General features: G+C 38.1%; 3 protein-coding genes across 4 annotated transcripts in view; 1 reads left to right on the top strand and 2 right to left on the bottom strand.

Annotated features, from left to right (window-relative positions):
* Positions 1 to 131, top strand: part of LOC104602305 (vesicle-associated protein 1-3-like) — a 23,592-nt gene extending 23,461 nt beyond the window's left edge. For both annotated transcript variants that reach the window (XM_010265931.3, XM_088895770.1), the window contains one exon: positions 1 to 131. This exon is cut by the window's left edge and continues 222 nt beyond it. The gene's annotated coding sequence lies outside the window, so the exon portion shown is untranslated.
* Positions 132 to 16,738: 16,607 nt separating this feature from the next.
* On the bottom strand, positions 16,739 to 21,168 carry LOC104602306 (protein NRT1/ PTR FAMILY 6.3-like). Its single transcript, XM_010265932.3, has 5 exons — positions 20,944 to 21,168; positions 20,591 to 20,768; positions 20,399 to 20,438; positions 19,605 to 20,170; positions 16,739 to 17,848 (listed from the first exon to the last, which is right to left on the bottom strand). The coding sequence occupies exons 1-5, from the start codon at positions 21,053 to 21,055 to the stop codon at positions 16,963 to 16,965; spliced, it is 1,782 nt and encodes a 593-aa protein (XP_010264234.1). The 5' UTR covers positions 21,056 to 21,168; the 3' UTR covers positions 16,739 to 16,962.
* Positions 21,169 to 40,000: 18,832 nt separating this feature from the next.
* Positions 40,001 to 44,750, bottom strand: LOC104602414 (flavin-containing monooxygenase FMO GS-OX5-like). The gene is made up of 7 exons (XM_010266098.2): positions 44,041 to 44,750; positions 43,308 to 43,315; positions 42,976 to 43,125; positions 42,622 to 42,736; positions 42,401 to 42,513; positions 41,547 to 41,720; positions 40,001 to 40,352 (listed from the first exon to the last, which is right to left on the bottom strand). The coding sequence occupies exons 1-7, from the start codon at positions 44,579 to 44,581 to the stop codon at positions 40,182 to 40,184; spliced, it is 1,272 nt and encodes a 423-aa protein (XP_010264400.2). The 5' UTR covers positions 44,582 to 44,750; the 3' UTR covers positions 40,001 to 40,181.
* Between the last annotated feature and the right edge of the window lie 27,339 nt (positions 44,751 to 72,089).

Here is a 72,089-nt window from a genome sequence, read left to right on the forward strand (position 1 = left end):
TGTAAAGTGATTGGTTTTCCTTAATTGTGTATTATTGCCTTGCTGGGTTGTAATTCATTACTTGCGGTTTCAGAAAAAAAGGTAAGGTTTTTTCAATAAGTTAAAAAAAAAAACTTATTTTGCTTTAAGAATGTGTGCATGTATGTGATTTTGCTCAATCGGCAGTTTTTGAATTTAACACCAATTTAATAAATATTGGCCCGGACTGTTCATTATTGGAATTACCATCGTCTGTGAAACACTCAACTTCTTACACTTTTGACATCCCTCCTCACTATACTCCCCTTCATTGACAGGAATAGGCAATGGGATTTCTTGAGCAAAAACACCCTGCTTATCACTCTCCCCCGGGGTGAAGTCCTAGAGTAATAAGGGACATCTTCTAAGAATGTAACATCCATAGACGCAAATCTGATGAAACTTTAGCAGTAAAATAAATGAAAATAACAAAAGAAGAAAGAAGGAAAAGAGAAGAGAAGAAGAAAAGACTCTGGATCTCTTGTCCACAAGAACTCTGCCCACGTCTACTCACAACACACTAACCCCCCGTGAATTGGGAACATTTCCCTTATGTGGGTAGACGTGGGCAGGAGATCCGGACTCAAGAAAAAAGGGCATATCTTTAACGCATCATAGATATGATTATATTTCTATTACTAATAAGAAACACGATATTCTTTTTTTTTTTTTGAGAATCTATCTTCTAATCAACTTATCTATTTTTTGTGAAAAAAAATCTCTTTGAAATTTGAATAATTCAAAATCTAATATGAAAACGATAGTGGTAATATAAAACCTGAAAATTGTCGAAAAAGTTTCTAGCATTAAAAGAATTAAAAACTTAACTAAGAACCACGTAAACAATGATGAAAATCATGAAATTTCCATGTCCAAAATCTCACTGTCGCCGTCATCATTGAGACATGACTCGGTGCAAGAACAAGAGGAAGCATTGCCAAGATAGTTGATGCCGCTTGACGTCCTGAAGTTGTCCCAGTCCTGGAAGGCTGCCTCAAGCTGAGTCAGCCTCTGATCTATGTAGTGCAGGTGATGTGGCTTTTGGGGCTGGGATTTAATCTCTACTGCGAGGAGACTTCTGAGGAATCCAAATCTTCCCTTGAATCCTTCAGAGAGGAGTTGATGACAGGAAGTCTCAGCCGAAAGCGCGATCACATCATTGAGTTCCAATTCAAGTTCATCGAGTTTTCTCTTCAGGAGTGCGTATCCCTTCGGCGCCATTCTACTCTCCACTAACCGCCACTCTGGGTTTCAAAATTATAAGATGGTGGTGGTTCCATGATTCGATCGAAGAGGTTTTTGGAAGTTCGCGTTGAATCATGAATGGTGCTGTGGTTATGGGGAGAGGCAACGGTTGTTTTTTTTTTTTTTTTTTCTTTTATTATCTCTCCTCTTCTGTCAAATGCATGTCATCCCAACAATTTCCAGTGTAGGAATCTACTACCAACAAAACGCTTCCAACGCTGTCCTAACAGTCACTGCAGCCTCACATTGGGAACATCTCCCTTGTCAGATGTTCCCAATGTACGGCTGCAATGGCCGGTTGGGACGTTGTTAGCTGATCCAAATGCCAATTTCCATTCTTTCTGGTCATGTTTCCAAAATTACCCCTCCCAACTTTGTCTCTTTTGTAGCCTTGTAAGGCATAAATCTCAAATACGAACCCAAAATGATCCATTTTTTCTAAGGGATTTTGACTATGATGACTTGAATTTTGCAGAAAAGTCATTTTGGATCTTAAAGAATTAAAAGGGTTATTTTTGCCCTCAAATTATGATGGAAAGATCATTTTAAGGCAAAAAGAAATGATGTTAGAGATGTCCATGATCGATCCGTTAGACAAAATAAAATAATAAAAACATACTTCTTAAGCGGCATCACTCAAGTTTGCGAAGGCCACTTTATACCATAAATTTTGAAAACACCAATTTACATGTCAAAAAAATCAATTTTATTAACCTTGAAATAAATTAATTCAAGGATTTTATTAGGAGCGGTTTAATCAATAATAATTAATTAACAACAATTAAGAGTAAATTATTACTTAAGCACTTAATTAGCTTAACTAATAGTAAATTAACAATCACTAATAACTTAGTAACTTAATTAGCTTAATTAACTTAGTAACTCAATTTGCTTAATTAAAATTAATTTCTTTAGTTGTTTATCTTAATTTACTTGATTATTAGTAACCTAATTTAGTTATTTACCTTAATTAGCTTTGATTGTTTAACTTATCTATTTGCTTAGCTTAATTTACTTAATTGACTTAATCAATTAGTTAACTTAATTTACTTATATAGTTTAATTATCTTAATTTTTAATTGCTCTATTTACTTAACTTAATTTACTTAATCAATTAGTTAATTCACTTAATTGGCTTAATTTACTTATTTTGATCGATTAGCTTTGTTTATTTAATTTAGTTTTCTTAATTAATTTAATTTACTTTTTTTGGAAAAAGGTAACATAATATTTATTGAATCAAAAGTAGCACATACAAGTTGAGATTAGTCCCAAAAAGGCAGACTGATCAACACAACAATTACATACTCCACCAAGAACTAGAACAAAAAACAATAGACAAATTACAATTTCTAAACTCCTCAGAAGCTGACACCCAAGAGATTAACTTGCCCATAGCTTTTTGGATTAAATCTTCTGGACTTAAGGCCTTATTACAAAAAAGCCTACTATTCCTCTCGGACCAGATGGACCATAAGACAGCACTAGGAATAGTCTTCCACACTATTTCCTTTTCTTGTTAAGACCTTTGATGTTCCAGCAACACAAAATCTCTTTTACCGATCATGGCATAGTCCATCTTAAATTCATGGAGTTGAAAAGTGATTCCTCAATTGAGAAAAGAACGGGCAGTGAACGCACAGATGGTCAGTAGATTCAGAATTGTTCCCACATAGACTGCACGAAAGGTCCAAAAGTTGAATGCCCCTTCTCACAAGATTAGCTCTAGATAGACATTTATTTAGCACCATAGTCCAGACCAGGAAGTTGGATTTAGACGGGCTAATAGGATTCCACACCTGAGAACATGACAAATCAGTGGCACCCTTTCTACAAAGTTTGGAAGCCAAAGAATTGACAGAAAAAACACCATCTGGATTCCACTTCCTATACCACTTATCTTCTAAGCAAAAATCAACCTTTTGAGTCTAAAGAATAGTCAACATGTTCATTATCTCTTACAGCTCCCAGTCGAAAAGATTCCTTCTAAAGGTAGAGGACTAGATAACTGAATCTCTAGACAAGCCGCAACACTTAGCAATAGAAGCCTCTTGGTTAGATGCATACTGAAAAAGGAGAGGAAAAGATTCAATAAGAGAACCATCCAAGCACTAGAGATCCTTCCAAAACTTTGTTCTACTACCATTGCCGACCTTAATTGAGATCCCATCAGCAAGAGCAGAGAAGTTCTTCATTATCCCTTTTCACCGAGAGTTTCCCCAAGTGGGAGGAGGGTCCCTAGTTCTCCAATTGCCCCACTCCACCCCATACTTACCAACAATGAGAGATCTCCACCAAGCATCATTTTCAGCCGCAAATCTCCAAATCCACTTACAAAGAATGTCAGAATTAAAAGTTTTCAACTTATGCCTAAACCACCTTCATCCTTGGGGAGACAGACTTGATCCCAACTAACAAGATGAAATTTTTTCTCTTCCCAACCCCTCTAGAGAAAATTCCTTTGATGTTTTTCAAGCCTTCTTGCAACTTTATTTGGGATAGGGAAAAGGGAGAGGAAATAGGTAGGTAAATTAGATAATGTGCTTTAATCAAAGTCACCCTACCCCCAAAAGAAAGATATTTTTCCTTTAAAGATGCTGATTTTCTCTCCATTCTTTCAATAACTAAGTCCCAAATTGAAGACAACTCACAATTCGCCCACAGAGGAAGACCCAAATATTTAACAATATTTAACTGGAAGGGAATCAATCTGACAAGCCAAAATCTTCGCACAATCAACTAAGTTGGAAACTTGACCAACTGGAATGATTTTACTTTTGCTCCAATTGACTTTAAGACCAGAGACCACCCTAAACTATGTTAAGACCCCAAAAACTAAGTCCACCTGAGAGGGAGAAGCATTCACAAAACATAGTGTATCATTTGCAAATTGGAGAATGTTAACCTTCTCCCCCTCCAGAGCAATTGCAAAACCTTCTCAGGAGAATGTTAACCTTCTCCCCCTCTAGAGCAATTGCAAAACCTTCTCACTCACCAGATTCACTAGCCTTTTTTACAAAAAAAGAGTGAGGATCTCCATTACACATATAAAGAGTAATGGAGACAGGGGATCACCCTATCTAAGACCCTTGGAACTATCAAAGAAGCCTGTAGATTGCCCATTAATCAAAACGGAAAATTTTGGAGAGGTGAACATATTTTAGTATAGTTCCTTCATTTCTACCCAAAATTCATGTGTTGCAACACAAGATCAACACATCGCCAGTTGACATGATCACGGGCCTTTTCAATATCAAGTTTACAAATCAACCCTAGGTAACCCTCTCTTCTTCTTGAATGAATCAACTCATTAGCAATAATAACTGAATCAAGTATCTGCCTACCCGAAACAAAAGGCACTTTGATTGTTTAAGATAACACTACCTAAAGCCCCTTTCATTCTCTCGGCAAGGACTTTGGCTAAGATTTTATAGAAGCAATGCAAAAGACTAATCGGCTTGAAATCTTTAATGTTCATTGCACCTTCAATCTTTGGAATAAGGGTAATAAAAGTAGTGTTTAAACTCCTTTGCAATGAATCTCTTTCATAAAAGCCCTGGAAGACATTTAAAATATCTTGTTTCACAAAGTCCCAGCATTTAATGTAGAAAAGATTGGTAAGACCATTTGGCCCCGGGGATTTATCATCAGCCAACATCTTAATTGTTGCTTTTATTTCCTCTTCCGTAAAGGGTCTTTCAATGAAGGTGGACTTAACTTCACTCAGCTGTTTGAAGGGAAGGCACCTAGGAAATGGTCTGAAGATCCAAGATTCTTTATAAAGCTTTTTATAAAAACTGGTTGCCATTGTCTTCATTTCTTCCTCAGAATCTGGTTGCCATTGTCTTCATTTCTTCCTCAGAATCCCCCACCTTACCTTCCCCTTCCAACCTAATAATTGCAAAAGCTATGGCTCTTGCATTTTCCATTTTATGGAAGAATGTGTGTTTTTGTCCCCCTCTTTTAGCCAAACCACTTTAACTCTTTGTCTCCATTTGATTTCATCAGTCATGACCAATTTATCATACTTCAACTTCACTTGAGATCTTTTCAATCTACACTCCTCTGATAAAGGACCCAATTCTTCTATTGAATCAATCTCCTTTATGGTACTCAAAAGAGCTTTCTTTTCCGTTTCTAAATTGATGTTTTTCTCCAATTTCCACATTTTTAATCTCACTTTAATGGCACCTAGCGTTTTTGCAAGAATGAAAGAGTTGGTTCCCATTACCTATAGATCTTCCCATACTGTCTTCAACAAAGGGATAAGGTTAGCATCTTCAAACCAGGCATTCTCAAATTTAAATGGGACTTTGACTCTATCTCTGGCACCACAGACTAATTGAATTGGAATTTGATATGAAACTGGCCTAGGAAGGGCAATCTGCTTGAAGTCAGAGAAGAGCTCTTCCCAATTAGAGGTAACCAAAAACCTATCTAGTCTCACAAGAGTAGGGATATCTTGGTTATTGTTCCAAGTAAACCGACTACCATGGAGAGGTAAATCAATCAATTCAAACCTGTTGATGAAATTAGCAAACTGAGCCATTTCCCTAGATCTTCTCCCTTTGGAATTTTTCTCTTCAACACACAAAGTGACATTAAAATCACCACCAATAACCCAAGGATAAGACAGATTTCCCCTCACCTTAGCTTGTTCCTCCCAGAAATCCTCCCGTAGATTTCGATTAGTAAGGCCATATACATTTGTGACTTAACAAATATTTTCATCTGCAAATTTAAGAACTAGGGAAACCGAAAAGTTTCCAATGCGATAGGAGATCAAGCTACAAGTAGAAGGATTCCACATACTCAATAGCCCCCCTGCACTCCCTACTGTCAATTTAGTTTTCCATCTGACCTCTCCCTCCTCCTAGATGCTTCTAACAACTGCAGCCTCCACACTGTCCAGTTTGGTTTCTTGCAACAGAAGGATCTTCAACCTCGACTTCTTCAGGGACTCACACATTACAAGTCTTCTACTTCCTGAACCCAAACCCCTTACATTCCAAGATAAAAATTTTACCTCCATTACAAATCACAAACACAAAATACAAATTAACTTCTTAAACTTTTCTCCCCCCTTACTACTGCTTGCCTTGGAATTATTGCCCCCTTTCTTTGCTACTACCTTACCTTTCTCTGGGAGAATTCTTCGTTCAACTCCCTCTAGAAATTTGATTGTCTCCTCGTCCATCCCCTCTATTGAAATCCCCAAATATTTACCTAAACCCAAAAGTTTTGACGATACCTAAGAAGAAGCACTAGAAGTAACTGGTTTCTTGCCTCTCTGAAGTGACTGATTCATCACCTTTACACCGTTCATATTCAACCACTCTAATAGTCCAACACCCTCAGTGAGTTCAGTGCCTCTTCTTGCTTCCTTCTGAGCACTATGATGGCCTTGATCCTCTCCCTGTCTTCGGACTGTAAACCTGAATCCACCACCCCAATCGAATTAGCCTCTACCAGGGAATCTTCCACTCTTGACAAGGCTAGGTGATGAATTTCTTCCCTAAGAGAAGTAGCTGACGGAGACAAAGGATTTGGAGAAAGAGGTTGGAAAGCTAGAACTCCCTCGCAACCCTTGGATTCCACCCATAGAGGAAACATGCGCTAATTTTGTATTCCCCGGCTGACCCCTGAACTCTTTGGAGGTTGGCTGGACCACTCAAGGTCCTTATATCTCGGGCTACTGGGCTTCCTTCGACTAAGTGGACGCCTGGGCTCACTGTTTGCTTTGGGCCCAGGCCTACAACCCGAAAAATGGGGTGGGGCACTTGACTGGGCTGGAAGTGGTGGAATTGGCCCATTAACTTCTAATAAATTCTCCTATGCCAAGCACTTCTCGAGAATAGGAGTATGTTGGTCTACCCTTTGGCTTTTTGGCGAAGAAACCTCCATGGGTGCCACGTGCATCTCAACAAGGCATTGTTTAATTAAATTTTTTATTTCTTCAACTCCCAACATCTACCCACTTGCCCCAAATTTTGAATTTTGAAACCCACCCACTCCAAATTCTTCAGTCAACTCATCTAGACCCTCCACGCCATTCAAGATCGGACGACTCGGGTTAGAGCTGAGACTGTCACCATCTTCTTTTCCAACGTCCACCGGAGAACTCGACAGAGCACGGAACTCTTGATGCAACTCCCCAGCGGAGGTCCGGGGTTGGACACTTTCACCAATATCTTCTAGGATCAATGTTTTAGAATAGCCCGGGACTACTTTCCCCTCTTTCTGGAAACTCCCAATCCCCCCCCCATCTCCCACTCTCCATCTACATACTGTCGGCAGTATTTCCGACCAGATTCTATGCACCTTAATTCTAACCCACTCATAGGTAGCAACCTTTGGAGGCGAATCATTCGTCTCAATGAATCCCCCACAAACATCTCCGATGGCTTTTATCACACTTGGACACCAAAGAAGAAGGGGAAGACCAAACGCCCTGATCTAGATCGACTCCATACCCTCACCTTCGGAGAAATGATCTGGGTAGAAGCATCCCACACTTGCACCCCACCAGTCTGGCAAGAGCGAATTCCTTCCCATATGCCAAGGCCCATTACGTAAAACCCACTCCACTTCAGCTCTCGAAGGGCAGATGAACAAGAAAAGGTCATCTACCATTTTCTTTACTCTAATTCCCCCACCTCTCTCCACAGTCTACTCACCCATGTTTCCACTTCACTAATCCCCACCCCCACCGAAATCTTCCAACCAAGCAGTTCCGCAAAATCTCTCTTCTTGCTTCCACCGCCTATGACTCTGTGACAACAACCCATTTATCATCATACTTTTTAACCTCCGTCAACCTAAAACCAGGCCAAGCTCTTGCCGCCGCCGCTTTACTATAGGAAAAATTGGCCCTTGTCCTTGCATCTTTCTCCTCTCTTTGATACCAGTTACTTGCTTCCCACCTCCTCTTCTCACTAGCAGATTTCCTAGGAGGAAAATAACAAAACATTTGGACCAGCAAAACATAAAAAACCGACTGAGAACAATCACCAATAACCAAAAAAACGGTCGTCGGAGTTAACAAACCCCATCGCCATAGTTAACAACATATCACCTGATTCTCTAATATTTTTTTAAATCAAGTTGTCATTTCATTAGTTAAGACAAAATTCCACAATATTAATTATTACTTAATTATCTTAATTAGTGTATATTTAATTTAATTACTCTATCCACATAAATTAATTAACTTAATCACATAGTTAATTCATTTAGTTGACTTAGGTGGCGTTTGGTAACATGTTCATCTTGTGGATGGACCAATTCGGTCCACGCCACGGGATGAACTCCTTGTTCGGTTTGTGGTGGATGGGACCAGTCCACACTATGTTGTGGACTGTCCTTGCCCATAGCCCAAAACCTCAACCACACTTATATCTCATAGATGTGGCCAGTCTGTAGCATTTTCACACTCTATTTTGATACAATACATCTCTTCTACATACTTTTCTTTCTTTTTAGTTTTTATATTTTAAAATAATGATTTTTAAATTTTAAATTTTTAATATTTTATCAATAAAATAATGTTTTTTAATTTTAATTCTAGCACAAGCCCAATAGTGTTCCTTATCCACTCTTTTTTATTTATTTAAATATTAAAAATTTTTAATGTTTTTGTCAAAAATAATATTTTTTTAATATTTAAAATAATTTTTATTTTTAATTATTTAGTACCATTTTTTATTGAAATTAATATTAATTTATCGATGCCTTTTTTCAATATATTTATCATATAAAATGTAAAAATTAGACATTTATGATCAATTGTGTAGATCATTCATAAAATGTATATAAGATTCATTAAGTCAAAAAGTGTGGTGTGGACTAGTCCACACCACGCCTAAAGAAACGACATTGTGGGTGTGGGTTGGTCTACACCATGCCTAAAGAAATGACACTGTGGGTGTGGACTGGTCTAATCCAGATAGTCTGTCCATAATTCAGAACAACTATGGATTGGTCTTTGCCATAGGGTGTGGTGTGGACCAATCCACACCCACCAATTTCTCATCCACACTACAAAATACCCCCTTAATTTACTTATCTAGTTTATTTTTTTAATTGCTCTATTTACTTAATTTACTTAATCAATTAATTAATTCACTTAATTTTGTGGTTTTAAAATTGTTGTTAACCCAGACAATCAAACCGTTCAACTGTTTGATTCCATTTTATACTTGGCTTGGAACTTTTCAAAAAAAAAAAAAAAGCATTAACTTGGTAAGTAAACCACTAACTTGGACGACTGAATTGCTAAAAACGGTTTGGCTTGGTGAATGGTTTTTTAGTCATTTTTTATTTTAATTGTTATTTTTTAATTTTTCAAAATGTGATGGACTGATCCATTTGGGGTTGGACAATCTAACAACTGACCTAGAAACCATTGGCCATAGTGGTTCCATTTTCAGGTCGGTTTTTAAAACCTTGTTGAATTGGGTTATTTAAATGATTAGCTTTATTTATTTAATTTACTTAACTTAGTTTCTTTAATTAATTAATTAATTAATTATTTACTTATTCAATTGCTTAATTTACATATCTGGATTAATTACTTAAATATTTTAATTAGTGTAATTTATTTAATTTAGTTTATTAAAGTGGCCTTTTTAGACTTTAAGGTCTAAAATGGTCTTTTCAAACTTCAGCAATGCTACATAAACATACTTTTATTATTTTATTCATTGTTCAATGGATTAATTGTTCAATGGATTAATTGATGGCATCTCTAACTTCAGCCTTTCTATCATAGTTTAGAGCATGGTTTTCAAAACCGACCTGGTGACCGAACCAGTTAGGGGTCCGGTTATCGGGTCAAACGGTCCGGCCGTTTAAGTCGAATGCTTGGCCTGTTCTGACAGAAAAATAAAAAAAAATCAAAAAATAAAAAATAGTCAAAACCGTTCGAATGGTTAACTACCTAGTTTAGCAGTTCGCTGACCAAAATCAACAGTTTTGGGAGGAAATCCGGTTTTTGGGGAAAACAGAACTGGTTAAGTGACCGGTTCCCAGTTTTTACAGTTCGATTGTCCGGTCTGGTCAGGTTTTGAAAACCATGGTTTAGAGGCAAAATTGACCCTTTTAAGCGTCTAAAGTGTTTGTTTATTTATTTATTTATTGCAAAATTCAAGGGTTATCAGAGCCAACTTCCCATTTATTAAGTTATTGGCAAGCTCGACTCCAACAACGATGATTCATCCATTGGTGTAAATAGGCTTCATCAATTGGACAAAGTGGCTTTGGAGAAAAATGTTCACAAATGTTATTGATCAAATATAGTAAGCGCATTTACTGAACACTTAATAAATATTTTAACAATTGTCAAAAGTGATTTTTAATTTTTTAAAAGTATGTTGGAGGTATTTTAAGAGACAGGTGTGAAAAAATTTTTATAAGTGCTTATTGAGAGTGCTTCTACCTGATCCGGTTCCTACATAGCTGGGTAGTCCATTCCAGGTGCAGGTGGGATTCGATCCCAATTCTCAGCTTGCAATAGTTCACATGTGTTGTCTGAGACTGGCCTGTCATTCCTCATAGTCTGATAAACTAAGTCAATATTTTTTAGTAAATTCCTGCATGATTGATTAAATAATCTTGACAGAAGCTCGTTACATAATGTATGTTGGTATTCTTAATTATTGAACGGAAGATGCATTGCAAGTGTTGCATCTGTTCCTTAGAAGAAACTATTATATATAATAGTTTCATCCATCTCAGAGCGACATTATTATTCTGTAACTGAATTGATAGCTCCACCATTAAACTGGTACAGAACGAACACCCTCAGCTCTGCTCATGCCTTTAAATGTTTTAAGTGGGTATAATTAATGACATTGTCACCTTATTAAGTTAACAGAAATTTAATAGAATTGCTCTATTAAGGCTGGTCCAACCAGCCACTAAAAGACAAACAAGTGAAAAACGACAACCTCCTTCATTCGAATTCCCCTATCACCATCTTTCAGCACCAAACTACAGCAACCAAGTTGGGAGACCGATGATTGGTGACTGGTGGTAAAACCATCATCATCTTCTTCTCTTCGTGTCACAGATGGAAGTGCATGATATGTATGTAGGTAGAAAAAGAAAAATCAGAAAACAATGAAGAAGAAGGTCAAAATCAATCGGAACACTCGCTCTTGCATTGCCACCGACATATTAGCTGATTTCATGCATCGTGAGATCAATGTTTTCTGCTCTAGTATTTAGACTTTCAGGTAATCTTTTGCTACCAACTTCTGTGTGTCGGGATTAGATCAACTATAATCCAAACTTCATGTAATTGTGCTACAACCGATATTATTCAGTCCATAATTTCAAGTGTTTAAATGCTCTTGGAAAATCTACATGTAGCGAGGATTGGAGAATTCTTTAAAGCTACTAGAAATGAGGTTTAGCTGTGTACTTTTGATTGCCCTATTTTTTTCTATATTTTCTCTCCTAATACCTCAAGTAGCAATTCGGCTTTATTCATGATTTCCTTTTCTCCCCCTCAAATGTCAGAGCTCAGCTTACTTTAATGATCTTAATTTTGAAGGTTAGGCTTACTTTACTCCGACAGCAATTGGTAGCGGTTGATTCCTTGTCGCCAAATCAAACGGAGGGTTATTGCCGATAAAAATGAGAAAAAGAATAAGAAAAGGAGAAGAAGAAGAAGAAGGTGGAAGAGAAAGAGGAGAAGAAGAATTTATTGCAAGTCTCTTATCGTCGGTCTGAACGTCGATTGTTGTAGTGGCTGGTGGTCTAGTTACAATATGTGGAGACTTGAGAGACAGTGGGAGGGGAATTCGAATGAGAGAGGGAAGTATTATTGGGTTTTATTGTATTTTGTCTTTTAGTGGCTGGTTCAACCATTTAGACCATTATTAACCGAGCAGCCCTATTAAACTCCTGTAACTTATTAAGACGACGTGTTCAATTTTCATTGGCAGGTGCACACCTCCTGTGAACCGAAGGGGTCCATAGGATTCGCGCTCGAATATTTTCATGAAGCTAGGCGTTAATAAAAAAAAACCCAATTCATTAATTTATAAACCCAAACTTAAATTTAAAATTAACATCAGCAACACGAATTTAGACAGAAAACATAGAAACCAACATTTGATTTCTAGATTTGCTCAAATGTGGCATCATAATGTGGCATATCTGGAAAGCCCGCTGTAAGGTTAAGTTCGATGAAAAAGCATTTGATACATTCTCGGTTACATTGGCTGCAAATGCTTAATTAGATTGATGAATTAATTGCTTTCATTCATCAATTCAGAACAATTTTCTATCAATACAGATCATCCTCCTACTCTTTCTAGTGGAATGTCTTGGATTAGGCCTCCTTTTCACGTTAAAATCAATTTTGATGGTGCCTTAAATAATTCTCATGGAGGTCTCGGTATGGTTATTATTTTGACTTTTTGGGGGACTTCTATGTTGGAAGGGCTGTTAAATTTCCTATTTGCTCTCCTGTAGAAGTGGAAGCCCAAGCTGCTTTTCGACTTGCTTTTCAAGTTGGTGCTCATTCTAACATTTTAGAGGGAGACTCTCAAGGCTGCCCATATGGTAGCCAAACATGCTCTTATTACTATTTCCCATGTTCCTACCTTATCTAGAGTTCCCTCCAACTTTTTTATTTGATATTCTTTCATCTGATTGTATTTCTGAGCATGGTTTTCAAAATTGAGCCGGAACAGATGGTTGGACCGGAAAAACTTGGAATCGATTAGGTGGTTGGTTTTGATTTTCTCTAAAACCGGATTTTTCATAAAAATCGTTGATTTTAGTCAGCAAACCGTTAATCCTGACAATTAACCGTTCGAACAGTTTTCATTTTTTTTTTAATTTCTTTAATTTTTTATCAGAACGAGCCGACCATTCGATTCAAACGGCTGGACTGCTCAACCCGATAACCAGACCCCTGACCGGTTCAGTCTCTGAGTCGGTTTTAAAAACCATGTCATGAGCATTAAGAAATGAATCTGGCCTTAATTTAGTGCTCTCTATGCTTTAAGGCCTTTGTTCAAAAAAAAAAAAATCAACAAGATTGTATAAATGGCATTAATTAACTCACCACCACCTATAAAAAATAACATTAATTAATTCACGTTAGCGGAGTCAAAACTTAATAAAAATCAAAGATCCTAGAAGAATTATATAGGTATATAATTTTTGCTTTGATAAGATCAGCCATTAACTATTGTCTAATTATTAAGTGCAGTTGATGCATGCATGCACCAGTTCGAATTTTAAAAGCGAAAAAAAGTGTGCAACAATTCATGATCAAAATCATAAGCAGGAACATCCCAAACTCCCTTGAAACCTTCCCAATCTACTCAAGCTTATTCGATATAGAGAGTATTGGGTTGTTTAGAAATATTGCACGTAACTTGTTTTGGAGACCAAAAGGAATTTCGTTATTAATTATTTATCCTTGTATGGTTCTTCTCATTCTCTCGTAAATCTGCATATAGATAAAACAGGGGATTTCTATTTCTCTTATATCCCACAAGGGTAAATTTTTTAAATATAGGAGGTTCTAGTAAATACTCAAAAAAGTAGTTAATTGAAACTAAGTTAAAAATTTTCATTCATGTCAAACAAGAATGGAAGAAAAAATACAGACAAGAAAGATGAAAACAACATAACAAATTAACTAACCTTCAAGAATTTACCAAGTTTTGGAAATTTTAAAGGGCGTCTTTATACTAACTTTCCATCCAATCACTTGCTTTATGTACTCAGAAAAATCTTGACTATTTCTACATTAGAAGGGTTAGGATCCATCATAGGCTAAACCATGCTAGATGATTGGGCGAAATTTCAAAAATTTCCTAATCCTTATAAAAATTGAATTCTCTATGTTTTGAAAAATTGCATTTTTAGGATTGGTCTTGCACCAAACTAGATCAGATTTGAAACCAAACAATATACCTGATACGAATACCACAAACGTAGATTCCAAGGTAGAAGTTTACGCTCAAATCAGTCATAAAACCAGCATCTACTGAAAATGGAGCAATGTATAGGTGAAACTGATTTAACAATATAGTTTTCAGCAAAACTACAACCCAACTGCTTGGATCGAACTAGGGAAGGTTAGCCTAAAATTCATCTGAATTCTTCTTGTAAAAAACAAAAGAAAACTGATCTCTCTTAGTCCTTTAAAGCTTAGGTCGTGATAGGGTTTCTTGAAAAATAAAATAGAAGAGAGAACAAGAGAGAGTGGTCTTCTAGTATGGCTCACCCTTTTCTTCTTTTATCTCTTTATGGAGCACTCTCCTAATCAAATTAGGAGATTATCCAAATCTAATTTGGATTTGGACTCTATTAAGAGATAAGCCCTATCGTCTTAAGAGAGTGTAAGCTCTATCATTTACTTTGTTAAACAAATGAGACGATCCTATCACTATGATCATCTACTTAGATAAACTCTCAAATTGCCCCAACATACCCAGGTTTTGACATTTGATGGATCTCACTGATTGGTGTATCAAAGACAGTCCAATCCAACACCTAGTGCATTGCCATAATCAAGTCAAAGGGTTATGTATAACTTTCTAATTTTTCCATCAATCTCCAAAGTCTGAGACATAACTGGAAAATGGTATGGGTTCTGTGTTTCATCCAAACACATATTTACATGTGTTTTGGATCTAATCTTAGCAGTTGAGACAAATTGCACCAACTTTTTTGGTAACAGATTAGTGTCAGTCTTGACAAGATAAATTCTCCAAGTATATCCAATGGTTAAGAACATTTTAAACTAACGCGAATCTCATAAGTGTCCTGTTTAGGGGGTAATTACACAAAAACATACCAATATCAACATGAAACAATAATATACTTTTATTCATTTATAATAAATATATCTATACATCAAGCTTATTGGAACTAAAGGCATACACTGTCTAACATTTTGGAGAAAACAACTTAGATGTGTATATGAATTTTTTTTTGCATAAAACATTACCATGGTCCATGGATGTATTACTGACTCTACTTTGACATCACTTCATCATCTAATTCAAGGTGGGGCCATGAAAAGCCATGATTTAACGACGTTGTAGCAAAAGTGGATTGAATTCTTGCCAAGAAGACAAACAAGCTTAGGGAGTGAATGGGGTGGGTAGGGGTGACAATTTTTAACCCAACCCGCTGAACCCACCCAACCTGCCCATTTACTTGGTGAGTTGTGTGATCAACCCATCATCCAACCCACCCATTTAAATGGGTTGGGTTGTGGATAACCATTGGGTTAACCATTATAGAGATAAGTATTAATTCCTTAGCTTTTTTTGTATTTTCTTCATTTAAATCAAATAATTTATAATTAATGCATTAATTTTCTATTAATAATTGACTAAATTTAATTTTGTCTTGAATCAATACACTTCACCCAACATAAATCCAAATCAATTTAACCCGAGTTCGAACCAGTTCAACTTAGTTTGACCTGATCCAGCATATACTAATCTGGGTTGACCCGAATCCGAAATAGACCCCGGACGGGATGGTTTGCTGCCGCTTGCTCTGTCCGATTTGGGTCGTCTGGTCCAACTAATATTCACACACCCCGACTGGCTCGGTACAAGTCGATCCAAGTCGACCTGAATCTGAAACGTTTTTGGGCAGGATGATTTGGCCTCCGCATGCTTTGCCCCGATCTGGACTGTCCACCCAACCAATATCCATATGACCTGACCTGATCCAAATCCGAACCGACCCAATTTAGCTACATTGACCTAGTTCGGGTCAGCCAGTCCGATCCTGGCCCCGTGCACAAACCTGATATGGTCCGGTGCAAGTCAATCCACCATTGACTGAACTGGTTTGGTCTGACCCAGTCAGATTGATCTAGATCTAAACGGTTCAACCACCCTTGAACCTAAGTGGTTTAAGTTGGTCTGACCGGTTTGAAACTAAGTGGTTCGATCAAACTCGAAATCCAAACATATTCAAATGGCTTTGCCGCTTGTATAAAAATGACATGCATGTAATGTGATTTGAACTTTCACCACTTATGTAAATAATAACTACATAATCACCAACTTACAACCAACTTATTTGTTAAGAGAGAGAGAGTTTGTTTTTTAAGTCTATAAATATAAAATTAATAGGTTTGGGCAGGTTGGATTGGGTTAAAACAGGTTTGGGTTGAACCCAACCCATTTAATTTTATATAACTGGGTCATTAATGGATTGGATCGAAACTCAACCCAAACCAAACCCAATCCAACCCGCCGAATTGCCACCTCTACGGGTGGGATGCCATTCAGGAAATTAATTAAGCAGCAAGGCTATTTTTTTCCCAAACAACAAAACTTGTTTTAGTGTTTTTTTATTACGAGATTGTAATTATATATGATAAAAGCCCTTGTGTTAGTTGGGGCATTCAATTAGTCCAATGTTCAGGTTGTCTTTTTCCTTTTTCCTAACATGCATGTGTGAGCACTGTTACATTACAGACTTCTGTCAAAGGCAACCCAAAAATTCCATTATCCATAATCCTTTGTCATCGGGCTTACATTCTTTCTTACTCCTTATGTTCCTTAATCTTGTACAAATTTAAAGAGAGCGAGTTACATTTGAAGAAAGTAATTACAAAAACAGGAAAAGGCAAAAACAAGCTAGCAAAAGCATTTGAAGAATTGAACTGAAGACCCAAATGAAAAAGAAAAAAATTAAAAGAGTTTATGCATGGCAGGACACATCTTTCTCTTCCAGTTCAATCCCCTCCTGAGCTAACCTAGTGTCCTTGTACACATACCACCTAGCACAAACCAAATACAAGCCAAAGTTGAGCAGACTCAGACCAGCCAAGAGCCAGTAGAAGTTATAAAGCTTGCCCTGGTTCAGATTATCCGATAGCCATGGCCTGCCGTTCCCTGTCAATTTGTGCACTAGAGAAACCAAGAAAGAACTAAAAAACAAGCCAAGTGAAATGGTGCTCAAAAATAACCCAGTGCTAATGGTTTTCATCCCTTTAGGGCACTCTCTAAGGAAGAAATCGAGCTGCCCAATATAGGTGAATGCCTCACCGCAACCCACCAGGAAGAACTGAGGGATCAAACAAAACACACTCAGAGGGATCTCCGCTGTTGGGTTATCCGTCAACCCGTTGGATCTTGCAGCTCTCAACCGTTTGAGTTCGGTGAGTGCGGCAGCCACCATGGCCAATGCGGACATGACAAGACCAATACCTATACGTTGCAAGGGGGTGAGGCCTCGTGGGTTGTTAAACAATCTACGAGTAACCGGAACGATGACCCGATCATAGACGATAACAGTAAGGAGAATGCTGCCAACAAAGAAGACGGTCAATGATGCAGCAGGAATCAGAAACGACCTGCCAAGGTGTCGATTCAAGGTGGTTGCCTGGGAAACAGAGAACGTGGTCATTTGAGCATAAACCGTCCAGAACATGATGGTTGTAGCCCAAATGGGCATCATCCTGATCACTATCTTCACTTCTTCGACGTCGGTTAGTGTTGATAAGCTCCACCGGTTCTCGACGGTGTTCCAGCTCCCACTCTGCGTCTGGCCATTGGGGTCCTTGATTGCCGCCTTGTCTAGAAAACTGAAGACATACATAAAGAAATCAATAAGAGATCAGTGTCCACATGAATTAAAATTTAAAGCCAGCAGTGGGCTTTCATGGACATACATGAACTAAGGCCAAACTGCGGAAGGATGGGAGAAATGGGCTTTCATTAATGCGTGCGTGAAGGTGAAGACTGGGGTCTGAATTAAAACTGTAAAAGTAGAAGACAGGACAAAGGGCGTGGATGATTGGGACAGAGTGGCTCTGGGGTCGGTGGGTAATGTTGATACTTTAAAGCAGCTTAACCCTAACCCTAACCCGTGAGTTTTTATTCCTTGATCTGCGTGTAGAAGACAGCCCTGGCTTGTCTTGTCATTTCAATTGTCTTTGTTCGTTCAACAAAGACCATGGCAACATAAAAAACGAGGAGACAAGATATTGAAATATTCTTTCCCCCTATTATTATTGTTCTAAATCAATAATCTAATCCATTTTCAAATTAACACAAATAACAGGGTTTATTAAAACCGAAGCTACTTTTGCTACGAGTACGACGTGGTTGATTTTAGATCGAAATCTTTTTTTGAAAGAAATCCGTAGGTGTTCGATGAAGAGTTAATTTCAACAATATTATATAAAAAATTTAGAATAGTAGATAAAGTAAAAAAATTAGATAGAAATAAATCCCCCCTGACAAATAAAAAGATTTGATCTCGCAACATTTGTCGTCCGTGGCATATACCGTTCATGGAGAAAGAATGAAGATTAGATAAAAGGTTATAGCGAATACTGTGCCGATGGATGGAAATCATCCAAAAAGAACTTAAAAATATTATAAAAAACATACGATAAACTATTAGCCGGATTAAAAGTCTGAATTAATATTGTGGCCCCACCTTAAATTAAATGAAGTAATGTGGTGGTACTGGAGGGGCCATAGCAGCTAAAACCATGTCGCAGCAAAAGTGACAACTCAACTCTTTTCATTGTATCCAATGTACCGTTCCGAAAATAAAGTGTCCTCTGCAGACATGACATCATCCGTGCATTATTATGGAGATGAGTCAGTTGGAAAACAATCGTCGATTATCCGGATCACCTTTTTTTTCTTTTCGAGCTCGGATGGGTGGAGTGGAATCTTTAGACTATGTTTGGTTTCAAGGAAAATGTAGAAAAAGAAAAAGAAAAGTAAGAAACCTATACAAAAATCGTATTGATTTTCTTATTTTCCTTTTCCTTTTCCTTACCTTTTTACAGAAAAATGGTCAATTGTGTACACGTGCATTGTTTTGGACCACTAACCAAGTGTCATGTTTAAAATCTTAATCTTAGTTACTTACGCGTTCTGATCAATAGGATTTTGGTTCCTGACTAAGAATCTATAATCTTTTTTTTCGATTTATTCAGGGATATAAGGGAATGTTTATTTTTTTTATCACTTATCATATCTTAGTTAAATAAATAACTTTCCCGCCTTAAAATAAAATTAGTAATACTTCAATGAAATAAAAATATCTTTTATTAAAATAATCATTATTTTATTTAAATAAAAAATAAAAGAACATGATTAATCTGCACATATTTCCTAGGAAGTTCAAAATTTTATCACCTAATTAATAAAAGGACGGGATATTAATAGGCACAACAAAGTAAACACTTGATAAATATTTTGACAGCTGTAGCTGTCAAAATTAGGTATTTATCTTTTTCAGGGTAGGCTGGGGGTATTGTAAGTGCTCATTTAACGTTGTGCCTACCTAAGGGAAAACAGGTTTCAGTGAAGAACACTAACCGGAACTGTTTGCTATGAGGGAGCCTTTGCTTCTTCCTCTTCTGCCCATCGTTCACACTGTTGCCAACGTCATACAAGAGCGACGGATCAGACGGCAACTCCATCTTTCTCTTCCTCCAGGCGGCGACGAAAACGGTCGCTACCTGCGTCAATGGGCTACTTGCCAGCTTCTTGAACCGGTACCTTCTCGTGCCGGACAGAAAGACGAGGAGGCCGAGCAGGATGGCCGAGACGCAGATGCCGTATCCCCAATGTCTCCCTAGGTTGTCCTGTATGTACACGAGGATGGTCACCGCTGCCAGAGATCCGATGCTTATGAAGAAGAAGAACCAATTGAAGAAGTTTGTCATCTGGGCTCTTTCCTTTGGGTCCGATTCGTCGAACTGGTCTGACCCAAGCCCCGATACGCTCGATTTCAGGCCACCGGTGCCCAGCGCCGTGAGGTACAGCCCCAGATATAGTACCGTCAATTGTAGCCCGCTTGCCTGCACGCAGACTTCCCCGGCTGTGCACTTGGGAGGTCGGAGGCTTGGGACGATAGTGGAGATTGTCAAGATTGTCACACCCTAACCACAGTTTCAGAAGACATAAGAAGGGAGAGGAGAGTGTGTATGTGTATGTGTGTGTATTAGCAGAAACCAGTACTGAAATGCTTAACTTTTGCCTTAAGGTAGCCAAGACCAGAACCGGAGCCTGGGCAGGATGTGGACTGATTCGTGTCCACCCGGCCATTGAGTCTGGCAAACTCAAGACTTTTATAGTGAAGTAATAGTAAAAGGAGCAAAAAGTCTTACCGTGGCTTGAACAGTAGCAAAAATGGCTACGGTGAGGTACCTGGCAAGGGAAAAGTGGGGGGGGGGGGGGGGGTGGGAATTTGTACATCATAAAACTTGAAGCAAATGAAAATCTATTGGGATGATCAGAAGAACATAATAAGCAGAAGGACTAGGGATGTATGTAACGGAAGAAAAAGGTACAATACCAACCTGCCGAGAAATGTATCAGCGATGAAGCCGCCGAGCAAGCAAAGCATGAAAGAGGTGCCGAGGAAGTTGGTGACGTTGTTGGCGGAGGTGGCATTGCCCAAATGCATGGTACCCGTCAAGTAAGTCACCAAATTCACGGCGATCCCCAACGTGGTTAACCTCTCACACAACTCCACCCCTGCGAGGAGGAGGAGAAGTCCATATACAAGCCGATGTTACCAAACAACGAAACAGAAAGAAAGAGTACGTAGTGATGATGATGAAATTAACAATAAGAAACATCGATCTCTCAATAAAAATCTACAAAAGAGGTAGAGGGGGAAGACTGGAAGGAAAAGAAAAGTAATCAAGACCTAGAATCATGGCTGCACTTGTCCATCCGCCCGTTGTGAATCTCTCGGCGGATCGGCCCTTGTAGTCCCAAGCGTCCGAGAGGGTCTTCCCCTCGGTTTCAGGGAGACTCATTTCCTCTAGTATCAACAACTCTCGAACAACTCTGGTTATTGAGTTGGGGGAGGGTAGTTTGATACAGGGAGGGAGAATCCAATCTCTAACAGACACATGAATAAACGAAACCAGGGAGAGGGTGTCTTTATAGCTGCTAAGAATCACAGACGGATTTCTTTTTCCAATATTACCCCCACTGATTTGACCAAATTCGCTCAATTTATCCCACAGAAAATGAGAAACGAAAGCATTTATGAATTTGTCTTTTGTCATATCAATTATAGATTGCCGAATCGCAACTGATAAGAAGAAGAAAGAATTACGGAGAATGTGTTGACCGGTGAGGCCTAACGCAATTGAATTCGCATGGGGGAGTTTATACCAGTGGTGGAGTCAGGAATTTTGTTGGGGGATGGAGGAAGTTAAACAAGAAAAATGTCTAAAAAAAGGTTTGGCTCTATTATAGAAGAATTAGGGTTTGGGGAAAATGGATTGAAAAGGTTTGCCTATATTATATAATAAAGAAAAATAAACATTTCTTTTTTTATTATTTTGGGAGTTTGTGGAGCATTAGAGAGTTATCCGTTGTATATTTTCAAGTTTTTGGTGGTGTGGGGGGCAAAGACCTAACCATATATAAATAAAAGCTTTACTACCGACTTCCCCCACCATTATAATTGGCTACGCCCCCCATATCTATGATAGCTCTATCAAGGATTAATCCACATCATACCATAGTTTATTACTGTTTTAACTATAAGCATTATAGTCCATACCTACAATGGCATTTTATAGACCTGTTGTGGACCAATTCGCACCATATTTTTTGATTTCATGTATTTAAAAATATTATTTTAAATGTTTTTTAATATTAAAAATATTATTTTATTGATAAAACATTAATAAATAATATTTAAATAGATGAAAAAAGAGTGGAGAAGAAACACTATTAGGATTGTGCTAGAATTAACATTAAAAAATATTAATTTATTGATAAAATATGAAAAATTAAAATAATTTTTTTTAATTTAAAAATTAGAAAAAATGAAAATATGTAGAAAAATGTATTGTATCAAAATAGAGTGTAAAAATGTTGTGGACTAGCCACATCCACAAAATATATGTATGGCTAAGATTTTGGACTTTAAACGGGGACAGTCCATCCCGTTCATAGTCAACCAAATATCGTGGCCATCTCGTGGCATGGATCGAAGTGGACTATTCATGAGATGATCACAGTTCTGAACACCACCTAAATTATTGTGTGTAATGTTTACATATGGATTGATGTGGTTAGATACGAACATATTCAATCCTCCAACTATTGAGTCCAAATTTTGTGTGTTTGGAACCGTGGTCATTTTTTCATTCAGCGTTTGTACTTTACTTGCTTGCAAAACCAAGAAAGGTAATAATTACAACCATTTATGAGAAGTAGGTGTCATTAGGCACCACATCAGTAGAACAGTGAAAAGATGTCTAACTATTGGTGTTGGGGGAAGTTTTAAAAAATAACTTCACCAACTAGTGGTGTTTATTGAACAACGCCTAAGTGGCAGTGTTTATTGAACAAACGCCCACGGTTCCAAACATATATGTATGGAGAAAATGTTAGATTCTCATGATCATGTTTTTGCATATACCAGTAGCTTTCCACCAACTCCAAGCAAGTACCAACCCCTTGAACAAACGGGACGGGGGACGTTGCAATGTGGCATTGCTTACAAAAATTAACGGGTTGCTAGTACTAGTCTTGATCAAAGGAGTCCCTGATTAGATAGAAATTAGCGAAGCTTCATTAATTAATGCAGTCAGGGACCTAGTACTAATGGGAACTGGTGTCAATTGTTAATTGTGAATATACGGGTTCCTTGCTCTACATTTTATTGGACTCACTAGGTGTTTGGTATAAGTTTGTATTTAATTTATCGTTAAAACTGAGAAAAAATAGTTGGTAAATGTTTTTTTTTGAATTTATTAACAATTAGACGCCATCAGGTACCAGCAAAACATTAAATAAATGCTTTTTCATTGAAGAAAGCATTAAAAATGCTTTCCCTCATAATTGATTTATACATAAATCAAGATAAGAAGTTATAACACCGGCTTAATTATGGAAAGGAAAATGGCGTTACTGTTAGTCTGTCAATTATATTGTCATCATCATTAACACTCGGGTTTCGAGTTGACTTGTGATTTAGAAGAATACGTAATGCCACTGATTTTCTGGGTCCTCTTAAGTCTTATCGGGTGATGATCCACCGAGACGGAGATACATCAACCTGCATCATGAGGTTAGTTATGGGTCTGCCGCCGCTGGGTTCAGCCCGGTCGAATCGGAAGACCGGGTTGAAAAAGGAAAAACCCAACAACAGTCTCGTTCTATGCATAAAAAACCTAGGTCAAGGGACGGACGTGAAGGCCCAAACCAAAAAGGAAGTGGGCCGTCTCCTGGGCAACTACGACGTCTTCTTGAGACTTGAACCACTGCCTAAAGGTCCAGAACCGAGATGGCCTCGGGGCTTCTTTTCAGCCACTGTTTTTGTGCCCACACACTTGCCTTGTGGGCTGAGGTGGTGGTCGGCTTGGCTGTCTTTCTCTCGCATAGACCACAAAATCAAATAATGCATAGAGACTACGACAATCGAATCACGCTTAATCATCCATAGATGACAAGATCATATGGCTCCACTCCATACATATTTATCCTATATTAGATGGCGAAACTACCCTTCTTTTTGTTTTTTATCCTCTAACCCTCCATCACTGCACTTTATTCTCGTCCAAGTGTGGAAATGGTCCATTAATCACCTCCCTCCCACTCCCAGCCTCCCATGAGCATGACCAAATAATGAAAGCTAATAATTTATCGAATAAAGGTGTCAAATAAAAAATAGCACATACACAAAAATTCTCAGCCGTCGGATTTGATCGAATAAAGTTGGGTGGATGTATCATATGAAGTATTATAGAAGTGAAATGAGATCAATGGTCCATGAGATCTCCCCTTTTCACCCAATATTGACGAACCCGTATAAAAGGGGGAAAAAATAGAGTTGGAATAGTGCCACGTGGCATCTACGAAGCAGTGGACCATTATAATTGACTTGTGATGATTGGCGTGTGAGTAACAAAAGTTTCAGCGGCCTTTTGAATTTGTTACGCTTCTTAAATCTTAACAAATTAGAAGGTGTAACGTGTTTATCTCTCGCACTACAAAAGACGTGGGAACGGTGAACCGAAGAGACAGCCCAAGTGGTCAGCAAGACGATGACATGGGAGTTGGGACTTGGGACGGCCTTTTTATAAACTTCCTTTCGTAATGTACTTCATCCAAGAATATTACAAATCTAATTGTTTTTCTAATTCGGTTTGGTGGTTCAATATTGGCTCTGCCAGTTCGATTGTTCAGCGAGCTTTGCCATAAACAGCCAAGCAATATTCCAAGTGGCAATTTCGGGTTCCAATTGTTTGTTTCTCTTTGTCTTTGTCTTGCATATTAAAATTTAGCGTTGTCCGAATTACTCGAATTCGAAATAGAATTCTATTCTATTAAGCTTGATCCAAATTCGATCCATTTACAATTGGGTCAAATATGGATTTTTTTTTTCAATCCGGTTTAATATAACTCGTTTCAATCCGATTTGATTTAGATTATATTATATTTATCATTAAATTTGTAGGTTTAAGTTTTACATAATTATTTTTTAATTCATTTTGTTCATAAAATATAATGTTAAAGTCATTTTTATTTTAATTTACTAGCGGGGATCCGTGCGGTGAACAAGATTTATTTAGCGAAAGCTAAATAATAAAAATGGTCATTTACTAAAATACCCCTTATATTTTCATGAATTTACTGAAATCTACCCTATAGTTAGCATTTTACTAAAACACCACTTATAATTTGCAATGGATTTAATCAATCTTTCATTAGATGACAGTGTTGACCTTAATGTTCATTTAAATAAATTTAATCAAAAGAAAAATAAAAATATCATTTTCGCCCTTAATAAGACATAGGCAACCACTCTATTAACTATATTTGGTCAATTTTGTTTTTTGTACAAAAAAATGTTAAGGGTATTTTTGGAATAAAAAAATATGGGCCTAATGGCAAAACAAACACTCTTTAATGAAAGGTTGATTAAGTAAATAAGTTGTAAAATATTTGGAATGTTTGAGTAAAATAAAAACTATAAGGTAGATTTAAGTAAATATGCAAAACTATAAGGTGTGCTTTAGTAAATGCCCCTAAGGCTGTGCTTGGAATTAGCGTAAAATGTCATCAGTGTAAAAATACATTGATGATGTTTTACACTAAACCAAAAAGTGATTGTTGCTTTTTTGAAAATAGTGATGGGTGGAAGAGTTTAAAGTTTTACATCAATAAAATCGATGTAGTTTTTACATCGATTATCGATGTAAAACTTTATAGGTGATGAGGTTTTACATCTATTATTGACGTAAAACTACACTCCATCCAAACACACGCAAAATTGAATTGGAGTGTAGTTTTAGGTCGATAATAATTACACCCTCTTTGCAAACCCATATAAAACCGAACCAATGTAAATTTTACATCGGTTCTTGATTCACATTGCATCCAAGTGCACAACCTAATAGAAACACATAAGAGTATACAATTGTTTTATATTTTCAACTTTTTAAATAATTAATAATTATTCATATTTTATATACTACTTTTAATAAAATTTTTTATAATACAAAAATAACAATAATTGATTTCAATTAGGTTTATTCATTAAACTGATGAAACCGACCAACCTGATCAAATCGACCTGAGTTGGTTGGCTTTCTATTATTTTAGGTCAGCTTTGGTTAAAAAATTTCCCAATTCGACCAAGTTGGATCAAGTTCACTTTGGCCATTTGTAAATCAACCAAAATCGAACGACCTAACCATGGATATATATTAATATATATGTTTTAAATATAATTTTTAATATGAAAAATTGGGAAATTTCCCATTTATTAGTCTAAAATGTTTTATATCATAAATCTTATTTTTTATTTATTTTTAATAATTACACTATTATTTTTAAAATTTAATTTAATTTTTAAGTTTAAATCTTTTGAACCAACTGACCAAACCAAAAAATTGACCCAAACCGATACAACTTGAGTGAGTCGGTTTTCACAAAAGGTTAGTCAATTTCAACCGACCAACTCCCAAACTTGACCATGTCAATATTTTTAATTTATTACATAATTTCGTTATTTTAACTATTTAAAAATAGTTATGATAAATGTTTAATTATTTAAATAATCTATAAAATATTTAAATTTTTTTGTTATTTGAATTTTATTTATTTAAAGCTATTACATATTATTAAATATTTAAAAAACATTTAAATTGATAATCCATAAAAACATAATTGAAATTTTGTTTTTAATAAATATTTTAAAGTTATTATATAATTTTGTTAGAATATTTAAATAATTCTTAAATTTTTTAATCCAAACTTTCTTTAGATAGATATAGATAAAAAGTAGGGGCGATGATAAATAGGAATTAAAGATAATTTAGGAGAGAAACTCTCTACTAAATTAGAAATAATTGTGGAGATAAATAGGAATTAGAGATAATTTTGGAGAAAGTGGGGAAGATAGTTTAGGAAAAGAGATTATTTAGATTATTAGGAAAGTGCATTTCATGTATTGTTTCAAAAATGACATGAAATAAAAAAATTCAAAAATTCAAAAAAAGGAGAAAATTTCTTAACCTTTTTTATTTTAATATATATATAGATTCATATCTGATTATAATCAGAATTCAATTGAAATCCGCTAGATATATAATGAATACAGTCCAGTATAAATTCAAATATAAACAAATCAAATTATATCTGATTTGATCCAATCCATAATTAATAGCACGATCCAGACTGTGGGCTTGGTATAGGGTTGATATGGGGAAGAACATTCAATATCTATGCGAAGATCAGGCATCATGTAGAGAAGTAGGTTATTTTTGTTGAGATTCAGGTTGTGGGGCCAAATTTCATGTTTAAGAATTGACTTATCAAATATCAATGCATAGCTTAAAAGCTTTTATATTAAAAGGTGGTGTCCAACTCTTTTGTACAAGTCCAACCCATGTGCACAAATTTCACAGGTTTTGGTAACTCTTCTCATTGCATGAGTCATGACAACTTCAATTACCTAATCAAGAAGTTTTTCCCCATTTAGCCATTTATTAGTACATCAAATACGCATGCATTAATCATTTAATTGTACCATTATTACCTACTTAAATTTGAGCTAATTAATCATCATCTAATCCGAACAACCCAAAACTTGCCCATTAGCACTTCACTAACTTCTCCACTTGAAAGTACGAGTGGCAAAGTTGACACTTTAACAAGGCAGGTAGGCACCATACCTAACTATAACTAAGTAAAATGTGCAAATTAACAAATACCCACTCATTTAACATGGTACTCCCTACTCCTGATAAAATGAACACTAATTTAAGTAAGTGAAGATCCAACACAATTCAACTTAATCTGTTCCAATACATTCCAACACATACATGGTGGGTGGGTTCCCATCTCACATGTTAAAATCATGTTGGAACAGTTTTTGTCGTGAGAAGATCCCGTAAAGCTTCCTTACACAAATTTACCCATATATTAATAACCATACGGTGCATATCATCCATAGGATATCCCCACCTTGTATTGTATGGGTGGTTTATGCAACTGATATTGGCAACGTAGTTTCGGGCTTTCATGGATGAACCAATAAAGGATGAGCAGTTTAATTTATAGGAGCCACGTGTAAAATTCATTGGTGCTTGGAGAAAAATCTCATCAACAATGAATTGGTGATATTCATGTAATATGGGAACTATTAATGAATTGATGTTTCCTTTTAATTCTCCTTTTCCCATTGACAGCTGTAGAGAAGAACCATTTTGAAAATTGTTGAAGGTAGTACACGACGAGTTAAAAGGTCTCATTCTTGTCCAAATCTCTACTCAATTTTTTTTGGCATGTATCGTTCTTGATAGGAAGTTTAATATTATTTTAAGACAATATACCACACAGTCCCATCAGGTCCTCAACCGTGTGTTGCGAGTTGGATGTTGGCTGCAGCCGTTGTTTTCCAAATCCACCACTTAAGGCTGCAACTTGGGCCGGCTTGGTCCGAATCCAACTATAACCCAATTTGAAAAAGTCGGTTTGGGTTAGGGTTGAAATTTATAAATCCAATTTTACTTCGGGTTGTGTTAGGGTTAACCTTTCGGGCAATTCGACCCAATCTAAACCCGATTCTATAATACATACAAATAAATATATTATATATATGATATATGATATATTGATTTATTTATATGCATGATAATTGTATAGCCTCACCACATACTCTCACTTATTTCTTTTAAGCTAATCACTTCATTTAATCCTCTTTGTTGTTTTATCACCCATAGCTTGTTGCCCATAAAAGATCTATTATAAATCATAACTCATAATAAATTATATTCATTTCAAATACTTTTTTTTTCCTAAATTTTATACTTAAAGAATCAATAAAAACATCAACAAACATATACTAATAAAAATATAGGATTAATATATATATATAGTGAAAGCTGTGTTAAGATATAAAATTAAGAAGTTCTACAAGATTATAAAGGATGAGAAGAAGGTTGAATTGGGCCTAATTCGAACCCAAAGTTAACTTTGGATTGGATTAGGATTGAAGGAATTTAATTAGAATTGGGTTAGGGTTAAAAGTTTAGAACTTAGGATTGAACTAAGATTGACCATACACCACCCCTCGGAAAATGAAAGAGGCAGGCGCGTCCTTTAGTGGTGGAAGCCTCAGTGGTGGTGTAGTACTGCCTTAAAAGTTAAAACAACAATTCTCTGATTCCATATATTCCTATCCTAGCTTATTGAAGTTTGGGAGTTCAAACGATATATATCAATTCAAGTCCCGTGAACCTAGCTAGCTGCTACTAACCAGCAGCTAACCATCAACTATATACGCCTGTTGATCAACAAATGAAGCCAAATCCCACTTAAATTAAATGCATGGTAGAAAGTTCATGACTGAAAAAATGGGTTGTGATGCAAAGAAAATGACAACATTTCTATTTATTATAGGAAAAAGGCATGTAGCTAGTGAAGTAGTCCACAATCCTCACCATAGCTAGAGATTTGGAGTCCATGTATTTTAACAAAATGATCCACCGACTTTTTCATGTCATGATCATTTAATTTGATGAATAATGTATATATAATTAACTAGTTTATTTTCTCAAAAACCCTTTTACTTTACCGGAAGACTTGGTGTACTTTTGGAGTTTGGACATCGGTTTTACTGTCGAGAGAGTTCAAGTCACATTTTAAGTAAATTGATTGCAAATTATAAAGGATGTTTTAGTAAAATACAAATTATATAACAAGTTTTCTAATTTGCGTATCAAAGAAGTGATTAAAAAAAGCCACGGGTTGAGTGGAATCACTAACCAATTTTGATTGGGATTGATTTAATGAAATCTCCTTAAACTTTTCATACTTGTTGCCGTGTTGAGCAAATGGAATTGGAGAAAGACCTGATTAATTGGTGGTTGTGGCCTTGACGTGACGCCTTGTGGGGAGGATTGGTATTCTTACCCAATCAAAAGTCATTGTGCAGAGATGGTATTCACTACAAGCAAAAACTACACACACTCAGGAAGGCATGGGAATCTTCTCGTGAATTTGCATAGGAATCTACCTATAAATTTAACATATATTTATAAGATTCCTAATATGAGATTTTCTACCAACAAAACACGTTCTAAGTTTTAACTCTCTATTAACTAAATCTAACACCGCACATCTTACTACGAAACTGAGGATTTATTATAAAAGTGAGACCCACCATATATGAGATAAACAGTGTAAGATTATATTAACAGAGGATTAGAACTGAGAGGTGATCCGGATTGGGAGAAAATCCCAATTCAGACATATGAACTCCGTGGACCGTGAAACATTCTCTTGACTAGTCATTTTGTGGGTGAGGAGCGCGAGGACATATTTGTGGCGATCTCTGCTTATCGTATCCGAACGTTATATTGTTATTAGTTAGGTGGATGGGATGCAATCTGGAGAAAACCAATCCCGGCCGACCATTAATGGGACCACGGGAGTAGTTTTGGTAGAGATATAAATTTGATTAGCAGTTTGTGGATGGAAATTGGAATGTAGTATGGGGAATTATCATAACTTGATAGCTGGGTTTTATTTCATTTTAAGCAAAGAAAAGAGAATAAACGCCCAATGACAAATGACAAGTTGATTACCTGACCGATTTAATTTATTAGCTGCAATAATTGTGCCATTGGTTTCCACCCCAAATATTTCAACTGCTGTTTACACAAATAATGGAAGAGAGAGAGAGGCCAAATTAGCCACGTGGAGGAAAATAGTGGTTTAATAATAGGAAGAAATTAAGGTTATGGCCTTATGGGATGTTTTTGCCTTATGGATATGAAATTTATTCATACATAGCGGCCATTGCCAATCAAAATATATGAACTTACGTAACGCCCATGACTTTGGGAACTGGGAGTCATGGACGTCTCTTGTCTGACTTGAGCAAGGGGCCACGAACGATATCATTATAAGTCGTCCGGGAGTCTAAGGCCTTATTCGAAAACATTTTTAATAAGTAATTCTTTAAGAAATATTTCTTTTTTAAGACATGGGATCACACCTTAAATTGTTTTTAAGTATTTATAGGTGTTTGGTAAAAAAGTGGGGAAAAAATATTTTTTTGAAAAAGTGATTTTAAGTTAGTTTTTTTTAAGTATTTCTCCAAAATATTTTGAAGAAGTACTTCTCCAAAATATTAGGATGAACCAGTCCCTGACAAATTTGTATAATGACTAAAATACCCCGCGAGGTTATACCTCCCCTTTCTCCACTCATTTGACCCTCAAACCCTAGCAGCAGCGGCACACCAGTTGCAAGTCCACCGGCAACGATCGGCAGTGAGGAACCGTGGCTGGCGGACCTGCCGTTTGGCCTCTTTCCTCTATGTTTTGAAGTTAGATATCTGAAACATAGCTCGTAGCTCGATCTCATATCTCTGAAACAGATGAACAATGTCTTGTTCGTGGAGAGGAGCTAGACGTTCGTGGAGAGGAATCAAATGATGAATAGTGTCTCTGAAACAGGAACTAGTCCCTGACAAATCGGGTGTCGAAGAACCGAAAGAGAAACGTTCAGCCACCGCTGGTTCTCTTTTGGAGAGGAAGATGAACAATGCCTTGTTCGTGGTTCAGTGGTTATAGAAGAACAAAAACAAAGGAGAAGAATTGTATATATGTATGAGAGAAGTGAGGGCTAAAATTGTCATTTGTATAAGTGATTTGAAAAAGTGGGTTACCAAACAGCCTAAAGGGTTGTTAAAACAAGTACTTCTTTTAACACAAGTACTTAATCATCAAACAGGGCCTAAAAGATCTTGATTTTTGAGCAAATTAATTAAAGTTGGGCCCCTCTGTGCAGGGGCAAAACCTAAATTATTGTATAGGAAAAAATTTGCCAAAAAGGTAAATTTTTAATTAAAAGTTTATTGAAAAAAATTATTTAAAATCTATACTACTTTAAAAAATACGAATGGTCTTAAGAATATTTCTGGAATTTTCTAAGGACAAAATTTATCCTTCTATATTTAAATTTATTAATAGAAAATGAGGGCAAATAGGGTAATCGGTTCATAATATTAAATGAGTTGAAAAAAGATAATTTAAAGATATTCATTGCATTCAATTCTCTCTCATTAAATCTAACATTTAAGTTATTAACTTGCATTCATGTTCATTGAATCATATATTTAAGTAATTTTTGTTTCTTTTCATCATTAAGTTCTATTAATTAAATTCATACTTAATAAATTAATAATTTCAATAACATAAAAGCTTATACTTTTAAAATCTACCTAGTAAAAATAGTGTTTTCATTTAAGTGGTGGTAAGAAATTAAATCATTTTGGGTCAAGTGGGTTAATCCATGTTGCCATGATTAAATACTAAAATGAAAAAATAGATAAAATGAAAAAAAATAGAAATTAAAAAAATGGGAACATTTTTAACATACATATTAAACAATAATAAGTATGATAAATAAGAAATGTTTTTACTAATGATGGAAATGGAATGTAAAATTTAAAACCAATTGGAAATAAAATATTTTCCTATTCTCTCTCATTAATCCTATATGTAAGATACTCATCATTAAATTATTATAATTAAATCCACAATATCAATTTTAATAATATAAAACCAATATTTTGAAAAGAAATTTGAAAACAAAACCATTTTCTTTCCTCCCAGTAGTGGGTAAGCAATTTGACCATTTGGGGTCAAATGGATTAATAAATAATGTCATAATTAAATAATTAAAAATTAAAATAAATAACCATGAAATGTAAGAAGTATTTTTATTAATGATGAAAATGGAAAGCCAAATTCAAAACCTACCTAGAAATGAAATTATGTCATAGTCAAATAATAAAATTTTTAATAATAGAAAATACAAAAATCACAAAAATAAAAAAAGGATAGAGAAAATTTTGGGCATATATCTAATGTCATATATTTGTAAAAAAATAAAATATTGGGTACATCTCTAATATTGTGCATTCATTATATTGAACAAAAATAAGTTTTATACATAAGAAATAATTTTATAAATGATGGAAATGTAATACAAAATTTAATGTCAACCTAGAAATCAAACAATTTTTATTTTTAGATGGTGGGTTAGTAGTCTGAATCAAATGAGACCATAGACAAACAAAAAGTAAATCTGATAAGTAAAATATATTTTATATAATGTAAATAAAATATTTAATTTAAAGGGAAAATTATAGTTAAAAGTCGTTTGTACATTTAAAATTAGGTTGCATGTTGGTCTAGAAACCAACAAAACTCTGGCAATTGGCTTTACATTTCAAATTATAAAAACCTCCATCATGTCATCAGAGGCTTATGTGGTTGTTGCCAACATGAGACTCTTAGTCTAAGTTGGACACAAAAAAAAAATCTATACCGAAATAGGTTTTCAATTTATTTCCTACTCCCTCTATCTCTCGATCTACCTCCCTTCTCTCTCACTCTCATAGTCATCTCTCGATCTCCCGCTCCCTCTGTCTCTCCCACTCTCTCAGCTTCAGTCTGTAGCCAAATCAAAACTCTCTCCCCCTCTCACTCTCTCTCTTTCTGTCTCTCTATTGTTCTCCCTCAATCTTTCTCATTCTTATCCCTCACTCTCCCTCTTGGTCAATATCTCATTTTTCTCAATCTCTATCATTTTTCAGTTGATGTAAATTTTATAGCCAAGAGCTTCTTGTGAATTTTTATCAAATTGGTGTAATAATTTTTGAATCATACCAAGTTGGTTTCATGTTCTTTGATACGATTTAATTTATACCATATAAGCGTGTAAGAAAATAAAAAAAAACAAGAGAGGGAGCAAGAAATAAACTGAGGGAGAATGATAGAAATTGAGGGAAAACAATAGGTAAAGAGAGAGAATGAGAGAAATTGATATAAAGAGTGTAAATACAAAAATCAAAAACCATTTTTATTTATTTTCAAATCACATAATCGTTGAGCAGATAAAGATGATTGTGAGTGTGTGTGTGTGTGTGTGTGTGTGTGTGAGAGAGAGAGAGAGAGAGAGAGAGAGAGAGACTAAAAACCCTTTTTATTTTCCACTCACCCAACATTAAAGGGCAATTTCAGTATAAGCTTTTTGTTGTGACCAACATGGATTAAGAGTCCCATGTTGGCAACAACCACATAAACCTTCGATGATATGGCAAGGTTTTTTATAATTTGAAATGTAGAGTCGGTTGTCAGAGTTTTGTTGGTCCTATAATTTTCCTAATTTAAAACTAATCCAAAAGCAAAACTATTTTCTTATCTAGATGGTGAGTTAGTGATCCAACTTTTCAAAGAAACCCATGATGTCATAATTGAATAATAAATATTTAAGTTTATTTTGAATCATATTGTTACTTTTGTTAATTTTCAATTTCTGTCTTAACTATGATATATCTAAAATTCAAGTAACTAATATGAAAAAAAAATTCTCACATGCAACGCATGTGCTTATTTACTCGTAAATAAAAATGTATGAATAATAATATATTTCATTTAATAAAATAAAATAATAAATAAATAATAGGGCCATCAGGCAATGGAGTAAAAGAGGGAGAGATGATTTTTGTCATAGTATTTTCTTTAATATAGTGGTATAATTTACACACACACACACACATACACACACGATTCTAGGTCTTACTTTGTAAGCAATAATAATTTGTTAGATAATTAAAATATTAACTAATTAAATAATTTAGTAAAATAAGTAAATAAAAAAATAAAAATTTATATATTATCAACATTAGATTGGTAAATGCTATCTCAAATTAATTAATTAATTAGTTTAGCATTGTTAATGGTTTGGACTGAATTAAGGGTGTCAATCGACTAGTTTTGGGTTGGACCTCGTCCAGTCCAAAATATTTATTAGATCGTATTGGTCCTGGTCTATCCATAATAAATTTATATTGGACTAGGTTGGATTAAGCTTAATATCGGTCCATTGATATAAGATAAGTACATAGGTGCCACTAGACCGAGTTTGGGTTGAAATCAATCTAAATCAAAACGAATTTGAACAAATTGGACGGTCCAGACGTTGGATTGGATCAGTCCAAAATAGTCCAAAATATTCATTTGATTGGATTGGACCTGGTCCATTAATAATGATGGACCCACATTGGACTAGATAGGATTGGACGAAATCTAGTCCAATTGACACCCCATTGAACTATTGGGCTACCCACCCATGAACATGTCTAGTTGGTATAGCCTGTACCTCTTCCATCCCAATAATAACTGAGTTTTTAGTTATTTAATTTACTAAATTAAATTATTTCTTTTAATAAATTAAGTAAATTATTATCCATCAATTTTTATTTATTGAATTTACTAAATTATTAAATGAAATAATAATTTATTTACTAACAAATTATTTCTCTTACTCTTTCTCTCCTAAGCCCAATATGTAGGGCTGTTAACAAGTTGAGTCTGGTTTGAGATAGTTTGCACCAATCCCGTCCCAATAATAAATAAACTTTTATTTATTTATTTTACTAAATTAATTAATTAATTAATTAAGGGTTGCAAACGGGTTAGATTGAGTCTTTGGGCTATCTGCACACTCTTGGTTGGGCTTGGACAAGAATTTAGGCTTCAGACTCAGACCCAAAACACTAGGCCCGACTTTTTTTTTTCGAGCCTAAGCTGTCAACAAGCCATCAGGCTACCCTATATATTGGCCTATATATGTACATATATAATATATGTATTATGTTCTACATGTAATATATGTATTATTTTATATTAATTTTTTTTATTTGTAAAAACAATACTAAAAATTGCAATTTGATGCCAAAAAAGGGTTTTTTGTTTTGAGAAAATAGATGGGCAAGGTGCCTATGGCTCCTTGGGATGCATAGATTTTGAAAAGTTATCCCCAAAATAAAAAAGAATCACCTCAATCGAACATTGGAGTGCAAAGTTATGGCCTCTTGAAGTTTGCATACACATTTAGTGTGCAACCCATAACCCGGTCACCGGGTCAAATGGGTCAACGGTCCAACCGTTCGGGTCAAAGGTTTTTTAATCAAGTTAATGATTTTTTACCTCCCTCCGGGTTTTACTCAAACTAGACCTGGAATCTTGATTAGATGATGGTTTGAGTAGTGCAACTGGTTGGGTTTGGTTAAAAAGTACAATTTGAGGGCAAAAAAGGGTTTTGGAAAAAATAATCACCCAAAATAAAAAAATCACCTCAATTGGACATCATAGTGCAAATTTATGGCCTCCCAAAGTTTGAATACACATTTAGTGTGCAACTTGTGACTTGGTCACTAGGTCAAACGAGGTAATGCTCCAACCATCCGGGTCAGATGGTTTTTTAGCAAGTCAACGATTTTTTACGTTCCACTGGGTTTTACTCAAACCAAACCTAAAATCTTGACTAGGTGATGGTTCAAGTAGTTTAACTGATTGGACCAAACCCAACCCGTTGACAACCCTAAATTTTTTAGTTTAGTCTTAAATTTTTTATTTGTAAAAAAATTAAATATTTCAAGTTTGCATACACATTTAATGTGCAACACATGACCGATCACTGAGTCAAACAGGTTAACAGTCCAACCGTCCAGGTTGGACGATTTTTTACCTCCCTTCGGGTTACTCAATCTGGACTAGAAATCTTGACTAGGTGATGGTTCAAAAGGTTCAATTGGTTGAGTTCAACCAAGCCCAACCTGTTGACAACCCTAAACATTTTTTAGTTCAGTTTTAAATTTTTTATTTGTAAAGGCATATTCAAATTTACAATTTGAAGCTAAAAATGGTTTTTTTTTTCTTGCAAAAATAACAAGGCAATGCACCTATAGCTCTTTGGGATGCATAGATCTCAAAAAGTTACCCAAAATAAAAAAAAAACGTTCACCTAATCGGACATCAGAGTGCAAAGTTACGGCCTCTTGAAATTTGCATACACATTTAATGTGCAACCCGTGACCTGGTCATTGGGTTGAACAAGTCCAATCATCTGGATTGGATGGTTTTGACCAATTCAATGATTTTTATCTTTCTTTGGGTTTTACTCAACTGGACCCAGAATCTTGAATGGGTGACAGTTCAAGTGGTTCAACTGGTCGAGTTTAATCAAACCCAAAGAAATAAAATGAGAGAAAGAGAGAGAGAGAGAGAATTTTTAGCAAATATGAAAGAGGTAGAAGTTTAGTGGCATCATTTTAAATAGTTAGTAGTGGCACCATTATAAATAGTTAGATGTTTAGTATCAAATGTGAATGAGAAAAATGAGACTTGACAAGTTACCATTGTATTCAATGATATCAATGTAATTAATTAAATTTTTAATGATAAATATGAAACAAATTTCACATGCCTTGGACTCCACACGTGCAAATGCTTTTTACTTTTTTCTCATATAGCTAGTTTCCTCTTCTTATGCCCCATTATATATATATATATATATATATATATATATATATATATATATATATATATATATATATCACATATGCACCCCACATGCACATCCCAGCATGCATTGGTAAAATATCCCGAATTGGGGTGTTTGTAGGGCACAAATGTGAAGTCATTAAAGCATGCCTTTGCCAACTACTCCACAATTCATACATTATATGGAAAAGTACACTGCACTACACTGTAGAATTCTGAATTCCACTGCAACTTTATACAATTCAAAATGACAAACACTCCATCCTAAAACACCAATACCTACCTGTGTATTAGCGCTGTTCACGGGTCGGGTTGGGTCGATTTATTGAGGTTTTTCCAACCGATCCGATCTGGTCGAGTTATCTGAGATGGAAACCGAAACCGACCTAGTATTAAGCAAAACCGACCTGGTCGGTTTGAGTCGGGTTGGGTCGGTTTCGGCTCTAAGTTCATCCATTCCCCCCATGACCACCTATTTTTCTGAAAATATATTTAAAACTGAAATATGTATTTTAGAAATATATATATATATATATATATATATATAAACAAAAATGTACATACAAATATATTGGAATATATATTTTCAGATATTTCAGTTTTTAATTAAGTAGGAACTAAGTCGGTTTGGTTCGAGTCAGTTTCGGTTTTCACATAAGAAAACCGAAACCGACCCAAACCATTGGTTTATGAATTTGTAAAACCCGAAACCGACTCGGGTTGGGTTGGTTTGGTCGGGTTGGACCTTCTTATGAACAGCCTTACCGTGTATTAGCATCAATTTCGAATTGGCACCTACCCAACTGTACCGTGAGGCTAAGAATTCTTAAAGTGTGCTGAACAGTCATTCTCTTTACATTTTATGACATGCTACTCCAATTGGTCGATGGGTGTCATGTTAACAGACTAAATACATAGTAAGTACAGATGGGATTAGCTGCCCACATAGCGTGCCTCATAGGCGCCCTGCAGCCCATCACCTCCCTGCATTGGGAATATTTCCCCCATGACAAGCATTGGAGATGTTCCCAATACACGGAGAGGATGGGCTGTGGGGCGCACTCAGTGGGCAGCCGATCTGATCACCAATAAGAATACAACAATCCATTTTAATACGTCAGTCGCATTGTAGATCCGATTTGAATTGAGAGTGGAGTCTTGAGAGCGGAGACTCGAGGCTATTAGAGGATGCTCTTGAAAAAGATACCACCTGATTCGTTAGAAGTTCTTTTGGTATCATAGTGTAACCCTATTTTCTATCAAAATAAGCATAGCATTATTTTATTACCATAAGGTTATTCAATTAAATATATGCCTTGAGTAATGTTGGATTCTTAAAAATTCCTAAATAAAACGAATTCGCATGGGTGCCTTTTTAGGGCGCTCCCTACATCTGCCTCACAACACATTTTCATGTGTATTAAAAATATCTTCCTAAGACAAGTATGAAAAATATTTTCAATGCACGCTGAGATGTATATGTAAGGCACCGATCTGAACTCAAACCAAACCCTTGTGTAATAGAGGCAGGGGCGGAGCCAGGGGAGCCATGGCCCCTCTTATAGTTCAGAAACTCTCCACTTAATTCCTATGTAAAATTTTCCCTCCCCCACTCTCTACCTCAATGGTTGGCCCTTCATATGGTTCAGAAATTCTCCACTTTCTAAGTAAAATTTTCCCTCCCCCCACTCTCTACTTCAATGATTGACCCCCCTATGGGTCCATTCATACTTGATTTAGGTTTTACCCCCTTTATAAAAATTTTCTAGCTCCGCCCATGAATAAAAACAGGTTAATATATATAGATATAACCCATCGCTGGCTGAAAGATTCCCGATCGAAGCAACATTTGTCGGATAATATGAACAGGGAGCCTCTATGAATGAAGGAAAACCATTCATAGGAAAAAGAGCTAGCCTAATCTTCTCTAACAGGATATACCTGGGATAAGATGTTCTAGAAAATGGATAATCTTGCTAACCTTGAGGTATTACAATATTTATGTCAAGTGGGCCGGGGTCCACCAATCAAGTTCATCTGCATTCACACTACTTTTCTTATAACTCAACAACCCTTTTCTAAATAGTGGTTTAGACAATTTATTGTAACCAGCAACCACAGTTTCTTTTTATTAAAAACAAATTTATTAATGGGTAAACTTAGTATATATAGTGGTTCAGAAATAGAAACATCAATTTGATGAATCCCTAGTGTAGCTTTTTGCATAAACATGATTTCTTCCTATATATATATATATATATATATAATTTTTTTTTTTTTCTGAAACACTGATATACTAAATAGAATGACAGATAAAACACCACAATACCAAATCACTGCAGTAAAATCAGAGATTCATAATCTCTGTAAATTTATCCCAATTTTTTGCCTGATCTTCTAGGTGGGACCTATTCAATGGTGGGTCGTGATGCTCAAATAAGGGAGCACATAGTCTCGTATCCTAACTCCTTATTCCTGAGATTTAGCCACACATATTAATGAATCATGGACGATGATCAGTGTGGTTTTCAATTTCTTTTTCTTTTTCATCACCGAATAACTACAACCCATGATTGCTTTTCAATGATGAAGAAAAAAGAAATTGAAAATTTCATCAACGTTTATCCATTCTGGTCCCCGCAGAAAGCCTTGATTGCTTTCTATTTATTGAAAAGCAATCATTAACAAAAAAAAAAAATGAATAGTCCAAATTCTGTTTTTTTGTTAATTTTTTATTAATATTAGGATAATTGATAAAGAAAATTAGACGATATTTAGAAGGATATTTTTATTTTTTCAAATTCTACTTAATAGATGATTAACGATAAATATTAAATTAACATATTTTGAAAATCTAGATATTAAATTATTGAGTTTTAAAATTTGAAGATCAAAATGATATTAGACCCAAAATACAGGATACTAATCAAAAGATTTCCCTGAATTAAAAAAAAAAAAAACAAGCTGAAACAAAGAACATGAGTCAAAATCCACTACTACTCATCATCCTTGGACGACCCTGGTTGTGCCATCCGAAGTAATAACATTAATTTGGCTGGTTTCTAATTATGGACTTCCAATAGTCATCGTCCCATTCGTCTCGAAAACCTTCCTGATGGCTCCGAATATTCTTGACAGCAGCAGAATACATCTGTTTCATCCATTCCTCGACGGGTGGCAATCCAACCTGAGCTGCAACCCAGTTTTTATATTCAAACTGTCACAATATGCATCACAAACAAAATCACGGAGAAACAAGGATGTATCAAAATTTTGCACACACGAAGCATTTCATCACAAATAGAGATAAGGATTAAAATATCAATATGATACGTTCGATATGAGATACACTATGCAAGTATATCCTATTAGTCGTACATACCAGTCTGATACGTGTCGATACAGAAGCGTATCAACTATGGTTTCAACTAATGATACAGTACTTCGCAATAAAGAAATGAGAGTAGTATGACTCAAATCCACGTTGCTCAAAGCACCTGATGCCCAAGCGCGCATTAACCACAAAGCTATTTGCTGTTTTGTATTAGTAAGTGTAATAAAATAAGTTTTATTAAACTTAATGTTTACTTGTAAACAAAAAACAACATACCTTTATTTTCAAAAATTTCAACTACAAATTAAAAAGAACATTATTCAAAATTAGTATTTATAAATAAATGGAATAAATAATTTATAAAATCCACATATATATATATATATAAAATGAATTTTAATTTTAAAAATTTATGCAAATAAAATATTCATAATCAAATAATTATTTTAATACTTAAATTTTATATATTTTCATATGGTATATATCTTAAATTTTTAAAAATTATTAATTAATATTTTAATTTACACTAAATAACGATGTATTTATTATTTACAAAAATAAAAGTATTGTTTACAAAGTATTTGAAAATATAATATAAATTGAATCTATCAAATCCATTAATCTACATTTTATATTAAAAAATAATTTTTAACTTCAAAATTTTATTAATATAAAATATTAATAATGGAATAATTATTTGAGTAAGTAAAATTTATGAATTTTCATATGATATGCATTTCCAAAATTTTAATAGATTTGATATATTTTAAGTAAGTTAAGATGATATATTTGTATAAATTATTAATTGATATTTTAATTTGCATTTTATAATAACATATTTATTGTTTACAAAAATATAAATATTATGTTTTGACATTAAACTTAATGCTATTAATATATTTATGGAATTTGTGTGTATTTTCTTAGCGTATCCAAGCGTTTTCATATTTTTCGTTTATATCGATGCGTTTCCCAAACATATCGATATCCGTATCCAAATTGTTCGATACGATACCCGATACCGATACTTTAATTCTTGGAGAGAGAGAAAAAGAGAATTGAGATTTCAAATCATACCGCATCCATGTCCAACATATGAGTGTAATGCTTGGGTCTCCCCATCTCCTCCATACGCTGGTAGAATTCTTCGACGGATGCCATCATCTCCTCTTCCTCGGGCAGTAGCACCTTTCCAGATAAAACTTGTGCTATCCACTTGGACTGCAACTCAGCTGTTAGAAAGGCGATAACCTGATGGCATCATATAATTATAGAGAAAACCAGTCTGTTAGCTTTATGTATCATACCAGCATGCAGCCGTTGACAAACAAAAATGAAAAGAGGAGAATGTCTAGTACAATGGACCAGGTTCATCCAACAGAACAAACCCAGGAGACGCCAGCACAGTCAACTGGGCCAGAAACCAACTCAAGCTCAGAATACCAAGACCACAAAACAAAACAAAAAAATCAGACCCAATAAACGAAACTAAACCCAAAGAAAGCCCGGGCAGGCCCCACCCCCTACCCTGGCCGAAGATAAAGAAACGACAACCCGAAACACAAAATATTCAGGACAATTCAATGAACCGGGACCAACAACATATTGGATTGTTTATTAGATTGGATTGGACCTGATTCATTTATAATAAATTTATATTGGATTGGGTTGGATTAAGCCAATATCTGATCTATTGATATATGTTAAGAATATTGGTGTCAATAGACTGGGTTTAGGTTGAAACCAACATAAATTAAAACAAATAATTTAAACAGATTAAGTGGTTTAGATATTAAATTGGACCAATCCAAAATATTAATTGAATTGGACCTGGTCCATTTGTAATGGATTCACATTGAACTGGATCGGATTGGACCAAATCCAGTCCAATTAATTGACACCCCTAAGCACTTGTATGTAAAGAAACAAACCTTGTTAGGTAGACCAACAAAGGAAATCCAAGGAGCTAAACATGGTGGAAAGACATGCTTATATAGAGGTCCAACACGGTTGTCCTCAACAGTTACAATTCCAAACTGCATCATAATCCAGACCCATATCATCAATTAATCCAACTACATTCCAAATAAATTAAGTTTCTATTTTTTTTCCCCAGCTTAAAACGGACTAGGTTGTTGAAAGAATTGAAAACAAAAGAGTAGACGATAAAGGATATGACCATACCCAGTGCAATGGAAAATGACATCCGCTTTCACTGAGGATCCATCATAAAAGGCAACCTTACTATCTTCATACACGCACTTTATCTGTAACGTGATTCAAAAAAATTTAAAATAAAGCGAGAAAATTTATGATGCAGGAAAAATATGATATGGGAAGAATTTTGATCAATCAAAATCCACCCATGAATTTTGATAAATAACACCTGATTGGCTATATCACATTTATTATACCAGTTGATTGGTCAAAATTTTTTTAGATATATCATAATAGAACCTAAAAAAAGCATATATTTCTGAAAAGTATGATAAAATGGAGGAACTACCATGTGATGCTGCCATATATTGTCATAGTTATGTAGTTTTCCAACTTCAACATTTGGAGATCTTGATGTTAGGTGGACTTCTTTAGCAGCTTTTGAAATTTCTATAGATATATCATAGGCACTAGCCCCTTTTCCAATTAAAACCACAACCTGCACGAAGAGCCAAAGTACATGTTTAATTAAACCAAGCTTGGCAGTTAAAGTATGTCTACTAATAAAAGGGACACTATATAATATAATTTTATTGTTCAGTTTAGATTTACAATATGTTATCAAATTAAACTTTTAATATCTGCATCATATATCTTTTTTCATTTTCCAAAACCTTATACAATATATCCTAATTATCCATTATTAATATTAGGTTGTATTTGTTTTTGGTGTAAATGCGAATCAATATTACACGTGTTTGTTTTCATTGTAAAAGCAGGCCAGTGTAAAACTCCATACCCAATATGTTATTTCATGTGTTTATTTTCAATGTAAATCATCTAATCGACTGACTTTTCCATTGATAATCGATGTAAATAATATATCGATATAAAATCAATGTATTATCACATAAAAACTTCAACAGTCCATTCAAAATTTAAACCAATCGACCGACTTTTCCATTGATTGACATTTACACCGATGATTTTTTTCCATGGTTTTCAAAACTGGACCAGAAAAATCGGTAACCGGTCAGCCCCCAGGTCCAGTTTTACTAAAAATCGGAATTTTCTAAAAACCGTTGAAAAAGTCAGAAAATCGCTGACCCAGGCGATCGGACTTCTAAACCGTTTGACCTGGGCAACAGTTCGCAGGTTACTCTTTTTATTTTCAATGTTTTAAATAAAAAAAAACAAAAAATAAAATACCTACTCCCCAACCCAATCGAATGTTTAGTCCCTTTAGCTTTAGGGTTTCCTACTTAAATTGGCACTCTAGTCAGATTGTGAGATTGATGGGCCCGGAGGCCCTGGGTCTCATTCTAACTGGACCGAGCTCGAGCAATGAAGGCCCAGATGCAAACTGTGACAATCTGGTTAACTCGTTGATGTCATGGAGTACGTAGTTACGTACCAAGAATATCAGCTGTTCGAGGCTCCGAGTTATGACCATTACAGATTACAACGGCCTGAAACACCTCCATCTCCGACTCCGATGCACAAGACCGTGATTCGACGATCCACTGGTCCTTTCTTCCATTTACTCTCTCCACTCTAACGACTTCAGTATCGAATCGAATCAAGTTGACAAGTTGAAATTGTTGAGCGAAGTGGTTTAGAAACGAGAGCACCTCTTGGTGACCAGGAAACGTCCGCACATCTCCGCCATTTTCTCTCTTCTGGAATGGATAATCCAAGAAACCCATGATCTGGCGAGGAAGGTTAGTCCGGAGAGAGCTGTAGAGACTGCTTTGAACGATTTCCCTCCGAGGACCGAGACTCAGGGGATCTGTCTCGACTCGGGGGTCATAAACCCATGTACCTCCGAGCTTGCTATTCTTCTCAAAAACAACAACTAAGTGACCTTCCCTTTGGAGTTCACGAGCAGCGACTAGACCTGCGGCGCCAGCTCCGATTACAGCCACCTTCAAAGATCGCGCCATTACTGAATCCATATTGAGTTGCAGAAAAGAAAATATTAACAGAAGAATGGAATCGTCCGTTTTTTAACTGCTCCCCAAAAAAAATCCTCCATTAATAGATATTTCTGCAACACCTACACATATGGGCCCTACTAGAAATAAACCGGTGAGAGAGAACTGGGCCTGCTGAGTGCTGGCTGGCGTTGTCTTTTTATTTCTAGCAAGTCTAATAATGCCACGGGAGTTGTAGCCACTCGGGATCTGCTATATCCATGGTCTGTTCCCACATAAACATCTCCCATGGGAGATATTTTTCCAAGGTGCATCTGTAATGTACGGTTGGTGTTGGTAGTCATGTGGGAACAGTCGGAGGGTAACATGATTATGTAAGCATGCGATGACCGACTAATGAGCGCCCAATAAACAGCTACATCCCGATCTGGCATTGTATCGTACGTACGATGTATATGCTCACTGAGACCGGATCTTCTCCTCACATAGGTCGCTTCACACGATCTCACACGCACATCTACCACCACCCATACTTTCAAGGTATTAGTGACGGGATCTGCTCTTCACAAATGGGCGCCTCACAGGTACATCCACCATGCATTGAGAATATTTCTAATGCATAATAGGATGTGCATGTGAGACATCAAGTGTCAGGAGTAGAATTGGTCTCAAGTTGTGATGGGATCTGCTCCTCACAAATGGGTGCCTCACAGGCACATCCACTAAGCATTAGGAACTATTTCCCGTGAATAATAACTAATAAATACGGAAGATGTTCCCAATGCACCATGTATGTACATGTAAGGCGCCCATATGTGAGTAATAGATCCTATTTCATGCTCACTCACCTCCCTAATCCCAACACTGCTAACACGATGGATGGTTATTGGGATTTGTTGGACAACTGACACGAATTACAAGACAATGGTTTGCATTTGTCTTTTTCTTGTCCAAATTCATAAGCCTGAATCTGAATTCCAGCTCAGTGGATCTTTTTCGGTTGGAAAAGATGGTTCTTGCAAGGCCAAGTGGTCGAGGAATACAATGTGACATTTTGAGGTATATATATATATATATATATATATTGTTGAAAGGGAGTGAAGCTAATATGAATGGGCCGCTCCGATTTAGGATGGCAATTTTCTTCATTTTCTTGATTCCCGTGGGGATGATTTTCTCCCTGCTAAGACGGGGAGAGTATTCTCCGCCTCGCGGAGACTCCGATCCTTACCCTGTGGGATCTTCACTAATATATATGTATGTATAAGTTATATATGTATATATGTACACATACATCTATATATTAATATTTTTAAAAATATGGTTGAATATGTTTGAATATTTTCTAATAGGATTGTAAGTTTTAATTATTTTATTTTTATTTTTTAAATAAAATAAAAAACAAAAACAAAATGGTTAACATTATAAAAAATCATGGGAAATGGGGATCCCGTGGGGATAGGGACAACCTTGTCCCCGTTAGTAGGGACGGGGATGGGGAGAGGCTCCCCGTCCCCGCCCCGCCTCGTTGCCATTCCTACTTCGGTTTGACATTTTTTTATTAGTAGTTGGCTTGTTTTTGTGTTGTTTTCTTTGTTTTTACTCTGTAAAAAAATATCTAGCCTAGTGTTTGGGTTATGGTTGAGCTGGCCCCGAGTGCCACGTGTTGCCCCCGTGGTCGCCTTATCACCTCGCCCACATCAGCACCACGTAACTTCCGCGACCCTCCTTATCACCTTAGCCACGTTGGCACCACGTCATATAAGCACAACCAAGACAGGAGGATGTCACACAGATAGGACAACTCCATTGGGGATTAGGTCTTATCCCAAATACCATGGTGGATAACTTCATCCCGACAACCCCAGAAGTCTCATCCAACCAGGACACGGATCTTCGACTATAAAAAGGTACCTCCCACTCAAGGTAAGGGATCCAATTTTTTACTTCCATACCATTACTCTACTTGGACCAGCATTGTTCTCTAATTGCTCGGCCCGATCGATCACTTTTCTCGATTGACTTGAGCGTCAGAGTACCTACCCGGGGATAACTCCTCAGGCCTCTGACTATTTTCTTGGTTTCGAATCTTGAAATGCAGCTTCGTCCTTCCTCCTCGGCTCTGCCTAGTTAGTAGGATTATTTGACTACTACCTTGGTTCAAGAACCACCTCGGATCGAGCAACATCAGATTGGCGCCATCTGTGGGAACACACAAAAAGCCATTCCTAATCCTCTTTTTGTGTAATCAAGTAAGATGCCAAGAAACACATTGGAATGCTCAACAGGCTGATCCCCATCTCGGGGATCTTGCTCTCACTGCAGCCCTCCACCGTGCGAGTTTCAGTAGTAGCCCCAGCCTTAGGTCACGCTCGACCCCGCCCAGTTTCAGGCGATGCAACAGAAGGTCGACCAAATCTTGCCCATGATGCAAACGCTGAACCCTGCACCGCAACCTCCTTAGACTATCCCTCCCCTTGCCCCGACGCTTACCGCGGTTGGTCCAAGCCCTAAGGACCCCAAAAAGCGCCGAGCAGATAGGGGCAAGGAGTAGTTTGACCAAGAAAGGCATACATCAAGAAAATCGAGCTCCTCGGCCCAGTCCTGAGAAAGAGATGACCGAACACACTGAACTACATGGATCCCGACGAAAGAAAGGCCTGATGGACGAACACAACAGTAGTCGGTTTCCATTTCCAAATCCAATTCATCAAAGATCGCCCAACACCACCCAAGAAAGAAAGGACCATGCCTACGACCCCGGATCACAGGGATGCAAAGATCAGAGAACTCCGACAACGCTTGACCAAATTGAAGCGCAACCAAGCCAAAAGAAGTGCAGCCCCTCCCGTGGTCCGACCCGCAGAGCCGAACAACCAGTCCACCAAGGAGCCATCCTTTACCAAGGACATCATGGACGAGCTCCCCCTGGCCAATTGGTTTGCCCCACAATTTGAGAGGTACAACAGATCCACAGATCTCAATGACTACCTTGAAACCTTCAAGGCCTAAATGATGCTGCATGGCTTGTCCGAAGGCCTAATGTGCAAGGCCTTCATAGCAACTCTCAAGGACGTGTCCCTAACATGGTACACCTCCCTTTCCTCACGCTCCATCTCCTCTTGGGAACAACTAGAGAACCAATTCCTGGCACAATTTACGGCTAGAAAGAAACACTGGAAAACTTTGGCAAGTATTTTTCAAGTGCGGCAGAGGAAATGAGAGTCCCTTAGAGAATACATAGTGAGGTTCTACTCCAAGGCTTTACACGATCAAGCACTAAACCAATCGGTGGCCGTTACAGCCGTTATGCAATGCCTCCGCCCCTCTCCATTTAGCTTCTCACTTCTCAGTCTCAAAGAATCCTCCTCAGACTATGGTCATGCTAATGGCCCGTGCCCAAAAATACATCAATGCTGAAGAAGCACAAGCACAACTAAGAGGTGAGGAAGAACAACACGACAAGAAGAGGAGAGACCTTAACGACCATAAGATAGAGAGGGCATACCGTGAAGGGATGAGAGATCCATCAAATGGATGGCCGAACCCTGCAGGAAGGTTGGGCGAAATTTCAAAATTTTCTCTCTCTCCCATGTGAGAATCAAATTCCCTATTTTAGAAAACTGTATTTTCAATGATCAATCTTGAACCTTAACTAGACTAGATCTGAAACCAAAAGGGAGAGGAGGGATATACTTGATACAAAGTAGTAATAACCTCCAATGAAGGTGTTCACGCCTAAGGAAAAAACCAAAGATTGCTTCAATAAAAAATGACACGGTGCAAGATGAAGCAGAATCAGCAGGATGGTTCTTCAGCAAGAACCGAATTCTTCAACAAGAATCTAATGGAGGGCAAGTGAGCATGACTTCAGATTACCTTTTCTGCCAAAAGGTAATATCAAGAACACTTCTTGATCGCTCCCACAGGTGGAGATCGAACTGGTATGGTGGCAAGAGCATGAGAGAAAGAGACAGTGCAGTCAAATAGTGTTGTCTCTCTCTGGAGTTCAATAGTTAGTCAGATGATTTCTGTTCTTCTCTGAGGGTTCGCCCTACTCTCCTATTTATAGCCTTAAAGAAAGGTTTCCTAATCCCATTAGGAGTTTCCTAATCCAAATCTTGTATTTGAATCTAGACTCTTTTTAAGAGATAAGGATAATCCCTTATCTTATCTGTGGATAAAGATCAACCCTCCTAATCTAATTAGGAGTTTCATGATCCAAACCTTTATTTGGATCTGGACTCTTTGAGTGGATAGGAATAATCCCTTATCCTATCTGCTAATCTAAATCCTAGAACCGCCCTCTTTTAATTAATCTCATTAAGCCAGTTCGAATTGGGCTTAGGCCCATTAAGTCCATGTGCTCACTTAGCCTCCTAACTGCTACCCATTTGGTTATCCTTGTAGGGCGTGGGACCCAAGCATTGATCTACACATCAGCCATATGAGTTCAGCCCAGCCTTTGTTACAAGGCCTGGACGAATTCACTGTAGGGAATAGTGAACCCTTGAGTCCATCACCTTGGGTTCTTAATGGGCCCAACATTTACACTAAATGGTCATTGGGTCAAGCCACCTTATAAAAACTCAATGACTGTGGGCAGATGCAAGATTAGTCCATTAGGTATTACCCTCAATGGTCTTACACTTAACCTCTCAACCCATAATGATCAAACACTGCCCGACAAGAGATGACCTGTCCCTCGGCTACAAGGTACAAGGCTGCACTCTCTACTCACATGAATCTCGGAATTAAAACATTTTGCAAACATTTTGAAACCATAATATATATATATATATATATATGTATATCACTATATAAATATATTTTGCAAAACAAATTTCAATGGTTGAAATCAACTACCGGCAGTTTAGATTTCCATAAGAGAGAGTGCATTCCTGATCATTCACTTTGTCCGATAAAGGGGCTGATCTTGTCACTATGATCACCCACTCAGATGAATTCTCGGACCATCCCAACATACCCAGGTTTTGACCCCCTCTAAGGATCTCACTGATTGGCATATCAAAGACAACTCAATCCGTCACCTAGTGTAGTATTATAATCAAGTCTAGGGGTCAGGTGTAACATTCCAGTTTTGCCTATCTATCTCCAAGGTCCAGGGCAATACTGGAATTCTGGTCCAGTTTAGGGTTTCAAGAAAATCCACACTGTATGTACCTTAGGTCTCACCCTGACAGTTGAGACAAGCCATCCCAACCAACTTGGCGGCACATTAGTGTTAGCCTTGGCAGGATAAATCTCCCTAGATCTATCCAACGGTTGTGAAGATTCTAAACTAACATGAGTCTCATATGTGTCCAGTTTAAGGGTATTACACAGAAACACGCCATAATAACAGGAATCAAATATGTACTTTATTCATTTACATTAAAAGTCATAATGTACATCATTCTAATTGGAGCTAAGGGCATACACTGTCTAACAGACCGAGACAGCAAGAGATAGGACCACCGACCAAACCGAAGGCCGAGGACTCCTCCTCTGACCTACAGGAATTTCACACCATTGACTACACCGTGGTCTGAAATCTTGATGCAGATTCGTGGTAGCAAATACGTCAGGTGGCCTAAGAGGATGAAGACTTAGAGCAATAAGAGGAACCAAGACAAGTAAGGTGAGTTCCACCGAGACCATGACCATGAGATTGATAATTGTCACGACCTAAAATACCACCTCGAGGATCTGATCAGGTGCGACTACCTCGGGTGACTCATTGACATAAAAGAGGACAAGCCAAAGGAGGAACCGCACCCTAGATCCCTCAGTCGGAGTCATCGCCGTAATCAGGAGGGATGGCCTATGGAGGGAAAAGTAGCTCGGGCCAAAAGGTATATGCATGATTGCTCGAGATTGATGACAAGGAGCAGAAGAGATGGTGAGAAGACCCAATCACCTTCACCAACGACGATCTCAGGGGGGTCCAGACCCCGCACGACGACGCCCTGGTGATCACGACTGAGATAGCCAACTTCGAAGTTCAGCACATCCTAGTAGACACAGGGATCTCAACCGACTTCTTCGAAGATACCTTTGAAAAACTCGGCATCAGCAAGGACCGCCTCACTCCAGTCAATTCTCCCTTGATGGGTTTCTCCGGGGAGTCGTTCATGCTCAAAGGGAAGATCTCATTCCCTTGTTGATCGGACATGGTGAGATAACCTCTACGCCGATGGTGGACTTCATTGTCATCCGTTGTCTCTCATCCTACAAGGCCATCCTCGGCCGGCTGACCTTGAATGCTCTACGGGCCTCTATCTCTACATTTCATCTTGCCATGAAATTTCTGACCCCATGCAGAGTGGGGGTAGCACGTGGAGGCAAAAGGGCAGCACAACAATGCTACCTAACGTCTTACCGAGGAAAGTGCCTGGCCATAGAAACCCTAACAACAGAGAGCATAGATCTACGGGTTGAATTGAAGATGCAACGCGGCCAACCTGTTGAAGGCCTCATGCAAGTGCCACTCTCTGAAGAAGACCCCGAAAGGACAGTCCAGGTTGGGTCTCTCCTGGATAATCGTCTTTGGGAAGATCTAGTGCAATTGTTAAGGGACCACACTGATGTGTTCTCTTGGTCAGTGGCGGATATGCTAGGGATTGACCCCAAGGTCATCACCCACCGCTTAAATTTTGACCCATGCTACTGACCCATCAGGTAGAAGAAGAGGAGTTTCGCTGTAGAACGGTGGCAGGTGATTAACGAGGAGGTTCAGAAATTGCTCAATGCCGTCTCCATCTGGGAAGTAAAGTACCTAGACTGGCTGGCCAACATGGTAATGGTGAAGAAGGCCAATGGGAAGTGGAGAATCTTCATTGACCTCACCAACCTAAACAAGGCTTGTCCCAAGGATAGTTTCCCCTTGTCGAGGATCAACCAACTCGTCGACGCAATGGCAAGGCATGCACTCCTGAGCTTCATGGATGCATTCTCAGGTTATAATCAAATTCAAATGCATGCAGACAACTAGGAGAAGATCGCCTTCATCACCGACTGTAGACTCTATTGCTACAAGGCAATGCCATTCGGCCTCAAGAACACCGACGCTACTTATCAACGGCTGGTGAATGAGGTCTTCAAGGATTAGCTCAGCTGCAATATTGTATGTAGACGACATGCTAGTGAAAAGCAAGAAGGCTGAGCATCACCGAGCCGACCTAAAAGAAGTCATTGGCACCCTTAGGAAGTATAGAATGAAGCTGAACCCGACTAAATGTGCTTTCGGGGTCGGCTTCGACAAATTCCTGGGGTTCATGGCACCCTCCTCAACATGCAGTCACCCCGGACTTATAAAGAAGTGGTAGCCACCCTCAGCAGGTTCATGTCCAAGTCTGCCGACCAATGCCTACCCTTCTTCAAGGCCCTAAAAATGATGAAAGACTTCTTGTGGATCGAGGAATGTGAACGGTCCTAGGAACTGAAGAGATACCTAAGCACGCCACCTCTCCCAACAAAACCGAGCCCTAGGGATGAGCTATTGCTCTACTTCTTGGTCGAAGACGAGGTGGTCAGCTCGGTACTAGTCAAGGAGGAAGACTAGGTACAAAGACCTATCTACTACACCAGTAAGGTTCTCAATGGTGCACAAACCCGGTACAAAAACCTAGAGAAGGTAGCCCTAACCCTAGTCACCTTGACAAGAAAGCTCAAACCACACTTCCAAGCCCATAGCGTTTGAGTGCTCATCGACCAACCGGTCGCCTAGTCAAATGGAGTGTGGAACTAAGTGAGTTCGACATCAATTACGCACCTCGGCCTGCCATCAAGGCCCAGGCCTTGGCAGATTTCCTCGTAGTATGCACCTTTGCAACATTGGATCCAACCCCAGCACCGCAGATATGGACTCTCCATGTGGATGGTGCATCCAACAAGCAAGGCAACGGGGCCGGCCTCATCCTCCTTAACCCAAACAACACAGTACTAGAGCACACCCTCAGGTTCGAGTCCAAAGCCTCCAACAATGAAGCTCTAATCACTGGACTTCGACTTGCCCTAGACCTCGGTGCTCGGCGAGTTGAAGATTTTAGCGACTCCCAGCTGGTAGTCAACTAGATCCACGGCCAATTCGAGATGCGGACCCCGACCATGGAAAAATACCTGCAAAGGGTGCAAGAGCTCATTCAATGGCTTAACCACTTTATTATACAACGGATCCCTCGAGTTGAAAACATCCGAGTTGACGCACTCTCGAAAATAGCTAGCTCGTTACAAACTGACCTCGATACCAGAGTGCGGATGGACATGTTGGCCTAACCCAACATTGCATCAACGACCTTCCTCATCCTTCTAGTCCAGCAAGGTTCATCATGGATGGACCTCGAAGCCTCCAGTTTGTTAATGTACCCCATCATTTTCATGGTGTTGTCATGTACCTGTTGGCTCTTAGTCATCTGTGTGGTCATCAACAGCTTGAGGACCTTTTGACGGACAAAACAATTCTACTCCTCGTACATTGCCTTCAAACCATCCAGAATATCTTTGGACACTTCAATCTTATCGAACTGTCTCTAGATCTGATTGTCCAAAGATGCTATGACGAAACACCGAGCAAGAGAATTCTTTCCTCCCATTCCTGATACTCTTTCCTGTGAGCCTCATAAGCCCTGTCACCCAGACGTTTCGGAGCAGGGTTCTTAGCAACCTTGTCCAATTTCTTAGACGTTAGAACCAGATTCAGGTTACGATACCAGTCAGCATAATTGGGTCCCTTAAGTTTGTTGTCATCCAACAATTTTTTAAATTGTTCATTTTCCATTTCTGATAAAAGGTAACAGATATTAGTCCACGATCTAAAATTGATTCATGTTATCTAACACATAATGGTCTTTTATCTATGCTCCATCTCCATTTGTTCATCTCTAAGATTTCCCTCCTATCTCAGTGACAGAGACACGGTGCATGTCTCTAGAAATGTGGGAAATCACATAGGTGCATGGAGCCAACTATTTCAACTGCAAAACCCCACCACTTTCTGTGATGGATTATATCCACCCATCCAATGAGCTTTCCCTTTGTCCTCTATCAATCAAGGTTCATTGCCATTTTAGGTTAAACCTTTCTATCTAGTAAGTGTTGACCCGTCATATCATAGACCCCAAGGTACCGTAAAAGAGTCTTCCATTTTAGGATAGAACTCTCTCATATCGGTCTATAATGCCCATATCATCTTATAAAGCAATCCAACCAACTGGACCAGCAAATGGATAACCCAATTTTATGGTGCATTTCCACCCACCAATTCAGCCCGCCTTCATGCTAATGACAAAAGGCTTTTAGAGAATTCATCATATGATATTCCCTATCACTTGTACTTATATTAATCTGGAGGGAACGAGTTAAAACAATCCCTAGGTCTCGTTTAGGTCATACCAAAGTGGCTCCCATTGACTTTCAGAAAGTCAGATTCAAATGGGCCCAAAACGGGCTAGGGTTCCGCGGGGTTCCTCTTGGGGAGGAAACTGGCCAGGGGGCCCATTGAGAAGGGAGATCATCCAATGATCTGAGGGCATCATGGCAATGATGTGCATTCAGTCATGGTGTTCGTAGAGAGCCACATATGATTAAACATGGGCCAAGCACTTATGGCCCATGTACGAATCACATTCAGCACATCACAAGTATTCACATAAACAAAAATTGACCCAATCAATCAGAAGCTTGTAAAACCCTAATTAATTTAAGTTAACACACAATTAGCCCATTAAGACCCATGAATTATCAAATAATATCATCTAGGTATATGGGCTAAACTGCAAAAAGCGGTTCGACCCATATAGCGATTATGCTGAAAATGGGTTGATGTTGTTTAACTTAGCAAAAATAGGTTTTTCAAGAGTGGGCCGAATTGTATCATGTGTTGGGCCATCAAACCCTTGTCTCATTACCGAATTTGATCCGCCTAAAACGTGACCCATGGGGCTGAGATCAGACCCCATCGAACCATGGGTTTGGTCTAACTAGTTTTAACCAAACTAGGTCAATTCGGCCTAGGGTTTGGTGTCCAAAACATGTTATAATTCTCAAGATTTTGATATGAAATTATTAACAGCTGAATATTGACATTAAATCACAGCAAAACACATAATCTAGGGTTACAAGTGTGATGGTCTGAATCTGATCCGGACAAACTGCAAACCTACAAGAAAACTGATTAATTGCAGATTGCAGATTTTTCTCCAAAAATCTCTTCTTCCCCTCCGCACGCTCCAGCAAGTCTTCCAATGTAAAAAAAAATAGAAAACCCTAATTTTATATTAATTACACCAAAATAAATCCTAATTCATTTTGTCTAAAAATAAAAAAAAAAGTTATTTATAGACCAAAATCAAATGAATAAATCGTAGGGTGCACTAATCTTGGCGCCAACAAAGAATTCGATCTCCATCCCATAAACATCCCAAAATTCCAAGAAATAATAATGGAACAATTCTAAAATTATTGCAAAATAAAATAAAAATATTTTCAGATCAAATCACCCAAAACTGAGAACCGATTTCTCAGTATATTGCAAACTGCGCGTATCGAGTAGAGCAGTTCTATCGATTTTGGTTTAATTTCAAATCTGATTTAATTTTGGTTCAAGATTGAACCTTTGGCTCTGATACTACTAAAGGAAGGGAAATCCATCATATGGATGGCCAAACCGGACCTTTGGGAATCACATTCCTAGTTTTAGAAAAATTGCATTTTTCAAGGATCGTTCTTGCACTAAACCGGACCAGATCTGAAACCAAAAGAAAGGAACAAGAATACCTGATATGGATTCTACACATGTAGTTCCCAAAGTGGGTGTTCACGCCCAAAGAGGATACCAAAACCAACTTCCACTAAAGATGGCGCAGCTTGAATTGAAGTCGGTTCAGCAACGCAGTCTTTCAGCAAGAACTGTAATCCAACAGCTTGGATCGAGTAAGGGATGTGAGCATGGTGCAAACTTGACTTTTTTTGCAAAAATAAAAAATCAAGACTGATCAAGATCAGTCACTAGATGGAGAACGAGTTAGGGTTTGGGTGGCAAGAGCAGAGAGAGAAAACTGAGAGTAGAAAGGTGAAGTCTGGAGCAGTTCGCCCTCCTCTATTTATTAGCCTTAAAGATCAGCTCTCCTAATCCAATTAGGAGCTTCCTAATCCAAATCTTTATTTGGATCTGAACTCTTTAAGTGGATAAGAGTTATCCTCTTATCCCATTACTGATCTACGCCCATATTTGCCTAAGTCACATGACTGCTTAAGCTGTCATGTGACTTCTCAATTATTCCAATTAATTATGGGCTTTAGGCCCATTAAGCAAGTAGGCTCATGCTCCCTTTTAGTTGCTGCCCAATTTGGCTCTCTTTGTATGGCGTTGGACCCCAACAATGACCTTACAAAAGCCCATATGGGTTCGGCCTAGCTTCTGTGACAAAGCCCGGCCGAGTTCACTACTAAGCATAGTGAACCCTTGAGTCCATTAGTATGGGCTCTTAATGGGCCCAAAATTTACACTAAATGGTCATTGAGTCCATCCAACCTATGAAGGCCTAAGGACAATGGTCTTAAGTAAGATTAGCCCATCAGGTATAACAACCCTAAATGGTCTTACACTTAACCTCTCAGCCCTTAATGATCAAACACTACCCGACAAAAGAGGACCTCTCCCTTGGATGCAAGGTGCAATGTTGCACTCTCTACTCAGATGGATCTTGGGAATTAAAACTTTTTGCAAACCTTTTTTCTTAAAATATAATATATATATATATATTCATATAAATATATTTTGCAAAACAAATTTCAAACAAGTTTGAAATCGACTACCGGCAGTTTTGGTTTCCATCAGAGAGAGTGCAGTCCCGATCATTCACTTTGTTCGACAAAGGGGCTGATCCTATCACTATGATCACCCACTCGAGTAAATTCTCAGATTGCCCCAACTTACCCAGGTTTTAACTCCCTCTAAAGATCTCACTGATTGGCATATCAAATATAACCCAATCAGACACCTAGTGTAGTACCACAATCGAGTCTAGGGTTAGGTGTAACTTTCAAACAAACACACACTACTGTCTAACAATGCCTCCTTCAGTTTGGCAACACACACCTTTAGCTTATGGATAGTCTCGGACCGCTCATCGATTCCGCACTTCAGCTCGACATCCTCAGCTTCTAGTGTCACCGGCCGCACACCCGCAGCTTCAACCTCAGACAACCGAGCCCTCAGGCGTTCGACCTCAGCCTGACTAGACTTGTAGAGGTGCCGCACTGACCGAAGACGATAGATCACCGCAATCATCGTGAAGGGATGTGAGATCCATCATATGGATGGTCGAACCCTACATGAAGATTGGGCGAAATTTCAAAATTTCTCTCTCCCACGTGGGAATCACATTCCCTATTTTAGAAAACTGCATTTTCAAGGATTAATCTTGAACCTAAACCAAACCAGATCTGAAACCAAAAGGGAGTGGAGGGTTATACCTGATATGAAGTAACAATAACCTCCAATGAAGGTGTTTAGGCCCAAGGAAAGATCCAAAGACTGCTTCCACCGAAGATGACATGGTGCAAGACGAAGCAGAATCAGTAGGATGGTTCTTCGGCAAGAACCTGAAGACTACTCCTCGCCGAGCTTTGCAAGTGCTTCCCTTTACAAGTGACAAAGGGGAAATGCTCTTCCCCTCTTTTTATAGGAGTCTCGACAATACAGATCAAGGCAAGATCAACGACGTGGATCAAACGCCGCCCTCTGACAGCTTGGGAAGACAAAATGGTGCAACTGACCTTCGCACGCTTGTAGCCTTGGGAAGGTGAAATGTCACTTCCGTCAGCATGACACGAGCGTCGAATTGGCTAGTCCACCCAAAACTAGTTCAATCCCGAGGTCCTCTGCCCAGATGGCATGCTCAACCAACTTTAGACTTGAGTTTCTCAGCCAACAACCGAAGATCTCTTCCACACCACACCACGGCCAAGCACTACAGTCCTTGACTTCGGAATTAGGGGAGGGGTGTTTAGGTTATGGCTGAGCTGGCCCCGAGTGCCACGTCTTGCCCCCGTGGTTGCCTTATCACCTCGGCCACATCAACACCACGTCACCTCCGTGGCCCTCCTTATCACCTCGGCCATGTCATATGGATAAGCGCAACCAAGACAGGATGACGTCACACGGAAGAGGACAACTCTACTGGGGATTAGGTCTTATCCCAAAGATCTCGGTGGATAACCTCATCCTGACAACCCCATAAGCCTTATTCGACCAGGACACAGATATTCAACTATAAAAAGCTACCTCCCGCTCAAGGTAAGGGATCCAGCTTTTGACTTCCATACCATTACTCTACTCAGGCTAGCATCGTTCTCTAACTGCTTGGCTCGACCGACCACTTTTCTTGACTAACTTGAGCATTGGAATACCTACCCGGGGATAACTCCTCGGGCCTCTGACTCTTGGTTTCAGATCTTGAAGTGCGGCTTTGTCCTTCCACCTTGGCTTTGCCTAGTTGGCAAGATTATTTGACTACGACCTCGGTTCAAGAACTACCTTGGATTGAGCAGCATCACCTAGAATGCATAAATAATAAATAGAAGTGTAAAATGGGTCGTGCCGCCTTTCTTAGGAATAATTTGGGGGGTCGGTTTGGCATGGGCCATGGTCCAAGTCTGTGCGGGCCTATGTTGTGCTATGTTGTGCCATGGGCCTGGGCTAGGCGAGTTGTAGTCCGTGCCTTGGGCATGGGCTGAACCGGGTCAGACTGTTTTTTTTGTATTTTTTGACATTTTTTTTATTTCTTTTGTTAAGTAAAACTAAAATATTTAACTTTCCTTTGTGAAATATTTGAAAAATAAGAAATCTAACAAATAAATGAAAAAAATAATTAACTAAATAAGAAGTCAAAGAGACAAAGACTCAAAGTGAATAACAAATTGGAAGAAAAATAGGAATTTTATTTCATTTAAATTTAAATGATACAAAGCATCTAGTGGTTGAATGAATGAAGTATGAAAATTGGAAAATGGAATAAGTTAATAAAATATAAAAATATAATATAGTTACAAATTGAAAATAAAAATTATGTTATTAAAAAATATCAAATAAATTAAATAATATTTACAATAATTTGAGAAAAATGCTATACAACTATTGAGTATACAAAAAATATTAACTTCATCATTTTCTCCTATTATTCTTGACTTTTATCATCTGCTTTAGGTGAAACATCAGGTGTAGTGTCATGCCATCATTTGTCTTGTAATTATCTTCAGCATCCAACCAATCTTTAAAGCAAATGCACTTATCTAGACTTTCGTCATTCATACAGCTTCTCTTATTGTTCAACACCCTAGTACCTGCATTAAAACAAGACTCCAATGGAACTATAGACACCAGACGGAGGGGTTAGTAGATCACATGCCATGGTGTTGAGAACTAGATAATTTTTTGCATGTTCACTCCACTAGGCTAAAATATCAAAATTATTTGTTCACTCCGAGGTGAATTGGAAGATGCAGCTGTACAAGTTGTAGAATTTTTATTATTCCTTGTTATTTCAGATTCATACAAACTATACATTTTAAATAATAAACTATTAATTTCTTCTTTTTTATTTCCAATTTCAATATTCATATTTTCACAATATGCTTCAAGTAAAATATCTAAACCATCTTTCCTAATCCTAGGATCTAATATTGTAGCTAAGCAATAAAGAGAAGATATGTTCTCCCAATATTTTTTAAAATTATTTTCCATAATTTCAACAATACTTTTAAATTGTGGATTCTTCCTATATTTTGCAAAACAATCACTAATCATCATTAATTGATAAGCTAAATTACAACTAGTTGGATAATAAATACTTGATGATTCATTAGTTGCATCATAAAAATGTTTTAAAAAATCTCATATACAAATTTCCATTTCCCAGTCTTCCTCAAATATAATATTAGTAAACATTTTTGCATTATAAAAATCACTAAGAATTTGTTTGTGAGAAATACAACTTTCTAACATAGCATAAGTAGAATTCCATCTATGTTTAACGTCTAATATAAAATGTTTATATATTAAACCATAATTTTGACATAAATATTTAAAATCTTGTTTTCTTGCTCCAGAACTTTTAATATATATATATAATAAAATTTCTAATTTTGGAAATATAAGTAGAAATAATATTTAAAGCATCCTGAATACATAAGTTTAAGATGTGACATGCACATATGATATTAAATAATTAATCATTTAAACATTATTTTAATTGAGATTTTAGAATATTTATTATTGAATCATTATTATTAATATTATCAAAACTAATAAAAAATAATTTATTGTCAATTCCATAAGCATGTAAAGTATTTAAAATACTTGCAATAATAGCTATAGGCCAGTATGTGGTCATTCAAGCATAGTAAAACTTAAAATTCTTTTATTTAAAAGCCAATTTTTATCAATAAAATGACCAATAACACAAATATAAGTTATGTTAAATTTAAAAGTCCAAATATCAGAAGTAATTGCAACTTTAGAATTAAGATTTGATAACATATAAATTAAATTTTGTTTATATGAATAAAACATTTTTAAAGCATTTGATTTAATAGTATTCCTAGAAAATTTTTTAAATTGTGGATTTACAAAATCACGTAACCATTTTTTAAGTTTAGTATCTTCAGCTAACAAATATGGTTGTTCAACATGTACAATGTATTTTGCTAATTCTTGCCTCAATTTTTCTTGAGAATATTTAAAAATACCAAAACCCCTTGCCCAATTTGTGTTTGTGTTGTTTGTCTCCCTTCTTCTTCTTCTTTTTCATCTTTCTCATGGGTGAGAAAATGTTTGCCCAAATGGCCAGTACTACCCTTGCTACAATAGCTAAAGTCTTTCCTACATTTTTGGCAAATAGCTCATTTTCCCTTCCCCTGAACCTCCTCTATTTAAAATATTTTCCAAACTGGGCTAATCAACTTAGTGGCCTTCTTTTTCTTTCCCCTAGTATCAATACTAGGGGTGGAAGTATCATCAATATCAATAGCATCCATATCGGTGCTACGACTACCATGCTATGACTGAATATCATCGACATTGAACATGTTGGGGAATTGGTTTTGAGAGGATTCAATCATTTTTTTTAAATTATAAAAAAATAAAACTAATTTAATTGCACTTACTCGAATTGCCAGTTGGGAATCCCAACTTGATTTCAGCAGTTGAAGCCTTTCAACTCCAAGAGTCCAAGCCTCCCAAATTGCTAACTTGAGAGTTGGGATACTTGAGCTGCTAAGCAAGCATTATTCTTGTTGAAACTTCAATAAAGTTGAGAATTGGAGAATTAGAGAATGTATGAGAGATTGAGAGATTGAGAACTAGAGAAGAGATTAAGAGAATTGTTGAATTGGTGTGATGAGAATGGTGGAGGATAGTGCTATTTATAGGAATTAAAAATAATTCATTTGCCTAAAATACCCTAAAAACTAGCAATTTTTAGTTGTTGGGCATGGTATTTTGGTCATTATAAAGTTTATTTATCACTTTACCCAAAATAGCCCCCAAAACTAGTTATATAGTTGTTGGAGGCATTTGTGTCATTCTTTCTCCCCCAAAACCAAAATACATAAATACCCCCTATATAGCTATTGGGGCGGGGGTGGTATTTCTATACCTTCTAGTTCATTGAAAGAGCCGAGCGTGGCCTGCTAGGGGCCCGCGGGCCGTGTCATGTCGTGCCGCGGGCAGTACGACTTGATTTACACCTCTATTAATAAATTTAAAGTCCAATACATTCAAGTCCAAATCTCTCTTAGGCTAGGGGTGTCAATGGACTGGTTTTGGATTGGACCCTATCCAAATCAAAATCAATTTGGATGGATTGGATAGATTAACAAGACATATTGAATTGGACCAGTTTAAATTTAATTATCCAAAATATTTATTGGATTGGATTGGACTTGATCCATCCATAATAAATTTATATTGGATTGGGTTGGATTGAGCCAATAACTAGTCCATTGATAGAAGATAGGAATATAGGTGTCAATGGACTAGGTTTGGGTTAGAATTAATCTATATTAAAACAAATTTGAACAGATTGAATGGTCCAGACATTGAATTGGACCGGTCCAAAATATTCATTGGATTGAATCAGATTGGACCAAATCCAGCACAATTAACACCCCTACTCCTAGCTACAAGCCTACAACCACCCATAGACGCTAGTCATGCTACCAATACATTCTAGCCTAGCATGTGTCGTTCTCGACACTGACATGTGAAAAATATAGGTTAGGTTAACCAATATATCCAACAATCAATTTGTAGAGAATCGTCTTGCTCTTGTTACTGTGGGTCGGGTCAACTCATGTACTTGAAAAACAATTTTAAGAGAACTGTTTCGATCTTGTGAGGGTCATGTGACAAACACAAGTAGGGCGAACCTCTATATCTCCTCCAAAACTTGTTAAAATGCAGAAAAATTATAGAAAATTGCAAAAAATGTAGAAAAATAAAAAATATTGCAAAAATTATAGAACATACCAAAAATTGCAGAAAAATACCAAAAAATTTTACAGAAAATGCATAAATTTTGCAAAAAATATAGAAAAAGCATGAAAATGCAAAAATTATAGAAATTTTGCAGAAAACTCAGAAACAAATGTAGAGAAATACCAGAAAATTTCAGGAAATGCAGGAAATTGTAGAAATTACACAAATGTTGCAGAAAATTCTTAAAAAAATGCAGAAAATTGTAAAAATCATGAAATTAACAGAAAAATTGTAGAAATAAATGCTAGAAAATGAATGAAATTGTAGAAATTGCAAACATTTTGCAAAAAAATCAGAAAAAGTTGCAAAAAGTACCCAAAACGCAGCAAATGCATGAAAATACCAGAAAATTTGCAGAAAATGCAAAAAAATGCAGAAATTTTGCAAAAAATATAGAAACTAAAGAGGTTTTGCAGAAAAATGTAAAAATAAAGAAAAAAGTAGAAATTTGAAAATATCAGAAAAATTACAGAAATTTTGCAGAAAATTCAGAAATAGTTGTAGAAAAGTAACAGAAAAAAATGCAGCTAATGCATGAAAATACCAGAAAATTGTAGAAAATGCAAAACAATTGCAGAAAAATGCTGAAATTATAGAAAATTTGCAGAAAAATACAGAAACATTGTTAAACATTAGACATGACTTGAAAACATTATTATTTTTCATTTTCAAAATGCACTTTACTCATATTCTTCATTATTTATTATTAAAATAATAGCATTTAAATAATCAAAATATTTAATAATATTTATCATTATTATTATATTTGTGTTAAAGTATTCATTTATTTTTTTACTTTTTACCTTTATAATATTTTAATTAGAATTTTAATGTTTTATTATTATTCTATTATTTTTATTTATGTTATTAATTTTATTATTAATATGTTAATTATCATATACGTAAATATTGACTCTCATAATCAATTATAAGGTTAAAATGGCAAAGTAACTATTTTGAAAAATCAGCCTTTGGATTTTAGAATAACATTCTCTACAATTAAATATTAGGTAAAACAAAAATACCAACTTGTACTTGTTTCTGAGCTTTTTTTCTTTTCAGGTATTAGACTTCAAACCATTAGAATGGAGCCTAAGGCTAGGAACAAAAGATCTGTATATATACATGTAGATATGTATGTACATATTACTTGGGCCTCATACGTTGCACAAGTTTTGCTAACTAAAATGTGGAGTATATATTAATAGTAGGGTTGGTCTAAATAGTTTTGCCAACAATGACTCGATCAAACCCAAGTTTTTGCAAAGGTTGGTCTAAGATTTTGGTTTGCAGGCTAAGTTTGTCCCAAACTTAAACTTAGATTTAATTTTATTTAAAATCATGACATCAATTGTTAACATATTTGACCTAAAAAGGTTGAGATGTTGATCCTAGGGAGGGGGTTTTCATTATATGGTCTAACACATTTGACCAAATGTATGTAATTGGCGGTTTGGTTTGGTTTGGACTAAAAAAAGTTTGGTTTGGTTTGAGAATTTCTCAAACTATAATTTTTTTGTTTGGTTTAGTTTTCTAATTTTAGAAACAGACCAAACCAACCGTATTAAACTAATTATTAATAATATATTTATTAATGTATATAATATATAAATACATATGCTTAAACATATGTGTGTATGCATGTATACATTCATTTAAAATTTCATACACTATTGTTGTTTGTTACAATTTTTAATTTTAACTTGTAATTTGATGCCTAAGGAATTGTGTAAGTTTTAGAAAGTGTGAATGTAATCTATTTGTCTGTCTATCTATCTATCTATCTATATATATATAGATAGATAGATATATTAAAATTGGTTTGTCCATGTCATCATGTCTCTCCTAGCTGGAGGGCAGCTCGGACGTCGGTCTGCTTTGCTGGTCGGTCGAACTACAAAAGAAGGGATGCTCAGAGGACCTTGGGTGGCTTACCCAGTGTGGTCGCTCTGATGCTTAAGTCAATATATCATAGTGGGAGCTGAATGCTTGTATGCTTGTGAGTTAGAGAGCAAATAATCGCGTGTACCTTGTGTCACTGAGGTAGATTCCCTCATATAGGTGAGCTGCCATAGGTTCCACAAAACACGTCCGAGATCCTCGGTCCGTGCTGTTAGGAGTTTGTTCCGCACCAGGAGCTGGACTTCGTGATAGCCGATAAGGCTTATCGAGTTCGTCCAATTCGGGCGGGATATGGACAAGTTCTATAGACGTGCAACATGATCACAAAGAGCTCACTGGACAGCTTCTAGAAGTAGGCTACGTGTCACTTCGGCAGGTCGGGCCATCACAAGCTACATGGGCCTCAGTCTTGGCCGAGGTGACCGAGGTACCCAAGATGACCTGGCCTGCTAAGGTAGCAGGAAGCATCGAGTCAATGTCTAGTCAGCTGGTCGCATCCACGCATTTGCTCATTACTAGGTCGGGCCAAATCATCCCTCATCAATTGCCCCCACTCCATGTGCCAGGGGTCCTGACCCGGTGCGGGGAGTTCATGACAAGTACAAGTGGATTTGGACTGGTCTTCTCCCTGGCCAAGGTCTGGTCTAGAGGTCTGACCATGATAAACCAACCAGCTCAACCGTAAAGCCAGGTTGTGTATTAGGGATGCACAGACATCACACGGATTACAAACTCCACGAACATCAAAATGCGCGCTCAATTGATTTCGGACTCGAGATCCATGCAACCGGTTTTTACAAGAGCCATCGGATCGCATTGATCTGAGCCGTCCAAGATCGACTACTGTGGCTATAAGTAGGGGCCTTGGGGTCCCATTCACCTCATCTCATTTTGGGTATTCGCGTTCCGGAGGTCGTACGCTAGCTTCCAGGTCAGTGATCTTCGTCTTGTCTCCGAGGTTGTCCCTTTTATCCTATCTTAGGTAAGCCTTCTTTTCCTCGCCTCAGTCCATTTCAGTCTTTCAATTTGGTATGTCTAGTAGCACAGGTAGCCTGTTTGAGATGAGTAATGAGTCCGGTAGGGCCGAGGAGGGCACCTCGGTCCAAGACCTAGAGTTTGGCCCAGCCGAGATGGCCATGTCAGTCCACAGCTCAGAATCCATCTCGGCCGAGGCAAACACCTCGGTTCAGTAATGAAAAGCTTATGGTAAAAATGCTTCATCCTCTCGTTGTGGTCGTCCTTCTCGAGGGCCGAATTGCTTCAGTCCTTCGGTCTTGACATCTGAGAGGATTAGTGCTTTAGTTGTCCACTATAAGTTCCTCGAACATTATGGCTATAGCCTTCCTTTAGTGAATTTTCCGTGGGAGCTCGATGACAACGAGATCGCTGTCTTCGAGGAGCAATTGATTGTCGGGCTCCGGTTTCCTCTTCACTCCTTTATCGTCAAAGTCCTAAACTTCGATGTCATCATAGATCAACTTCACCTGAACTCAGTTCGTACTATGGTTGGCACCATTTGTTTGTTTCATGACCGCGACCTCCCCTTAGATATTGATACCTTCCCCTCTCTTTGCTCGATCAAGAAGAACCCTACTGGCCCCAAAGGGGTCAACAAATTTAGCTACTACATTGCTTATTGACCTGGGTACTAGTTGCTCCATAAGTACCCTTCTAAGGTGCTTGCCTAGAAGGCTAGGTATTTCACTATGATCGCTGAAGGGGGGTGGCCCTTCCCAACTCAATGGAGCACCGCCATCAGTGACCCTGAAGATCGCTTGAGTAGAAAGATGAAAAAGAAGATTCTGTCCTTAGTTGATCTCGGTTTGGATTTGGGAGACTATCTAGCCAAGGACAAGCTTGTCAAAGCCGGGCTGAGTCCTCCGGGTAGGTCGCCACCTCGGAAAGCACACACTTTGCTTTTACGTTATCTTTTCTTTTATCACTTCGGCTAATATGGTACTTGCTCTCCACAGGCATTATGACGGGTGTCCCGATAACCAACCTCTTTGCAGGCATGAAGAAGAGGAAGAAGAGAATGACATCTCGAGGTGACACTTCTCGGGAATCTATAGTCAAGCCCACCACCTCTACTCCAATCGAAGACCCTCCAATCATCAACTTGGTCAAGGACCTAGGGAAGGGATCTTTTTCTCGCCAACCCGAGACAGTTCTGGCATCGGAGCCTCAAACCGCCAATCCTGAGGCCGGTTCCTCTGGTGAGGGCCTTGAGATGGTTTGAAGCATCATGAACACCCAAACTAGCCTCTTGAAGAGTAAAGATGCGGTTTTTCTCAAGGAGGTCTCCAAGTTTGCTGGGCTGCCTGGTGCTCAACTCGGTGCTAAGGTAGTGAGTCACTGTATGGTGGTATGTGTCTGATCTCGATACCTTGCTTTTGCTCGCTTCACCTTTCATACTTAGTAAAATTTGTCTCATCCAAGACATTAAAGATGTCGAGGTCACCGTTGTTTCTTCTTATAAGGCCTCGTCAATGTACAATCAATTGAAGGAGAAGGTTAGCTCAGGTGCCTTTTGGAAAGGCTTCAAACTTTGTCGTTGCTTGATCAGGCGTCAGTTCCCCAAGCTCGACCTCAGAACAGTCACCATTGTTGGAGTTACTACTGAAATGGTCTTAGAAGCTAACCAAGATCCAGACTCTGATGAGGAAAGTGACAACGGCCTCAACAGGGGAGCAACGGAGGAGGTTGCTACTACAGTCGACGAGGTTGTGGAGACCAATGATATTGCTACTACAGAAGACGTTATAGAGGTTGAGCCGGCTCGGTATCTCGAGAACGTTGAAGGTGGGGGCGAGGAGCCCAATGAAGACTGAACTTCTACCTCTTTTCTTTAGACCTCCCTGTATATACAATGTATTATGCCGAGCCTTTGAGCTCGGTTTAGTAAAATCTTCTCTCTTTTTTTTGCTGAATGTACAAATCATCTTTTGAAAGAAATGAAATGCTCCTTTTGTCACTTCATGTACAATGGTTTGAACTTGAAAGTTTTTCTAAGTGTAGGTTGCCTCGAGGTGCCAAGCTTCTAGGACAACTAGGCACGGTAAGGAGTAACCCGAGGTAACTGTAAACCGAGGTGAACAGACATTGTAGGGTATATGACCCAAACTGCCTATACACCGGCATGGCATAAGTAAGGTTCATCCGTACTGACCATATGCTTAGAAAGCGACTGGGTCTTATTCGTCGTTGGCGCCGAGGTCGTTATTGGCTCGGCACCATGGCCCTTAGGCTTTAAGAGCGACTTGGGGTCCACTCTCCATTGTATAATTTAGCTGACGTGCGGCCTAACTAGATCGCTGAAGCGGGTGGTCATTTGGACTTAGAAAATTTGTGCGGATGCTTGGCTCCCGAGTTCATAGGTAGTACCTTCTTAGGTTGTCGACGTTCCAGGCATGGGGAACCTGCCTCCCTTCCAACGTCTCGAGCTCGTACACCCCTTCGTTGAATACTCATCTTACCCTGTATGGACCCTTCCAGTTCAGTTTGATCTTACCCATGCCGGGCTCAGGTACCATCACTTTTTGGAGAACAAGGTCGCCAACTCAAAATTAGCATCGCTTGACTCGAGCATTATAGTACCAAGCTACCTGCTATTGGTAGGTCGCAGTCAGGATGTAGGCTAGGTTGTGTACCTCTTCAATCAGGTCGAGGTTCATCCATAGCTCATCGTCATTGGTTTCCTCGCCCTACATCTCTAGCTGCAAGGTTGGTACTTCGATCTCAACTGGGATGACGACCTCCGAACCGTAGGTCAGGTTGAGTGGTGTCTCACCCGTCACAATCTTGATAGTGTTTCTATAGGCCCATAGGATGCAGGGTAGCTCATCAACCCACAAACCCTTAGCTCGCGTTAGGCAAACTTTCAGTCCACAGAGAATTGCCCTGTTTGTTACCTCGGCTTGTCCGTTCGCTTGGGGGTGCGCACTGACGTGAAGTTTTGCTAGATCCCCACCTCGATGCACTAGTTCTGGAACTTGATGTCTTCTACTTCCCATTGTCAGAGATCAGAACCTTAGGCAGTCCGAATCGGCATACTATGTTCCTCTAGAAGAAATTCTGTACATTCTGGGCTATGATTGTCACCAAGGGCTCAGCTTCCATCCACTTCGTAAAATAGTCCACTACCACGACCAGGAATCTTCTTTGCCTGGTTGTTGGTGGGAACGAATTGAGAATGTGTATCCCCACTGGGAGAAAGGCCATGGGCAGGCCAGATACTTCAGGTCGGCGGCAGGCTGGTGAAGGATGTTGGCGTGCCTTTGGTAGTTATTGCACTTCCAAACGAACTTGAGTGCATCCGCTTTCATTGTAGGCCAATAATAACCCTGCCTTAGAGTTTTTTGGGCAAGTGCCCTACCCCCCAGATTTCCTCCATAGAGACCTTCGTGGATCTCATGTAGCACCCGACTCGCTTTTGTAGGCCATAAGCAACATAGGTAGGGGAGCGTAAAGGATTTCCTATACAGTCGTCCGTCGATGATAATGTACCGGGTTGGTTGATGCTCTACCCTCCGAGCTGCATTATGCTCTGCTGGTAGGGTCCCGTGGAGCAGATAGTCGACAAGAAGTTCGACCCAACTCAGTTGTGCTTGAAACACGAGAGTGACCTTGTCTGCCACCATTACGATGCTGGGTTGAGGTAGGTCTTCGATGTATAATGTCCTCATAGTGTTGTTGCTAGTGTTGGCAAACTTTGAGAGTGCATTAGCCTCGGCGTTCTTCGACCTTGGTACTTGTCGGATGAACCAAGAGTGGAAGTCGGGCAGGAGTTCCCTCACTTTGGCCAAGTAAGCCATCATGGTGGGTTCTTGAGCCTCGTACTCACCATTCACCTAGTTCATGACCAGCTGAGAATCGTTGCATACCACGACGTGCTTTGCCCTGACCTCCTTCACCAATGTCAGCCCAACTATTAGCGCTTCATACTCCGCTTCATTGTTTGATGCTTTGAATTCGAACCGTAGAGCATACTCTAGCTTCACTTCGCTCAGCCCGTACATTTTGAGTCTAACTCCACTTCCTCGCTGATTAGACAAGCCATCGATGTAGAGGATCTAGGGCTTCTCGTCTCAAGTTGGAGTTTCCCTGACCAGAATTGGTGTCGCACTAGTTAATGCCTCCAACGTGCTGGTCGGCTCAGCCACCTCAAGGGTTAGCATGCTGAATGTGCATTCTATGATGAAATCCACTAGGATTTGATCTTTAATAGTCAGGTATGTCTCGAACCGGATGTCATACTCGCTCAGCTCGATGACCCACTTTGTCAATCTGCTTGAGACCTCGGGCTTCTGAAGGATGTGCCTCAGTGGTTTGTTGGTGAGGACGACGATGGTGTGAGCTTGGAAGTAGACAGGCCTTTGGACTCGGTCTACTTCTTTGATTAGTACCGAGCTGACCACCTTGTCGCTCGTAGATAGGTATAGTCTAAGATTCATCCTTTTTAATAGCCTTAAGGAAAGGTAGGCACTGACTAGCCGATTTAGACATAAACCGATTTAGGGCAGCAATTCGGCCAATTAGCCTTTGCACTTCTTTTATGTTTCGGGGTGGTCTCATATCTAAGATGGCCTTTATTTTTTTCGGGTTGGCCTCGATGCTGTGCCGGTTCACTATATACTCAAGGAATTTGCCTGACATGACCCTGAAGACATATTTGTTTGGGTTGAGCTTCAAGTTAAACTTTTTTAAAATTTGAAAGACAGTCTAAATCATTAATCAAATAAGAAGAAAATTGGGTCTTCATGACCATGTCGCCATCATAGCATTCAACTTTATTGCCTATTAAAGGCACAAATACTTTATTTGCATGCCGCTGGAAGGTTTCTCTAGCATTTTCCAGTCTGAAGGGCAAGCGCCACTTGCTACTGGCTTTCTTCACGAGCACAAGATTAGCTACCCTTCATGATCTATTCTGGGAAGGGGGAAGTTGTCCATTGGGCAGGCTCTGTTGAGGTCGGTGTAGTCGACGCACATGTGCCACTTGACATTAGCTTTCTTCATGAGCACAGGATTGGTTATCCAACTTGGGTACTGGACCTCTTTAATAAAGTCTACTGCGAGGAGCTTCCCGACTTCCTCGTCTACTACCCTCCAATGCTCTGGGGCAAGGTTCCTTTTCCTTTGTCTAACTGGCCTGACTAAAGGGTCCACACTAAGTTTGTGAGTTATAACACTAGGGTCTATGCCGGGCATTTCTACTACTGACCAAGCAAAACATCTAGATTACTCAATAAAAACTTACCAGTTGCGACCGAAGTAGTTTGTTTAGGCGAGCACCAATCTGGAGAGTATTTGTGGGCTCGGCATCAGAGACTAGGACCTGGACTCTCTCCTCCATCAGTGTAACTCGCTCCTTAGTGTGTTTGGGGGGTGGTTCCAGCTCCACGTCATTCGCCATCTTGGCCTTGCCCCTCAATGCAGCCACGAAGCACTTCTGTGACTCTAGCTGGTCGCCCGTACAACTCCCACTCCGTAGCTCGTCTGGAACTTCATCGCAAGGTAGTAGGTCAACACCACCACATGTAGGGCATGCAGGATGGGCCGACCTAGAATCACATTGTAGGGGACAGGGTGGCTACCACAAGGAATGTGTGCTCGAACCGAACTATGTTGGGCCTCACTCCTGCTTTAACTGAACCATGATTTTGCCAAGGGGCTTCACCACATCTCCACGAAACCTGACCAAGGGTGTGTCTATCGGCTGCAAGTCCTTTCGCTCCACTTCAACTTGTCGAATGCCTCCAGGAATAAAATGTCCACAGAGCTACTTGAGTTTACTAGTATCCGCTTCACCTCGAAGTCATTAATTATCATTTTCACTACAAGGGCGTCGTTGTGTGGATACTAGATCCTGCGAACGTCATCCTCAGTGAAGTAGATGACCTCCTCTACCTGAGGGTGCTTCTGTAGGTTCTCGTTTTCAAGCTCAAGCTTCCAGACTGATGCTTTCCCTACTGCCGTGTTGGAACCTGCTACTATGGACCCACTAGTGATCATGCTTATCACCCCGCGAATTGGTCTATCTTTCGGTGGCAGTTGCTGATCGCGGTCGTTCCACTTGCTTGATTCTGGCGCGTCTCTCCGCTGATCGGCAGGCTGGTTCTCCGCTTCTCTGTCTTCATACTTAACGAATTTCTTCAGATAGCATCGATGGATCAGCTCTTCAATTTCATCCTTCATGTTGCGACAACTTTCAATATTGTGTCCGATGTCGCAGTGGAAATGGCATTACTGATTAGGATTCCTATTTGTTGGATCTCCTCTCATCCTAGGTGGCCTCTCGATGTAGCCTGTGTCCTTGATGGCGATCAGAATTTTGCCCCACTTGGCATTCAGGGTGGTGTAGCTGGATCTCTGGATAGGAGGGGTTCTATTTCGCCGACCTGACCTAGAACCCTGAGGTGGTGACCAGCTCTTCCTCGGTGACTTGCTTTGCCTACTGCGTAGTGACATGCTTTGCTTTAATGACTTGCTCTTTCATTGCCGATGCTTGCTGCTGCTACTCTCCTCTCCTGCTCTCTTCCTTTTCCTGGCTTGGTGCAGCTCTAGCTGGGACCCCAGAGCCTATTCCGCTTTGATGATCTTATCGGCTTCCTCGAGGAACATCTCCATAGTGCTCAGGGAGTTCAACTCGAGGTTAGGCATTTGTAGCCTTTTGGAGTTGAACTGTCTAATATAATCTCTCAATGACTCATTCTCCTTTTGTATCAAGTTCAAGAGGCTTGTTACTAATTTTGGGCACTTCTTATTGGTAGCGAAGTGCGCTGTGAAGAGGTCAACAAACTGCTTCCAGCTCCTGATCGAACCTGGAACTTGAGTTCGGTACCATAACCTTGCTTCTTCCTTCAGAGTTGTTGAGAAGGCCATACACAATCTAGCTTCATTAGCTCCCGCGAGTAGCATCAGGGATTGGAAGCTGTCAACATGGTCATTGGGGTCGGTCTTCCCGTTGTAGGTCTCCAAGGCTGGGGTCTTAAAACCTTTAGGCCTCGGGGCAAAAAGGACCTCCAGTGCTAGTAGGGAAGGCCAACTTAGTGAGATAGGAGCTGGTTGTGCAGCTATCGAGCTCAC

This window comes from Nelumbo nucifera, chromosome 1 (assembly GCF_055504915.1).
Source record: "Nelumbo nucifera cultivar China Antique chromosome 1, China Antique-T2T, whole genome shotgun sequence".
Taxonomy (NCBI): Eukaryota; Viridiplantae; Streptophyta; class Magnoliopsida; order Proteales; family Nelumbonaceae; genus Nelumbo; species Nelumbo nucifera.

Bases quoted from the DNA above. Each gene is read 5' to 3' on its own strand.
- LOC104602306 (XM_010265932.3), bottom strand. From the start codon at position 21,055: ATGAGTCTCCCTGAAACCGAGGGGAAGACCCTCTCGGACGCTTGGGAC. The intron at 20,171-20,398 runs GTAAGACTTTTT...AACTGTGGTTAG, and splicing joins TTGCTACTGTTCAAGCCACG to GGTGTGACAATCTTGACAAT. The intron at 17,849-19,604 runs GTTAGTGTTCTT...GTATGTCTTCAG, and splicing joins CCTCATAGCAAACAGTTCCG to TTTTCTAGACAAGGCGGCAA.
- LOC104602414 (XM_010266098.2), bottom strand. From the start codon at position 44,581: ATGGATTCAGTAATGGCGCGATCTTTGAAGGTGGCTGTAATCGGAGCT. The intron at 42,514-42,621 runs GTTTTCAATTCT...GGGTCTGGATTA, and splicing joins CCTTTATCGTCTACTCTTTT to TGATGCAGTTTGGAATTGTA. The intron at 41,721-42,400 runs GTTTGTTTCTTT...TGATGCCATCAG, and splicing joins TTGTTGGTCTACCTAACAAG to GTTATCGCCTTTCTAACAGC.